This window comes from Mustelus asterias, chromosome 31 (genome assembly GCF_964213995.1).
Source record: "Mustelus asterias chromosome 31, sMusAst1.hap1.1, whole genome shotgun sequence".
Taxonomy (NCBI): domain Eukaryota; kingdom Metazoa; phylum Chordata; class Chondrichthyes; order Carcharhiniformes; family Triakidae; genus Mustelus; species Mustelus asterias.
The window spans coordinates 9,834,666-9,906,754 of record NC_135831.1 but is presented as its reverse complement, the minus strand read 5'-3'; positions in this window follow the sequence as shown (position 1 = coordinate 9,906,754).

Below are 72,089 nucleotides of genomic sequence, written 5' to 3'. Positions count from 1 at the left end.
ACCCCATAAATTCTTATCCAATTCATTAACATAAATAACAAATAACAGTGGATGCAACACAGATCCCTGAGCACACCGCTGGTCACAGGCGTCCAGTTTGAAAAACAACCCTCGACAACCACCGTCTGTCTCCCGTCGTCAAGGCAGTTGGCGGCCTGACCCTGGATCCCATGAGATTTAACCTAGTCCAAAAACCTACCATGCAGTAATTTGTCAAAGGCCTTGCTAAAGTCCATGTAGACAACGTCGACTGCACTACCCTCATCTACCTTCTTGGCTACTCCTTCAGAAACCTCAATCAAATTCGTGAGTCATGATTTTGCACTCACAAAGCCATGCTGACTATCCCTAATCAGTCATTCCCTCTCTAAATGCCTGTAGATCTTGTCTCACAATACCTTCTAACAACTGACCCACGACAGAAATTATGCTCACCGGTCACGAGTTCCCAGGATTTTCCCTGCAGCCGTTCTTAAACAAAGGCACAACATTTGCTATCCTCCAACCTTCACGCACCTGACCTGTGGTTGTCGATTCTTCAAATATCTCTGCTTTGGGAACTGCAATTTCCTTCCTAGCCTCCCACAACATCCTGGGCTACATTTAATCAGGTCCCAGGGATTTATTTACCTTGATGAGTTTTAAGACTTCCAGGACCTCCTTCTCTGTAATATGTGCACTCCTCAAGACATCATGATTTATTTCCCAAGTTCCTTAACATCCATGCCTTTCTCAACAGGAAATACGATGAGAAATATTCATTTAGGATCTCACCAATCTCCTGTGGATCCGCACATAGATGACCTTGTTGATCCTTAAGAGTCCCTATTCTCTCCCAAGTTATTTTTTTTGCTCTTTATGTCTTGTAGAAGCTCTTTGGATTGTCCTTTACCTTTGCTGTCGAAACAATCTCATGTCCCCTCTTTACCCTCCTGATTTATCTCTTAACTCTACTCCGAAAACCTCGATAATTTCAAGGAATCCACTTGATCCCAGCTGCCTATGCATGTCAAAGAGCAAGGAAAATTGCAACACAGGAACAGGCCCTTCGGCCCCCCAAGCCTGCACCGAACATGCTGCCCGTCTGAACTAAAAACCCCTATCCTTCCGAGGATCATTTCACTCTATTCCCATCCTATTGATGTATTTGTCAAGACTTAAAAGTTATTCTTGTATCTGCTTCCACTAGCTCCCTTGGCAGTGAGTTCCAGGCACCTACCACTCTGAGTAAAAAAGTGCCTCGCATTTGTCCTTTTAACCTTGACGGTACTTTAAACCTATTCTCCCTCGTAATTGACTCTTCCACCCAGGGAAAACGCTTCTGACTATCCAATCTGTCCATGTCCCTCATAACCTTGTAGACTTCTATCATGTCGCCCTTCAACCTCCGTTATTCCAGTGAGAACGAACCGAATTTCTCCAACCTCTCCTCGTAGCTAATGCCCTCCATACCAGCCCACATCCTGGTAAATCTTTTCAATACCCTCTTCAAAGCCTCCACATCCTTCTGGTAGTGTGGTGCCCAGAATTGAACACTATATTCCAAGTATGGCCTAACTAAGGTACTGTACAGCTGCAACATGGCTTGTCAATTTTTAAACTCAGTACCCTGACCGGTGAAGGCAACCATACTGTATGCTTTTTTGACTGTCTTCTCCACCTACGTTGCCACTTTCAGGACCTGTGTATCTGTACATCCAGATCCCTCTGCTCATCAATACTCTTAAGGGTTCTGCCATTTACTGTATATTTTCCATCTTTATTAGACCTTCCAAAATGCATTATCTCACATTTGTCTGGATTAAACTCCATCTGCCATCTCTCCGCCCAAGTCTCCAATCGATCTATATCCTGCCGAATCATCTGATGGTCCTCATCGCTATCCGCAAATCCACCAACGTTTGTGTCGTCCGCAAACTTACTGATCAAATCAGTTACATTTTCCTCCAAGTCATTTATATATATATATTACAAACAGCAAAGTTCCCAGCACTGATCCCTGTGGAACGCCACTTGTGAAAGTCCTACATTCAGAAACGCACCCTTCCACTGCTACCCTCTGTCTCCTACGACTGAGCCACTTCTTTGTCCATCTTGCCAGCTCACCTTTGATCCCAAGCAACTTCACCTTCTGTCATATGCCTCCTTCTTCATTTTGACCAGGGCCTCAATATTCCGAGTCATCCAGGATTACCTGCTTCTACCAGACTTACCCTTTACACTAAAAGCAATGTGCTTAATCTGAACTTTGATTAACACACATTTGGAAGCCTCCCATTTACCAGACGTCCCATTGTCTGCCACAGACTCCCCCAATCAACTTTTGAAAGTTCCATCAAAATTGGCCTCACGGCAGTTTAGAATTTTAACTTTTGGGCAAGACCTATCATTATCCATAGTTATCTTAAAACCAATGGAATTATTGTCACTGGTCCCAAAGTGATCCCACACTGACACTTTTGTCACCTGTCCTTCCTCATTTCCCAACAGGAGGTCATGTTTTGCCCCCTCTCCCGTCGAGCCATCCACATACTGAATGAGAAATTCCTCCTGAATACACTCGACAAATTTCTCTCCATCCAAGCCTCGAATATGGCAGGAGCCTATTGAGGATGTATTATGCGGAGAAGCATTGCTCGGTGTTCATGAATTGTTTGGGTATATCTCAAAACGCTGGAATGGCAGCGCTTGTAAATATTCTTGTACCGCGGTTGTATCCTGATCTGAAGAAAATGTTTGCAATGACTTGTGTTGGGTGGAAGGGAAGACAGGACCTATACTGTGGGTGTCCCAGTCAATGTTAGGAAAGTTAAATTCCCCCTGCTAATAACACCCTATTTTTCTTGGAACTATTGTTAGGTTATTGTTAGGTTAGGTTACAACACCTGTGAAAATCCAAGTTCCATAATTGTCAAAGCAATTCTGTCAAGTAATGGAAAATGATTATTAGCCAAACACGGTCTTCAGTCAGGCCTCCAGAAAGGCCAACGCTGACGTATACGGGATAAGCAAATGTATCTAAAAAGTTGTGCCATCAACACTGCATTCCAGGTCAGGTCAGCAGGATGAAAACAAAGAACAAGTTACCATGGCGATTACCAAATAGCAAGGAAAGGGGACATATTATGCGAACGAAGGATTGGTTTTCTGTTGGATAAGAAAGATCAAAAGAGCTATGCTGTAATTGGTGGATATGTATGTCAATGAAATATGTGAATAATCTCTTGTTCCTGATTTGCTGTAATTGACTAGAACTGCTGAGCTGTTTCTATGTCAGCTCAGAACCGCTCCTGTCATTCGGTGTTGGCACTTGGGAGTTCTCCTTGTGCACAAGTAATTAAATACCTTGCACTGGATGCATGGTATCCAGAATTGCTTGTGTTAAGATTCGACTGAGTGCCTTCAGATTGCTGTTACCGTAGAGAAAACCAACCGTTTTTGGAGGTTTCACCGAGATTGCAAACCGCTGGTGTGTCTACACGGGAAGGAAGCATGGTGCCTCCCTGACCAAGTTTTCGGAGACCGCGGCTGCCTGACTTTTGGCATTGAACCAACATGGCCAGGGGAATGCACATGTTGTCCTGTGTAGACATTACCAGAGTAAGTATGGGGTGAGGGTTCGAGCCCGTTTAGGGTACAGCTAAGGGCTGGGGGTTCGGCCCCCTGTATAGGTATTGTTTCAGGGTTTGAGTCCCTGGAGAGCCGGTCTAATTTGATTGACTACCTCATTCCAAATTGATTCTGATCTTTTTGCTGATCTTTTGCTGATCTTTTCGGCCACATGATGGCGCTGAACCGTGTCTCATGCTGGCCGGCAGGATAGAACAGATCCGAAATGGGTAAAGCGGGCACAGGGTAAGGAGAAGCCTTTTCCGCCTGATGGTACCTTTAATAGGGACCACATTGAGACTTTGGAATGCGTATTACGAGTAAAGGAAAAGAAAGGTAAGAGAGATGTGGGGTGGTCTGCATATTTCAAGTGGCGAAAGGAGATGCAGAAGCGGTTGGATGAGTCCAGGAAAAGGGGTTTAGAGAATATCACAAGGTCTGAGGAACTAAGGAATTGTTAGGGAGATGTTAAAGTCAAGATGTTGATTGTGCAGTGTTCTCATAAACAAAAAAAAATCACTTTCTGCAGAACAGGATGATAAGGAGGAAGATTGGTCGCCCCCCGCCCCCGCCCCCCCCCCCCCCCCCCCCGTATCCTCCTTCATCGACACACAGTCGAGTCCAGCTGAGGCCACACAACACACCCCCCCTTCCCCGCCTCCCCCCGCCCCTCCGCCAACCTCCATGTGCGTCGACCCTCCTGCTGATGTTCCTGACAGTTCTATCAGCGGGGAACCTTCCTCCGCAGCTAAGTGCCCCTCAGGATTCCCTGAAGAAAACGCCCCATCTCATCCCGAACCAGATCCCAGGCACCCCCCTTCCCCCACCCGCAGCTGTGTGCCCCTCAGGATTCGTAGCAGCTGCATCTCCAAGAACCCCCATCTCATCCCAAACCAAATCCCAGGCACCCTCCCCCCCTCCACACCGGTGTCACAATTGCCCCTCCGTGCCTTTCCGGGACCCCGGGGAACACCCTTAGTTCCCTTCGTTTTATTTTCTCCAGGCTGTATTTTAATAGTCCAGACTTTAAATGCACATTGGCACAGGATACATAGCACGGTTCAGGAGCCTAATAAGGATGTATTATGTAGAGACGTTTCGCTCGGTGTTCATTAATTGTTTGGGTATATGTCAAAACGCTGGAATGGCAGCGCTTGTAAATATTCTTGGACCAGGGTTGTATCCTGAACTGAGGAAAATGTTTGCAATGACTTGTGTTGGGTGGAAGGGAAGACAGGACCTACCCAAGCTTGTTAGAGCTCTCCAGCACTGTGAACCAGAGGCCAAAATAGAGAAGTAAAGTTACAGATAATGTATTATACGCAGGCCAGTTGGAGTAGAGCTCGTGGAGGACGTGGGCTGGGGATAAGGCAATCAGCTGACCGAGGCAGCGACACAAGGGCCTGTTTCACGTGCGACCTCCAGGGTCACTGGTCCCTGGACTGTATCCAGAGATCTTCAGCTGTGCCATCCCCGCCTCCCCCACCGCCTGCACCCCCAAAAACTCCATGCACTGGCATTTAATTTCGCCATAAATGTCAATATGTGACTGCTGCTTAAAATGTTGTCAACTTACTTGTATAATTTGCTATGCAATGTTATTCCCGTGATAGTATTTTTGGCTTTTTCCTTGTTTTGATTTTCTTGATCTTGTGAAGCTTCAGTTTTTGCTGTGCCGTTATCGGAACCCAGTATTGTTTTGGAATGTAATTTCCATTCGCTGGCTGCCAGCGAAGTCTGCCTTTATTTTTGCAACAGTAACTCTGTCGAGTTTATGAAAATTGTAATTTAATACAGCTGATAATTTACTTTGCTGATTACTTTAATTCTTGCATTCGATGTATGTAATTTCATCTGTTTCATGTGCAAACAAGCTATTATAACTGCTGTTACACAAAAGACCATGCATGAACGATTACAGTAAGATAAAGTCTGCAGTCATTTGGGGTATGCTCAGTAAATTGGCGATTCAGATCCCCATGGGAATCATAACTGTATCATAATCTTAAACATCAAACGTAAATACAAAAATAAATAAGCACAGTAAACCAGGTAGGTTGGGAGGAGGGGATCGAAACGAGGTGACTGGGAGTGAAGAAGTTAGCTCGCAAACAGAGAAGGGTTATGGACAGTGCAAGAGGAATGATGGACGGGGGATAGAGAAGGGGAGAGCCCAGACCAAAGGATTGAGATGTGTTTACTTTAATGCCAGGAGTATAGTGAATAAAGGGGATGAGCTCAGAGTTTGGATCGATGCCTGGAAGTGTGATGTGGTGGCCATTACGTAGACTTTGATGTCTCAGGGACAGGGCTGGATACCACAGGTGCCGTCATTCAGATGTTTCAGGAAGGACAGGGAGAGAGGCAAGAGAGGGGGTGGAGTGGCACTGCTGATCAGGATAGTGTCGCAGCTGTAGAGAAGGTGTATGCTGTTGAGGGATTGTCTACAGAGTCTCTGTGGGTGGAAGTTCGGAGTGCGAAGGGGTCGACCACTTTGCTGGGAGTTTTCTATAGGCCGCCCAATAGTAACAGGGAGGTGGAGGAGCGGATAGGGAAACAGATCCTGGAGAGATGCAGTAATAGCAGAGTTGTTGTGATGGGAGACTTCAATTTCCCAAATATATATTGGAATATCCCTGGGGTAAGGGGATTGGATGGAGTTCGTTAGGTGTGTTCAGGAGGGTTTCCTGACACAGCATGTGGACAAGCCTACAAGAGGAGAGGCTGTACTTGATCTGATACTGACCAATGAACCTGGACAGGTGTCAGATCTCTCAGTGGGAGAGCATCTTGGGGATAGCGATCATAACTCAATCTCCTTTATGTTTGCATTGGAAAAAGAGAGGATCAGGCAAGCTAGGAAAGCGTTTATATGGAGTAGGAGGAAATAAGAAGACATAAGGCAGCAAGTTAGAGGAGTAAATTGGAAGGAGCTTTTCTCGGGGAAATGTACTGAAGACAGGTGGCAGTTTTTCAAGGAATGTCTGCCTAGAGTTCAACAGGACAACGTTCCGAGCAGACAGGAAGGAGATGGTCGGTTAAAGGAACCGTGGTGCATGAAAGCTGTGCGGGTCCTAGTCGAGAAGAAAAGGAAAGCGTACAAACGATTCAGAAAGCTTGGCCAAGATCGGGACTTAGATGAGTATATGGCTTGCAGGAAGGGACAAAAAAAGGAAATTAGGAGAGCCAGAAGGGGTCATGAGAAGGCCTTGGAAGGAGGATTATGGAAAACCCTAAGGCGTTCTATAAATATGTGAAGAGTAAAAGGATGAGACGTGAAGGAATCGGGCCCATAAAAGGTGAAGGCGGGAAAATCTGTATGGAACCAGTAGAAATGGCAGAGGTGCTTAATGAGTATTTTGCCTCGGTTTCCACAGAGGAGAACGACCAGGGTGGATGTACTGTGGGCTTGCCGTGGACTGAAAAGATTGAGTATGTGGAATTTAACAAAGATGTTGTGCTGGAATCTTTGAATTGCATCAAGATAGATAAGTCACCGGGTCTGGATGGGATGTACCCCGGGCTACTGTGGGAGGAGAGGGAAGAGATTGCAGAGCCTCTGGCGATGATCATTGCGTCGTCAATGGAGACGGGGGAGGTGCCAGAGGATTGGAGGATTGCGGATGTGCTTCCTATTTTCAAGAAGGGGAATAGGGATAGCCCAGGAGATTACCGACCGATGAGGCTAACCTCAGTGGTTGGTAAGCTGATGGAGAAGATCCTGAGGGACAGGATTTATGAGCATTTAGAGTGGTTTAGTATACTCAAGAATACTCAGAATGGCTTTGTCAAAGGCAGATCCTGCCTTATGAGCCTGGTGGAAATCTTCGAAAATGTGACTAAACACATTGACGAAGGGAAAGCGGTAGATGAGGTTTACATGGATTTCAGCAAGGCGTTCGATAAGGTCCCCCATGCAAGGCGTCTCGAAAAAGTGAGAGGGCATGGGATCCAAGTGGTTGCTACCCTGTGGATCCAGAACTGGCTTGCCCAAAGGAGGCAGAGAGTGTGTATCGATGGGTCTTTTTCTAAATGGAGGTCGGTCACCAGTGGTGTGCCGCAGCGATCTGTTCTGTCACCCTTGCAGTTTTTCATTTTCAAAATGACCTGGATGAGGAAGTGGAGAGATGGGTTGGTAAGTTTGCCGACTACACAAAGGTTGGTGGGGTTGTGGATAGTTTGCAGGGACGTCAGAAGTTACAGAGGGACATAGATAGGATGCAAGACTGGGCGGAGAAGTGGCAGATGGACTTCAACCCGGATAAATGCGTAGTGGTCCATTTTGGCAGGTCAAATTAGATGAAGGAGTACAATATAAAGGGAAAGATTCTTTGTACTGTAGAGGATCAGAAGGACCTTGGGATCCGGGTCCATAGGACTCTAAAATCGGCCCCGCAGGTGGAGGAGGTGGTTAAGAAGGCGTGTGGTGTGCTGGCCTTTATAAATCGAGGGATTGAGTTTAGGAGTCCGGGGATAATGTTGCAGCTATATAAGACCCTCATCAGACCCCACTTGGAGTACTGTGCTCAGTTCTGGTCGCCTCATTGCAGGAAGGATGTGGAAATGATTGAAAAGGTGCAGAGGAGACTTACCAGGATGTTGCCTGGATTGAGTGGCATGCCTTATGAGGATAGGCTGAGGGAGCTCCGTCTTTTCTCCTTGGAGAGACATAGGATGAGAGGAGACCTAATAGGGGTATATAAGATGTTGAGAGGCATAGATCGGGAGGAAGCAGTCGGTGCGGGGATCCCCTATGGTCGTTCCCCTTAGCAACAAGTATTCCACTTTGGATACAGGTGAGGGGGGCGACCTACCAGTGGTAAGCCGCAGTGACCAGATCGCCAGCGCTGAAAAAGGGGCATAGGTGAGCTAGGAGGGGGCATGAGAAGTCCTTGGCTGGTCGTATCAAGGAAAACCCCAAGGCTTTTTACTCTTATGTGAAGAATAAAAGAATGACCTGGGTGAGGTTGGGGCCGGTCAAGGACAGCAGTGGGAATTTGTGCATGGAGTCAGAAGAGATAGGAGAGGTGATGAATGAATACTTTTCTTCGGTGTTCACCAAGGAGAGGGGCCATGTTTTTGAGGAAGAGAGGGTGTCACAGGCTGATAGGCTGGAGGAAGTAGATGTTTGGAGGGAAGATGTACCAGCAATTTTGAGAAAACTGAAAGTTGATAAGTCCCCTGGGCCTGATGAAATATATCCTAGGAGTCTTTGGGAGGCAAGGGATGAGATAGCAGAGCCTTTGGCATTGATCTTTGCGTCCTCACTGTCCACAGGGTTGGTGGCAGAGGACTGGAGAGTGGCGAATGTGGTTCCTCTGTTTACGAAAGGGAACAGAAATGACCCTGGTAATTATAGGCCGGTTAGTCTTACTTCGGTGGTCAGTAAGTTGATGGAAAAGGTCCTCAGGGATAGGATTTACGACCATTTAGAAAGATGCAGCTTAATCCGGGATAGTCAGCACGGATTTGTGAAGGGCAAGTCTTGCCTCACAAATTTGTTAGAATTTTTTGAGGAGGTAACGATGTAGATGAAGGTAGTGCAGTTGATGTCATTTTCATGGATTTTAGTAAGGCATTTGATAAAGTCCCCCATGGTCGGCTCATGAAGAAAGTAAGGATCTGTGGGATAGAGGGAAATTTGGCCGATTGGATAGGTAAATGGCTATCTAACAGAAGACAGAGGGTGGTGGTGGATGGAAAATTTTCGAACTGTAAACCGGTTACCAGCGGAGTGCCACAGGGATCAGTGCTTGTTCCTCTGCTCTTTGTAATTTTTATAAATGATTTGGAGGAGGGGGCTGAAGGGTGGATCAGTAAATTTGCTGATGACACCAAGATTGGTGGAGTAGTGGATGAGGTGGAGGGCTGTTGTAGGCTGCAAAGAGATATAACAAAGAACAATACAGCACAGGAAGAGGCCCTTCGGCCCTCCAATCCCGCGCCGCTCCCTGGTCCAAACTAGACCTTTGTTTTGTATCCCTCCATTCCCACTCCGTTCATATGGCTGTCTAGATAAGTCTTAAACGTTCCCAGTGTGTCCGCCTCCACCACCTTGCCTGGCAGCGCATTCCAGGCCCCCACCACCCTCTGTGTAAAATATGTCCCCCCCTTCACCTTGAACCTATGACCCCTCCTGAACGTCACCACCGACCTGGGGAAAAGCTTCCCACCGTTCACCCTATCTATGCCTTTCATAATTTTATACACCTCCATTAAGTCTCCACTCATCCTCCGTCTTTCCAGGGAGAACAACCCAAGTTTACCCAATCTCTCCTCATAACTAAGCCCCTCGATACCAGGTAACATCCTGGTAAACCTCCTCTGTACTCTCTCCAAAGCCTCCAAGTCCTTCTGGTAGTGTGGCGACCAGAACTGGACGCAGTATTCCAGATGCGGCCGAACCAACGTTCTATACATCTGCAACATCAGACCCCAACTTTTATACTCTATGCCCCGTCCTATAAAGGCAAGCATGCCATCTGCCTTCTTCACCACCTTCTCCACCTGTGACGTCACTTTCAAGGATCTGTGGACTTGCACACCCAGGTCCCTCTGCGTATCTACACCCTTTATGGTTCTGCCATTTATCATATAGCTCCTCCCTACATTATTTCTACCAAAATGCATCACTTCGCATTCATCAGGATTGAACGCCATCTGCCATTTTTTTCCCCAAATTTCCAGCCTATCTATATCCTTCTGTAGCTTCTGACAATGCTCCTCACTATCTGCAAGTCCTGCCAATTTTGTGTCGTCCGCAAACTTACTGATCACCCCAGTTACACCTTCTTCCAGATCATTTATATAAATCACAAACAGCAGAGGTCCAAATACAGAGCCCTGCGGAACACCTCTAGTCACAGGCCTCCAGCCGGAAAAAGACCCTTCCACTACCACCCTCTGTCTTCTGTGACCAAGCCAGTTCTCCACCCATCTAGCCACCTCCCCCTTTATCCTATGAGATCCAACCTTTTGCACCAACCTACCATGAGGGACTTTGTTAAATGCTTTACTAAAGTCCATATAGACGACATCCACGGCTCTTCCCTCTTCAACCATTCTAGTCACTTCTTCAAAAAACTCCATCAGGTTAGTGAGGCATGACCTCCCTCTCACAAAACCATGCTGACTATCGTTAATGAGTTTATTCCTTTCTGAATGTGCATACATCCTATCTAATATAGATAGGATGCAGAGCTGGGCTGAAAAATGGCAAATGGAGTTTAACCCTGACACATGCGAGGTGATTCATTTTGGTAGGACTAATTTAAATGTTGATTACAGGTTCAAAGGTAGGGTTCTGAAGAATGTGGAGGAACAGAGAGATCTTGGGGTTCATATCCATAGATCTCTGAAGGTTGCCACTCAAGTGGATAGAGCCGTGAAGAAGGCATATAGTGTGTTGGCGTTCATTAACAGGGGGTTTGAGTTTAAGAGCCGTGGGGTTATGCTGCAACTGTACAGGACCTTGGTGAGACCACATTTGGAATATTGTGTGCACTCCTGGTCACCTCACTGTAAGAAGAATGTGGAGACACTGGAAAGAGTGCAAAGGAGATTTACCAGGATGCTGCCTGGTTTGGAAGGTAGGTCTTATGAGGAACGGTTGAGGGAACTTGCGCTTTTCTCTGGAGCGCAGGAGGTTGAGAGGAGACTTGATAGAGTTTTATACGATGATGAGGGGGATAGATAGAGTGAACGTTCAAAGACTATTTCCTCGGGTGAATGGAGTGGTAACTAGGGGGCATAACTATAGGGTTCATGGTGGTAGATATAGGAAGGATGTCCGAGGTAGGTTTTCTACTCAGAGAGTGGTTGGGGTGTGGAATGGACTGCCTGCAGTGATAGTGGAGTCAGAAACGTTATGAACATTTAAGAAGCTATTGGATAGGCACATGGAGTACTTCGGGATGATAGGGAGGAAATAGCTTGATCTGGGTTTCAGACAAACCTCGGCAAAACAACGTGGGCCGAAGGGTCTGTTCTGTGCTGTACTGTTCTATGTTCTATGACTCTCGGAGGCTTTTTCCCGGGGTTGAAATGACTGCTACGAGAGGACACAGGTATAAGCTGCTGCGGGGGGGGGGGGGGGGGGGGGGGGGTGGGGGGGGGGGAAGGGTAGTTGAGTACAGGGGAAATGCGAGGGGGACGTTTTTCACACAGAGGGTGGTGGGCGAGTGGAATCGGCTGCTGTCAGTGGTTTTGGAGTCAAACTCAATTGGGTATTTTAAGAGACTCCTGGATGAGTACATGGGACTTAATAGGATGGAGGGTTATAGGTAAGCCGAAAAGGTAGGGATATGTTTGGCACAACTTGTGCGGCCGAAGGGCCTGTTTTGTGCTGTAATTTTTCTATGTTTCTAATAAAATAGTTTTAAAAGTATAAAATCAATTAAATGGATGAGAACAAAATTCAGAGAATGGAATAAATATCTGGTCGCATGACTACCTTTTGGGATTGCACGATTCACAGTTTTATCTTTTAAAAAACATTCAGATAGTTACACGGGTACGATGAGTATCGAGGGGCATCGGCCAAATGCGGGCAATTGGGATTTGTGTCGGGGTTTTTAAAAAAAGGGCGGCATGGACAAGTTGGGCCGAAGGGGCTGTTTCCAAGCTGTAAACCTCGATGAATCTATGACTCTATGACTCTATGACAGCCCCTCATGCATTGCTCAGGCCCCCACATCCAATGACAAACTCCACCACACCAAGGGTAAGTGTGAAAAATCTCTTCGTCCTGATTTGCTGTAATTGACTATAACTGCTGAGCTGTTTCTCTGTCACCTCAGAGCCGCTCCGGTCATCCCGCGTTGACCGTGGAGAAGTAATTAAAGACCTTGCATTGGATGCATGGTAGCCAGCGTTGTTTGTGTTCAGAGTTGACTGAGTGTGCCTTTGGATTGCTGCTGCCCAAGGGAACGCTAACAGTGGAGGGGTTCACAAATTTATGAGAGGCATAGGCAGGGTGGATGGCCAGAGGCTTTTTCCCCAGGGTGGAAGTGCCAATTACAAGGTGAGGGGTAGGGGGGAGTTTATGGGAGATGTGCGGGGGAAGTTTTTCATGCAGAGAGTGGTGGGTGCCTGGAACGCGCTGCCAGAGGAGGTGGTGGAAGCAGGCACATTAGGAACGTTAAAGAGGCATCTGGATGCGCTCAAGAGTAGGAAGGGAATTGAGGGATGCTGACAGAGTGAGGGCAGAAGGATTTTTTGTTTAGATTAGTTAGGGCATTATGATTGGCACAGGCTTGGAGGGCTGACGGGCCAGTTCCTATGCTGCACTTCGCTTTGTTCTTTGTTCTAATAAATGAACATTTTAAACATAAACTTTAATAGTAATCCAACATAGATAAATATGAGGTTGTATGTTTTGACAGGGAGAACAGGTCACTTTTCACAGGGAAGGTGGAAGTTCTGGTGGGTCAAAGGAACAAAGTGATTTCAGTGTACAAACTACAACAATCATTAAAAGTTGTACCGACGGCAAGATGATGCTGGAGTGAGGCGACTTCTTGCAAGCTATGCCCAGCATACCTTCTAATTCTTTTCAATGAAAGCAAATTACTGCGGGTGCTGGAAACTGAAACCAAAAGAAAATCTCAGCAGGTCTGGCAGCATCTGTAAAGAGAGAAAACAGCTGACGTTTCGAGTCCAGATGACCTTTTGTCAAAGCAAAAAGACAGAGAAAGTGGGAGATATTTATACTGTAGAGTGAGGGAATGAAATATTCTGGGGTAGCACAGTGGCACACTGTTAGCACTGCTACTTCACAGCGCTAGGGACCCTGGTTCAAATTTGGCCTCGGGTCACTGTCTGTGTGGAGTTTGCACATTCTCCCTGTGTCTGCGTGAGTTTCCTGCGGATGCTCTGGTTTCCTCCCATCGTCGAAAGATGTGTGGGTTAGGTTGATTGACCATGCTAAATTGACCTTCGTGTCGGGGGATTAGCAGGGTAAATATGAGCGGTTACGGGGATGGGGTCTGGGTGGGATTGTTCTCGGTGCAGCTTCAATGGGCCGAATCGCCTCCTTCTGCACTGCAGGGATTCGATGATACTATGATTCTATGAAATATGAGTCATAGCCACAAAAACAAGGGGAAAGCCTGCTCATGGCAGGCCATAGATGAAATAGAATGTGTGAATGGCCAAACGGCAGAGAAGCTGAAATCAGAGGGTAAACTGTGACAGACGAAGATGTGGGGGAGGGTGGAGAGGTAAAATTGAGAAAAAGGGGGAAAAGGGGAGCAAAAAGGGGAAAAAGTAAGAAAGGGGGATACAAGAGCAAGAGAAGGATACCTTCTACTCTATTGCATTTTACCTTTGACACAGGGTCATCTGGACTCGAAATGTCAGCTCTTTTCTCTCCTGACAGATGCAGTCATACCTGCTGAACTTTTCCAGCATTTTCTCGAACTCTTTTACTCTACTTCAGTGCTTTGACATCCCTGCTGCCATCAGTCTTTTGAATGGACTGACCTGATATTCAGCTGATCTTTCTCCACACCCCAGCTATGACTGCAACACTACATTTTGCACCCTCTCCTTTCCTTCTCTATGAACGGTATTATTTATCTGTATAGCACGCAAGAAACAATACTTTTCACTGTATCCCAATGCATGTGACAATAATAAATCAAATCAATAAAGGTTGGCAAGGAAATTTTAAAAATAAACCAAGCACTGGGATTTATGTCTAGATCGACAGAATTGAAAAGTAGGAAAGTTATGTTAAACCTGTATCAAACCTTGATTGGACCATGTTGACAAAGTACTGTGTACAAGCGCGGCACGGTGGCACAGTAGTTAGCACTGCTGCCTCAGAGTGCCAGGGACCCGTGTTCAATTCCGGCCTCAGGTGACAGTCTGTGCAAAGCAGCCAGCATAATCAAGGACGTCACGCACCCTAGAACTCTCTCTCCCACCTCCTTCCGTCGGGAACAAAAATATAAAGGTCTGAGGTCACGTAACAACCGACGAAAGAACAGTTTCTTCCCTGCTGCTGCCACCAGACTTTTGAATGGACCTATCTTACATTAAGTTGATCTTTCTCTACACCCTAACTATGACTGTAACACTACTTTCTGCACTCCCTCGTTTTCTACTCGATGAATGGCATCTTTTTTTCTGCATAGCAGACAAGAAACAATAATTTTCCCTGTGTGCTAATACATTTAACAATAATAAATCACTAAAAATTGTGGGGCACGTTAATAGGGGCGAAGAATTCCAGAATGACATCCTGCCTGTTATTTCTGAATAGTTGTGAAGGTTTTCTGATTTCATGTCCATCCAAGCCTCTATATCCTTCTGCAAAAAGCACTCAGCTCCCTCCATCGTGAAGCCACATTACTGTTATTGCCTCTGCATCATATTCCCGCATGGCCGTTTGTGTTTGTACCTCGCCACCTAAGCAAGGGTGGCACGGTGGCACAGTGGTTAGCACTGCTGCCTCACAGTGCCCGGGGCCTGGGTTCAATTCCTGACTTGGGTCACTGTCTGTGCAGCGTCTGCACGTTCTCCCCGTGTCTGTGTGAGTTTACTCCCAGTGCTCCGGTTTTCTCGCACATCAGAAGGAATGCTGGTTCGGCGCATTGTCCATGATAAATTCTCCCTCAGTGAAAGAGCAAGGTGCTGGAACAGGTGCTGGAGTGTGGCAACCCGCGGATTTTCACAATAACTTCATTGCGGTGTTCGTGCAGGACTTTTTGTGACACCAATGAAAAAACAGTCACGTACAACGAGAAAGAAAGTAGATAAAGTAAACGGGTGGAGGTGTTTGTTGGGCGAAATAATTAGTTCATAGAATCACCACAGTGTCGAAGGAGACCATTCGGCCAACTGAGTCTACACTGACCACAATCCCACTCAGGCCCTATCTTTGTAACCCCACATATTTACCTTGCTTGTTCCCCTGACACTCAGAGGCAATTTACCATGGCCAATCAACCTAAACTGCACATCTGTGGACACTAAGTGGAAACGTAGCATTGCCAATCAATCTAACCTACACATCTTTGGAAACTATGGGGCAATTTAGCATGGCCAAACCACCTAGTCTACACATCGTTGGACACTAAGAGGCAATGTAGCATGGCCAATCCACCTATCTGCAAATATTTGGAAACTAAGGGGCAATTTAGCATGGCCGATCCACCTAATCTACACATCCTTGGTCATTACAGGGAAATTTAGCATAGCCAATCCACCGAATCGACAGCTCCTTGGACACTAAGGGGCAATTTAGCATGGACAATCAACCTGGCCTGCACCTCTTTGGATTGTGTGAGGAAACCGGAACACCCGGAGGAAACCCAGGCAGACATGGAGAGAATGTGCAGCCTCCACACAGACAGTCACCCGAGGCCGGAATCGAACCTTGGGCTCTGGCATTGTAAGGCAGTAGTATTAACCACTGTGCCGCCCAGAGCACGAACCTATTGGGTTAAAGGCCTGGATCTGTGCTCTATGTTCGATGCGATATTTTTTTATCATCACACATGTTTCAATGCAGGTGAGATGACCAATCCATCTAAAGAGATGACCGGAATTTAAATGGGAAAGCAAACTTCGGAGCTAAATCAAAAGCAGGACGCCGTTTCAGAAATTCATTTGGAATAGAAATTAATTGATATGTTACAATCATGATAGAATTGTTTTTTTGAATCACTGAGCATGGCAATTTTCAACAAGAATAAGTAAATAACTGCGAGACAATCATCAGAGATCCAGGAGTCACAAGCAACCCTTCCCCTGAGCCTGGCCGCTCTGCCCATTATATGCTGATGCTGTTCTCGAAATTAGTATACAAAGAACTGCAGGTGATGTGGATTGGCCATGATAAATTGCCCCTTAGTGTCCAAGGATGTGCCACTTAGGTGGATTAGCCATGCTAAATTGCCCCTTAGTCGCCAAAGATGTGTGGGTGAGGTAGATTGGCCTTGATAAATTGACCCTGAAAGTCAGGGGGTTTATCAAGCTGAATAAGTGAATTATAGGAGTAAATACATGGAGTTTTGGGGATAGGGCCTGCTGTCGGGAGGAATTGTCTTCCGGGCAAGCTCGATGGGCCAAATGGCCTCCTCTTGCACTGTACGGACTGAATAATTATATTCTATGACCTCAGGTGGAGGGCCGAGATGGAACATCCAACCCCTCTTAGAAACATAGAAACATAGAAAACCTACAGCACAAAACAGGCCCTTCGGCCTCACAAGTCGTGCCGAATATATCCCTACCTTTCAGGCCTACCTATAACCATCCATCCTATTAAGTCCCATGTACTCATCCAGGACACTCTTAAAATACCCTATTGAGTTTGCCTCCACCACCACTGTCGGCAGCCTATTCCACTCGCCCACCACCCTCTGTGTGAAAAACGTTCCCCGAACATTTTCCCTGTACCTACACCCCAGCACCTTAAACCTGTGTCCTCTCGTGGCAGCCATTTCCAACCTGGAAAAAGCCTCTGAGAGTCCACTCGATCTATGCCTCTCAACATTTTATGGACCTCTACTCGGTCTCCTCTCATCCTTTGTCTCTCCGAGGAGAAAACACCGAGCTTCCTCAGCCTATCCTCATAAGGCATGCCACTCAATCCAGGCAACATCCTTGTAAATCTCCTCTGCACCCTTTCAATCTTTTCCACATCCTTCCTGTAATGAGGCGACCAGAACTGAGCACAGTACTCCAAGTGGAGTCTGACAAGAGTCTTATATAGCTGCATCATTATCCCCGGACTCCTAAACTCAATCCCTCGATTGATAAAGGCCAGCACACCATACGCCTTCTTAACCACCTCCTCCACCTGCGGGGCCGATTTTAGAGTCCTATGGACCCGGACCCCAAGTTCCTTCTGATCTTCTGACTGAAGATGGTGACAAGTTCTTTCATCCTTTGCCGTTTGCGTCAAAATGTGTCAATATGTTGATTTGATTTGATTTCATCTGATTTATTATTGTCACATTGGTATACAATGAAAAGTTTTGTTTCTTGCGCCCTATACAGACAAGGCATACCGGTCACAGAGAAGGAAAAGAGAGGGTGCAGAAGGTAGTGTTACAGACATAACTAGGGTGTGAAGAAAGATAAACTTAATGCAAGGTAGTTCCATTCAAATGTCTGTTGGCAGCAGGGAAGAAGCTGTTCTTGAGTCGGTTGGTGCGTGAACTCAGACTTTTGTATCTTTGTATCTTTTACAATCTGTACCTCTGTTCTGCCACTTGCACATTCTGATCACTTAAAGGACACTTTCAGCACCTCCTCTGCCCTCTGTACCCTCATTTACATTCTCTTTGTTCCGTTCCCCACCCCTCCCACCCACATATTATAAATCTCTGCTGATTCTCTTTGCTCTCAGCTCTGATGAAGGGTCACCCAGACTCGAAACGTTGGCTCTATTCTCCTTCCAAAGATGCTGTCAGACCTGCTGAGATATTCCATGCCTTTTCTGTTTCTGCTTCAGATTTTGATTTGATTTGATTTATTATTGTCACTTGTATTAGCATACAGTGAAAAGTATTATTTCTTGTGCGCAATACAGACAGAGCACAACATTCATGGAGAAGGAAACAGGAGAGTGCAGAATGTAATGTTACAGTCATAGCTCGGTGTAGATAGAGATCAACTTAATGCAAGTTGATCCAATCAAAAATCTGATGGCAGCAGGGGAGAAGCTGTTCCTGAGTCGGTTGGTAAGTGACCTCAGACGTTTGTATATTTTTCCCGATGAAAGAGAAAATGTCCGTGGTGCGTGGTGTCCTTTATTATGCTGGCTGCTTTGCCGAGGCAGAGGGAAGTGTAGCCAGGGTCAGTGGATGAGAGCCTGGTTTGCGTGATAGACTGGGCTACATTCACGCGCTTTTGTAGTTCCTTGCAGTCTTGGGCAGAGCAGGGGCCAGACCAAGCTTTGATACAAACAGAAATAATGCTTGCTATCGTGCACCTGTAAAAGTTGGTGAGAGTCGTAGCTGACATGCCAGATTTCCTGTCTTCTGAAAAATTAGAGGCGTTAGTGGGCGTTCTTCACTCCAGTGTCGGCATGGACGGACCAGATCAGATTGTAGGTGATCTGGACACCTACAAACTTGAAGTTCTGCATGTTTTTCTTTTATCCTATGATTCAATAACCTGTTGAAAGAAGAGGGCAGGTCTGATCGGTTGAAGTGATTGAAATGCGATATGATAAGAATGAGCCAGCCTTGCCAAAATGTTGTTCTACAAAATAATTGCAATTCTTTACACCGTCAGTGTTCAGTGCCTGAATCACTTGTTCTGGGAACTGGGGCTAAATTAATCAACAACATTATCTGTTCAGAGAGTACAAGCAATGTGGCAGATTGTGATAAAGTATTCTACTTTCCCACACCATCGCTGCCAACACCAGCCCAAAATCCCTCACCCCCTCCTCATTGAGCGGGAAGGTCAAGAATCTGATGTTGCCACATCCATATCTTGAGAAGACTCAGGAAACTAAGACGACTAAGGAAAGAAGACTAAATCAAATCAAATCTAGTCAAATGAAATAATAAATCAAATCAAATCGAATCAAAACGTGGTTGCAATCCTCTCGGTAAGAAAGGAGGATCGCATTTCCAGTTTTGTATGGGGCTTTGGTGAAACTAAGGCTCGAATATTGTGTTCAGTATTAGCCTGCATGCCTAAGGAAATAGGTCCTTCATTGGTGGAGATTAAGAAAGAAGACTTACTCAGAAGACGAAATAAATTCGGCATGTCTGCGAAGACTCTCACCAACTTTTACAGTTGCACCATAGAAAGCATTTTGTCTGGTTGTATCACAGCTTGGTATGATTCCTGCTCTGCCCAAGACCGCAAGAAACTACACCAGGTCATGGATATAGCCCAATCCATCATGCAAACCATTGACTCTGTCTACACGTCCTGCTGCCTTGGCAAAGCAACCAGCCTACTTAAGGGCCGCATGCACCCCGGACATTCTCTCTTCTACCTTCTCCGTCGGGATAGAAAACGATACAATAGTCTGGGTCACGTAGCAACCGACTCAAGAACACTTTCTCCCCTGTTGCCATCAGACATTTGCATGGACTTACCTTGCATTAAGTTTATCTTTCTCTGCACCCTACCGATGACTATAACACGATATTCTGCACTCTTTCATTTCCTTCTCTAAGAACGGTGTGCTTCGTCTGTATAGCGTGCAAGAAACAATACGTTTCACTGTCTCCATATGACAATAACAAAAGAAATCAAATCCAATCAAATCAGATACTTTGTGATACAATGGGACACCATTGGGCTCCTTTGTCCTGGACAGTGCCAAGACCTGTGAGTGTTGTTGGAGCTCCACTTATCCATCAGACTCCAAATGTGTGCCTTATAGATTGTAGACAGGCTTCAGGAAGTCAGGATTCCTCGCCTGGGGCAGCTGAAGGTGGTTGGTACACCACTCTGAGGAACTCCTGCAGTGACATCATGGAGCTGAGATGATTGACCTCCAACCAACACAACCATCTTCCTTTGTGCCAGGTATGACTCCAACCAATGGGGAGTTTCCCCCCCGCCCCCCTCCCCCCCACCCCCCCCCCCCCCCGAAACCCGTTGATTCCAGTTTGGCTAGGGCTCCTTGATGCCACACTCGGTTAAATGTGGTTTTGATGTCAAGGGAGTCACTCTCACTTCACCTCTGGAATTCAGCTCTTTCACCCATATTTGAACCAAGGCTGTAATGAGGTCAGGAGCAGAGTGGCCGTGGCAGAACGCATAATGAGCATCAGTGAGCAGGTCATTGCTGAGTGTCATATGAGAGTACCGTTAAGAAAGGTTTTTTTAAAAACTATGTCATTGGGGGTGGAGCTACGCTGTCGCAGTCAGGTGATAGTATTTTTTCCTTTCGCCTTTCAGTTTCATTTTGGGGCAGTTTTTGGAAGCAGTTGAGCAGAAACCTCGTTCTTTCTCTCCCTGCTTTCTTTTTCTCTTTGTTTAACTCTGCCTTGAAGATGCTTTATTTTGGGAAACAGACTGGACGACAACCTCGTTTGAGTTTCTTCACAAGGGATTTTCAGCATTCAGCCCAGGAGGCTGGACACCTGTAATAAGTAGGCACTAGCCTATGCTGTATTGTAGTGATTTGGAGGGTTTTGTGCATTGGATGTTGGCTTTGATGGGAACACACTGGAGATATTTCCTTAACAGTTATACATTATCGTGGTTGTTGTGTTTCTTGTTTGTAATTGTTAAAAGTTCTTACTAAGTGCCTTACTGCACCTGTGAACAATATTCTTAATGAAGCGTTGTTGTGAATAAAAGCTCCGTGTGTGTCAGTTGAATCACACCTGGAGTGAAACCTCTCATTCTCCTCCTAGCCAAATTCAACACAAAACCTTACAGGTCAGGCAAGCTTCATAAAACACCTTGACGTATCCAACCTGACTTGTAACATGAGTAAGTGCCACTGATTGCACTCTTCAGATAAACCCTGCTGTCACTTTACTAATGTTCAAGAGCAGATTGATGGGGAGGTAATTGGCTATGTTGGATTTGTCCTGTTTCGAGTGTGCAATGAGAAATTTCCTATTGATGGATCATCCACTCGACAGTTCTGGCTGAAGATTGCAGCAAATCAGTCTTATCTTTTTCACTCAAGTGCTGGGCTTCTCCATTAATGGGTCTGGGGATATTTGTGGATCCACCTCCTCCAGTGAGTTGTTTACTTGTCCACCACCATTCAGGACAGCAAGTGGCAGGATTGTAGAGCTTGTATCTGGTCCGTTGGCTGTGGGACCACTAAGCTCTCTCATTGACTTGCTGCTTCTGCTGTTTGGCATGCACGTAGTCCTGTATTGTCGCTTCACGAGGTTGACACCTCCAAAAATGTGCATTGGGCATGCTAAATTGACCGTTGGTGTCCGAAGATGTGTAGGTTAAGTGGATTGCCCATTCTAAGTTGTCCCTTAGCCTCCAAGGATGTCGAGGTAGGGGGATTGTGGGGTAAATACGTGGGGTTATGTGGATAGGGCCTGAGTCAGTTGCTCTGTCGGAGAGTCGGTGCTGACTGGTGACCTGCTTCTGAACTTAGGTATTCTATGATGCAATCATTCCATGATTCTATGAATACCATCTCTCCAATAGATCTGTGCTAGCTTTTTGGAAGGGTGGTCGAATTTGTTCCAAGGCCCCTCTCTCCATAAACGTGCAAGGTATTCCCTTCAGGACTGTACCCAATTCTTTTGAAAGTTTGGGTGTGGAATCTCCGTCCACCACATATTTAGACAGTGAATTTCAACTCACTGTTCTCCTTATCAATACTGGTTGTTTGCAATTGTACAGGGTGTTGTTGAGACCACATCTGGAGTTTTGTGTCCAGTTTTGGTCTCCTTATTTGAGGAAGGATGTGGTGCATTGGAGACAGTTCAGAGGAGGTTCACCAGATTGATTCCAGGGATGAAAGTGTTGACGTATGAGGAGAGATTAAGCAGTTTGGGTTTGTATTCACTGGAGTTTAGAAGGACGAGAGGGGATCTGATCGAGTTATATTTTGCTTTTATTCATTTGTGAGACATGGGCATCGCTGGCTGGCCATCAATTGAAGTTTATTTATTTTTATTAGTGTCACAAGTAGGCTTACATTAAAACTGCAATGAAGTTACCGTGAAAATTCCGCAGTCGCCACACTCCGGTGCCTGTTCGGTTACACTGAGGGAGAATTTAGCACGGCTAATGCACCTAACCAGCACGTCTTTCAGGCTGTGGGAGGAAACCAGAGCACCCGGAGGAAACCCACACGGATACGGGGAGAGCGTGCAGACTCCACACAGACAGTGACCCAAGACGGGAATCGAACCCCTAGTTGACCTTGGAGGGCAGTTAAGAGTTAACCACATTGCTGTAGCTCTGGAGTCAAATGTAGGACAGGCCAGGTAAGGACAAAATATCTCCTTCCCATAAATACGAAACCGAATTGATAAAGTAAATGTAAACCAAATGTGGGGCGATCTCGAACAAGAGGTCACAGGTATAGATTGAGAGGTGGTAGATTTAAAACTGAGCTGAGGAGGAACTGCTTCTCGCAGAGGGTGGTGAACTTGTGGAACTCGCCTCCCCAAAGCGGGGTGGAATCGTTGAATGGTTTCAAGAAGGAGATAGATATATTTCTGATTTTATTTTTAAAAAGGAATAAGGGGATATGGGGAACAGGTGGGAAGGTGGATTTGAGATCAGTGAGAGATCAGCCTGAACTGATGGATGGTGGAGCAAGCTCGGAGGGCTGAATTTGCCGACTTCTGCTTCTCATTCCTATATTTCTACTCTGACGAATGTTCTTAAATGTCTTTACAAACCCTTCTGCAAGTGGCATAGCTTCTCATCATGTAATTTTTCAGGAGGCTCTTGGTGCAGTGGTGTTGCTGCTGCCAATGGACCAGAAGCTCTGGGTTTGAGTCCAATAAGAGTTTTAACAACACCAAGTTAAAGTCCAACAGGTTCATTTGGTAGCAAATACCATGAGTTTTCGGGGCCCTGCTCCTTCGTCAGATGGAGTGGAAATCCGCTCTCAAACAGGGCACAGAGACACAAAATCAAGTTCCAGAATACTGATTAGAATGCGAATCTCTACAGCCAACCAGGTCTTAAAGATACAGACAATGTGAGTGGAGGGAGCATTAAGCACAGGTTTGATTTTGTGTCTCTGTGCCCTGTTTAGAGCAAATTTCCACTCCATCTGACGAAGGAGCAGCGCTCCAAAAGCTAACGGCATTTGCTACCAAATAAACCTGTTGGACTTTAACCTGTGTTGTTAAAACTCTTACTGTGTTTACCCCAGTCCAACGCCGGCATCTCCACATCATGACTTTGAGTCCAATGTCAGGACTTGGCCACGGAAGGAGCATTCAACGCAGTTCAAAAGCTCAAAGTCTGCTCAGGAATCCATCCCCCAAAGGCTAAAACATAGTAAGGGTGTTTTGTTTTATTCATTCATGGGACATGGGGCGTCACATGCTAGCCAGCATTTATTCTCCATCCCTAGTTGTCCTTGGAGAGCAGTTGACATGCTGGCCTCAGTTGCAGCAATCGCTACAAAATCCCTCCCGAACAGTATTGTGGGTCAGGCCACGGTGGGTGGACTGCAGAGGGTTCACAAAGGCGGCTCATCACCACTTTTTCAAGGGCAACTAGGGATCGGCAATAAATGCTGGCCAGCCAGTTTCACCCATGTCCCACGAATGAATAAGAAATAAAATCACTCCCATATCCAAGGTGGATTGGCAGATTAAACCCACTGCCTCCATCACTTCTAACTTCCTATCCATCAGCAAACCCCGTGCATTCCATCTGGACCAGCTAAACCTTTGTTACTGTGGCAAATAAAAGTGCTGAACTGAATGAAAGGGGTGAACTGGACCTGTTTGTTTAGCCACCATGATTAATCTCAATCCCCCTGGACATTCATCGAATCACCAGCGAGTTTCACTCTGATATTCATAAGAGACATTTCTCAAGTGTGGTGAAACATAGCGCCAACGCCGTGGCAAACGGGGTTTCAAGATCTGCATTCGGAACAGTACATTCGAATGCTCTAAGAATGGGGCTGTACTTGAGAACAATGGATTGGAACGTTGCAACATCTGAATGGAATCTAAGAACAATGGATCGGAACGTTACAACAACTGATCAGAGTCTAAGAACAATTGATTGGAATGTTACAACATTGATCAGGAGTTTTGCCTCCGATGTTAACTATCTTTCCGTGTTATATAAATGGCTACCATTGGGGCATCGAATCCTTTACACAATTCGGATTTTCCAGTACATCTACTATCCATTTCTTGCCATTGTTGGGGTCCCTGGTAAGTCTTCCTTTCTAGCTATTGACGACATAAATCATTACGAATTGCATTACCATACTTTTCCATTGTTCTTTTACCATTATTGCTCTTGGTGTCTCCAGCAAGTTTCTGGATGCTGAAATCTCTCAGTCAGTCGAACATTTTACCTGCTCTCTGTTACTGTAAATGCTTTGACCTGTTGTAGAAAGAACAAAGAAAATTACAGCAACAGAAAATGCTGGAAAACGTCAGCACGTCTGGCAGCTTCTGTGGAGAGAAAATTGAGCCAATGTTTCGAGTCTGGATGACCCTTCGTCAGAGCAGGCTTCGTTGGTGCTCTGACAAAGTGTCATCCAGAATCGAAACGTTACCTCTATTCTGTCTCCACAGATGCTGCCAGACCTGCTGAGATTATCCAGCATTTTCTGTTTTTGATTCAGATTCCAGTGTCTGCAGTATTTTGCTTTTATATTATTAAAGAAAAGTACAGCGCAAGAACAAGCCCTTCGGCCCTCCTTGCCTGTGCTGATCATGATGCCCGAACTAAACGAAAAAAATTCCTTCTGCCCTTACTCGGTCCATATCTCTCTATTCTCTTCCTATTCATTTAGCCATCCAGATGCCTTTTAAATGTTGCTAATGTGCCTGCTTCCACCACCTCCTCTGTCAGCGCATTCCAGGCACCCACCACTCTCTGCATGAAAAACTTCCCCCGCACATCTCCCTTAAACTTTCCCCCTCTCACTTTGAACCTGTGCCCCCTTGTAATTGACCCCTCCACTATTGGAAAAAGCCTCTGACTATCCACCCTGTCTATGACTCTCATAACATTGTAGATCTCTATCCTGTCTCCCCTCAGCCTCCATCTTTCCAGTGAAAACAATCCTAGTTTATTAAGCCTCTCCTCATAGCCAATGCCCTCGAGACCAGGTAACATCCTGGTGAACTGTCTTTGAACTTTCTCCAAAGCTGCACCGTGGGATTTGTATCTCATTGGTGTTTTGATGTCTATATGCTGATGAAAACCGATCTAATCATAAGACCATAAGATCTGGAAGTAGAATTGGGCCAATCAGCCCATCGAGTCTGCTCCGCCATTCAATCATGGCTGATTAGTTTTTCAACCCCATTCTTCCACATTTTCCCCATAACCTTTGATCTCCTTACCAATCAAAAAACGGTCGATTTCTGTCTTAAATACACTCAAAGGCCTCGATAGCCTTCTGTTGTAATGAATTCCACAAATTCGCCACTCTCTGGCTGAAGAAATTCCTCTTCATCTCTATTCTAAGGGGTCGTCCCTTTATTTTGAGGCTGTGCCCTCAGCCCCTAGTCTCTCCTACTAATGGAAACATCTTTCCCATGTCCACTCTCTGCAGGCCTTTCAGTTTTCTGTAAGTTTCAATGAAAGAGGGTAACTTGAGAAGGAGCCGGTCCACTGAAGGACAAAGGAGGGAAATTATGTGTAGAACCAAAGGAAGTGGGTGAGATCCTTAATGAGCAATCTGCATCGGTTTTCACAAAGTAGATTGATAGTGTTTCAGACGGGTGTGTAACCACGTTTAGATCAAGCCCATTACGAAGGATGTAGTGTTAGGTGCTTTGAAAAACATTAAGGCAGACAGATCCGCAGGGCCAGATGGCATCGATCCCTGATGTCTGAGGGAGACAAGAGATGAAATTCCAGGGCTTCGAACAGAAATCTTTTTTCTTCGTTGGCCAGAGGTGAGGTCTCAGAGGATTGACTGAAGAATAGCCAATGTTATCCCATTATTTAAGAACGGTAGCAATGATAACCTGGGTGATTATAGGCCCATAAATTTGACATCAGTGATAGTGAGGTTGTTGGAGAAGATTCTTAGGGATAGGATCTATACACGTTTGGAACGAAATGGTCTTATTCGAGACAGCATGTACGAGGGAGGTCATGTTTCACTCATTTAATTGAGTTTTTTGAGGAGGTGACAAAAATTATTGACGAGGGAAGGGTTTGTTTGACCAAAGTCCTTGTTTAGGATTCCCTTAATGTTAACGTACAGGTTCAGTCAGCAGTTAGGAAGGCAAATGAATGTTAGCATTCAGGTTGAGAGGGCTATAATACCACAGCAGGGATGTACTTCTGAGGCTGTATAAGGCTCTGATCAGACCCCATTTGGAGTATTGTGAGCAGTTTTGGACCCCGGATCTAAGAAAGGATGTGTTGGCCTTGGAAGGGGTCCAGAGGAAGTTGACAAGAATGATCCCTGGAATGAAGAGCTTGTCATATGAGGAACGGTTGAGGAATCTGGATCGATACTCGTTGGAGTTTAGAAGGATGAGGGGGGATTCTTATTGAAACTTACAGGCCTTAATAGAATGGACGTGGAGAGGATGTTTCCACCAGTCGGAAAAACTAGATCCAGAGGGCACAACCTCAGGTGAAAGGGACAATTGTTTAAAACAGAGATGAGGAGGAATTTCTTCAGCCAGAGTGGTGAATCGGTGGGACTATTTGCCGCAGAAGGCTGTGGACACCAGGTCTTTGAGTGTCTTTCAGACAGAGATAGATAGGTTTTTGATTAATAAGGGGATCAGAGGTTATGAGGAAAAGACAGGAGAATGGGGATGAGAAAAATATCAGCCATATTGAATGGCGGAGCAGACTCAATGGGCTGATTGGTCTAATTCTGCTCCTATGTCTTATGGTCTCAAAGGCTGTGGATGTTCTCGACATGAAATTTAGTAAAGCATTTGACAAGGATCCTCATGGCTGGCTGGTGCAAAATGGTAAATCTCACGGTATCGGGGTGAACTAGCTAGATGGATTCAAAACTGGCTTGGCCATAAAAAACAGAATGCATCGGTGGAGGGGCATTTTACTGAATGGAGGTCTTTAACTTTTGGTGTTCCACGTGGATCAGTGCTGGGACCTCTGCTGTATGTAATATGCATTAATGACTTTGAAGAAAACATAGCGATTAGCAATTTTGTGGATGATGCGGAGATTGGCAGAGTTGCGGATAGCGATGAAGTTTGTAAGAGAATACAGCCGGATACAGATAGGCTGGAAAATTGGGCGGAGAAATGGCAAATGGAATTTAATCCAGACAAATGTGAGGCAATTCATTTTGGCAGATCAAATTCAGGTGGGAACTATAAAATAAATGGGACAACTATCAGGAGCAGAGACACACAGAGAGATCTGGGAGTACAGGTCCACAGATCCTTAAACGTGGCAGCACAGGTGGAAAACGTGATGAAGAAGGTATATGGCATGCTTGCCTTCATCGGATGGGGCATCGAGAATAAAAGTTGGCAAATTATGTTACAGTTGTGTAAAACATTGGATCGGCCACATTTGGAATACTGTGTCCAATTCTGGTCACCACACTACCAGAAGGACATGGGGGCTTTGGAGTGAGTACAGAAAAGGTTTACCAGGATGTTGCCTGGTTTGGAGGTCTTAGCTACGAGGCGAGATTGAGTAAACTGGGATTGCTCTCCCTGCAAATATAAAGGCGGAGGGGTGACCTAATCGAAGTTCATAAAATTATGAGAGGTATAGATAGGGTGAACAATTGGAAGCGTTTTCCTTGGCAGACATAACAATTACAAGGGGGCACAAGTTCAAGATAAGAGGGGGAAATGTTCAGTGGAGATATGCGGGGGAGGTTTTTTACACAGAGGGTGGTGGGGGTCTGGAATGTACTGCCACGCGAGGTGGTTGAGGCTGTTATGTTAGCCACATTTAAGACTTATCTTGATTGACATATGAACAAACGGGAACAGAGGGACATAAGCAGTTGGTCCCGATAGGACAACATGATCTGCATGATTGGAGGGCCAAAGGGCCTGTTCCTGTGCTGTACTATTCTTTGTTCTTTAAAATCCTCCCCCCGCCGCCCCCATCCTTCCAAACTCCAGTGAGTACGGAGTCCTCAGGGATGACAATTATTGCACTCTGGTAGTGTTTGAGAAATCTGTATCATTGGCAAAATTGTTATTTTTAAAATTCATTTGGAGGATATGGGCATCGCTGGCTGGGGCAGCATTTATTGCCATCCTCTGGATTCCCTCCATTTAGAGATTATATAAGTTCTATGGGAAAAATATTTGAATCCATTTTGGTGGAAGTTAGAAACAGTAAGGAGAAAAAGTCACTGATTGACGTAGTCTATCGGCCACCAAATATATCATGGCCGGGGGCGGGGGTGGGGGGGGGGGGGGCGGGAGGGGGGGAGGCGAGAAATAAAGAAAGAAATAACTGGTGCATGTAAAAATGGTACTGCAATTATCATGGGGGATTTAAATCTACCTGTTGATTGGTCAAACCAGGTCGATCAAGGCAGTCTTGAGGAGGAGGTTCAAAGAATGTATCCATGATACCTTCCTTGAACAGTATGAAATGGAACCGACGAGGGAGCAAGCTGTTCTAGATCTGGTCCTGTGTCATGAGACGGGAATAACTAATGATCTCACAGTTGGGCACCCTATCGAAAGGAGCATTCAGAGTATGGTTGAATTTAAACTACAGATGGAGCATGAGAAGGTAAAATCCAATACCAGGTTCTTGTGTTTCAACAAAGGAGACTACAATGGGATGAGGGAGGAGTTGGCTAAGGTAGACTGGGAGCAAAAACTTTACGGTGGGACAACTGAGGAACCATGGAGGACTTTGGGAGTGATTTTTTTCCAGTGCTCAGCAAAAGTGCATACCAGTGATAAGGAAGGACTGTCGAACAAGAGATAATCAGCCAAGGATATCTAAGGAAATAAAGGAGGGTATAAAATTGAAAGAAAATGAATACAAAGTGGCAAAGATTGGTGGGAAACTAAAGGATTGGGAAATCTTTAAAGGTCAAATGCCTTGCAAAAAGCTATAAAGAAATGTGAAATGGATTATGAGAGTAAACGAGCTCAGAGTATAAAACAGACAGCAAATGTTTCTACAAATAAATAAAAGGAAAAAAGTCGTTCAGGTAAAGATTTAGAGGATGAGAAGGGGAATTTAATAATGGGAAATGAGGAAATGGCCAAGGAATTGAACATGCATTTTGTCCCGGTCTTCACAGAGGAAGACACAAATAACATGCCAAAAATCTTTGACAAAAAGGCTATGGTAGGTGAAAACCGAGAAACAATTATTGTCACTACAGAGGGAGTGTTGGGCAAGTTAATGAGGCTAAAGGTGGACAAGTCTCCTAGCCCTGATGGAATCCATCCCAGGGTACTAAAAGAGCTGGCAGGGAAAATAGCCAATGCACTCATGGTAATTTACCAAAATTTGCTGGACTCTGGGTGGTTCCTGCAGATTGGAAAACAGCAAATATGACACTACTGTTTAAAAAAGAAGGCAGACATAGAAACGGAGAAACATAGAAGATAAGAGAAGGAGGAGGCTATTTGGCCCTTCGAGCCTGCTCCGCCATTCATCACAATCATGACTGATCATCCAACTCAATAGACTAATTGTGCTTTCTCCCCATAACCTTTGATCGCATCCGCCTCAAGTGCTATGTCTCATCAACTCTTGAGTACATTCCATGTTTTGGCATCAACTCCTTCCTCTGGTGGTCAATTCCACGGGCTCACCACTCTATCGGTGAAGAAATTTCTCCTCACCACCGTACTAAATGGTCTACCCCGAATCCTCAGACTGTGAACCCTGGTTCTGGACTCCCCCACAATCGGGAACATCCTTCCTGAATCTACCCTGTCCAGTCCTGTTCGAATTTTATAGGTCTCTATGAGATTCTCCTCATTTTCTGAACTCCAGCGAAAATTGTCCCAAACTAGTCAATCTTTCCTCTTGCATCAGTCCTTCCTTTCCGGATTCAGCCTGGGAAACCTTCGCTGCACTCCCTCGAGAGCAAGAACATCCTTCCTCAGAAAAGGAGACTAAAACTGCATGCACTATTCTAGGTGTGGCCTCACCAAGGCCCTGTATAATTGCAAGAACACTTACCTGCTCCTCTACATGAAACCTCTTGCAATGAACGCTAACATACCATTTGCTTCTTTACTGCCTGCTGCACCTGCATGTTTACCTTCAGCGACTCGTGCACAAGGATATCCAGGTTCCGCTGCACACTGCCCTCTCCCGATTTGCAGCCATTGAAGCAATAATTTGCCTCCTTGTTTTTGCTTCCAAAGTGAATAACCTCACATTTATCCAAATTATTCTGCATTTGCCATTGATTTTCCCACTCATCCAACCTGTCCAGATCATTCTGAAGGATCTCTGCATCCTCATCACAGACAAAAGGCGGATGGTTATAGGCCGGTCAGCTTAACTTCTGTCGTGGGAAAATGCTTGAATCTATCATCAGGGAAGAAATAGTGAGACATCGAGATATAAATTGTCCCATTGGCAGAAGCAGCATGATTTCAGGAAGACAGGTCCTGTTTACCTAATTTGGTGGAATTCTTTGATAACATTGTGAGTGCAGTGGACAATGGGGAACCTGCGGATGTGATGTATCTGGATATGCAGAAGGCATTTGACGAGGTGCCACACCAAAGACAGCTACATAAGATAAAGGTGCACGCTGTTACGGGGGGGGGGGGGGGGGGGGGGGTAATGTATTAGCATGGATAAGAGGATTGGTTAACTAAGAATGCAAAGAGTGAGGATAAATGCGTGCTTTTCTGGTTGGCGATCAGTGACCAGTGGTGTGCCTCAGGGATCAGTGTTAGGACCGTAATTGTTTCCTATTTACACCGATGATTTGGAGTTGGGGACGAAGGGGAATGTGTCAAAGTTCGCAGATGACACAAAGATGAGTGGCAGAGCAAAGTGTGCAGAGGATGCTGAAAGTCTCCAAAGGGATATAGATAGTCAAAGTGAGTGGGAAAGGGTCTGGCAGATGGAGTACAATGATGGTAAATACGAGGTCATCCATTTTGGTAGGACGATCAGCAGAATGGACTATTATTTAAATGGTAAAAAAATGCAGCATGCTGATGTGCAGAGGGACCTGGGTGTCCTCGTGCGTGAATCTCAAAACTTGGTTTGCAGGTGCAGCTGGTAATTAAGAAGGCAAATGGAATTTTTTCCTTCATTGCTGGAGGGATCGAGTTTAATAATAGGGAGGTTATGCTCCAGCTGCATAAGGTGCTGGTGAGGCCACATCTGGAGTACTGTGCACAGTTTTGGTCTCCTTATTTGAGAGAGGATGCACTGGCACTGGAGGGGGTGCAGAGGATATCCACAAGGTAGACTCCGGAGTTGAGAGGGTTGGCTTATGAGGAGAGACTGAATAGACTGAAACTACACACATCGGAATCTGATAGAAACATATAAAATTATGAAGGGAATATATGATAGGCGCAGGCTGGTTGTTTCTACTGGTGGGTGAAGCACGCACCAGGGGGCATGGCCTCAAAATAAGGGGGAGCAGATTTCGGACTGAGTTGAGGAGGAACTTCTTCACCCAAAGGGTTGTAATTCTGTGGAATTCCCTGCCCAGTGAAACAGTTGAGGCTACCTCATTCAATGCTTTTATGGCAAAGATAGTTAGTTTTTTGTAATTAAGGGTTATGGGGAGAGGGCAGGTAACTGGAGCTGAGTCCAAAAAAGATTAGCCATGATCTTATTGAATGGCGGAGCAGGCTCGAGGGGTTCGATGGCTTATTTCTGCTCCAAGTTCATATTTTCTTATTTCAGAGGGCATTTAAGAGTCAACAACATTGCTGTGGCTCTGGAGTCACATGTAGGTCAGACCAATTAAAGACGGCAGATTTCCTTCCCTAAAGGACATGGGTGAACCAGTTGGGTTTCTCCCACTATCGACGATGGTTTCATGGTCATCAGTAGACTTTTAATTCCAGGTTTTCTGTTTCTATTGAATTCAAATTGCACCGTCTGCCGTGGTGGGATGTGAACCCAAGTTTCAAGATCACCCCCTGCTTTTCGGGATGACTCGTCCAGTGACAATACCACGGTGCCACTCCTTCCTCATTAATGGATGACATAAAATGGCTACATTATTTTAGAAATAATTTCTGAACACATCAGAACACAATAAATAAATAATGGGAATAATAGCTCCACTTCTATTGAGTAATGCGCTGCTTGATTGCATTTTCAGTAAGTTCAGTTACGTTTTCACAAGTAGGCTTACGTTAACACTGCAATGTAGTTACTCGGAAAATCCCCTAGGTGCCACACTCCGGTGTCCATTCGGGTACACTGAGGGACAATTTAGTATAGCCAATGCACCTAACCATCACATCTTTGGAAGGGGAAATTTAGCATGGCCAATCCACCTAACCTGCACAACTTTGGACACTAAGGGGCAACTTAGCATGGCCAATCCACGCAACCTCCGCATCTTTAGACTGTGGGAGTAAACCAGAGGACCCGGAGGAAATTCAGGCAGACACAGGGAGGATGTGTAAGCTCCACACAGACAGTGACCCAAGCCGGGGATCGAACTCGGGTCCCTAGCAATGTGAGGCAACAGTGCTAACCAAAGTGCCACCCCACAAACAATCGAATTGATCGTTGGTTGAGGAAGTGAGATGTCAGCAATGACTTCTGACCCTCATCTACAGATAACCATTTTCTTATTTCCTTCCTTGGATCGGAAGTCTCCTTGGAGAATTCCAGTTCCCCAAGGGTGCCCTCCTGTGTTCACAGCAGGCATTGCAACCCAAGATTGGACCCTTTCTCTTTCACACTGTCGGCTCACTGCTTCAGACTGCAGTTGAGTCCTGGATGTCTGGAGGGGGGCGGCGTGGCGGGGGCGGTGGGGGCGGGGGGTGGGGGGTGGGGGGAGGTAAACACATCTGCCTTTTCCTGTGTTGTCACATTCACGTTCTTAAAGCAGAGGTTAATTCAGGACCACTGTATCCAGTACAACCTGCTCATTTCATATAATCACTACAGTGCAGAAAGAGGCCATTCGCCCCATCGAACCTGCACCGAACACAATCCCACCCAGGCCCCACCCCCATAAAACCACATTTTACCTTGCTAATCTCCCTGACACTGAGGGGCAATTTAGCATGGCCAATCCACCCAACCTACACAAGTCTGGACTGTGGGAGGAAACCAGAGGAAATCCATGCAGACACTGGGGGAACGTGCAAACTCCACGCAGACAGTGACCCGAGGCGGAAGTGAACCAGGGTCCCCAGAGCTGTGAGGCAACAGTGTTACCACTGTGCCTTTGTGCTGCCAGGCACGCACATATTCCAAAGGAGAAACAGACAATAACTGACAATTCAAATCATTATTTAGATTCAGAGAAGGCCAACAGCGCAGAACGGAGGCCATGCAACCAATCAAGCCCACAACAACACCAGCCCGACACAGGGCGTATTCCCGTAAACCCACATATTTACCCTGTTAATCCCCCCATGACTAAGGGGCAATTTAGAATGGGCAATCCACCTAACCCCCACATCTTTGGAGTGTGTGACGAAACCGGAGCACCCGGAGGAAACCCACACTGACACGCTTAGCCATGATAAACTGCCCTTCCGTGTCCAAAGATATGTAGGTTCAGGGAATTGGCCATGCTAAATTGCCCCTGAGTGTCCAAAGATGTGTTGGTTAGGTAGATTGGCCATGCTAAATTGCCCCTGAGTGTCCAAAGATGTGTTGGTTAGGTAGATTGGCCATGCTAAATTGCCCCTGAGTGTCCAAAGATGTGTTGGTTAGGTAGATTGGCCATGCTAAGTTGTCCCCTAGTGCTCAAAAATGTACAGGTTAGGTGGATTGGTGGGAATATGCGGATAGATTTGGGGGGAGGAGGATGTGCGTGAGATGCTCTTGTGAGGGTCAGTGCAGACTCGATGGGCTGAATAGCCTCTTTCTGCACTATCGGCATTCTGTGATTCATTCCGGTTCGTGAACCCTGGCGAGTTCCCGTCCTAAACAATGATCACAAGGTGAAGATGGCACGGTGAAGGCGGCATGGCAGCAGGGGCGGCACGATAGCACATTGGTTAGCATAGGTGCTTCAGAGCTCCAGGGACCTGGGTTCGATTCCCGGCTCCGGTCACTGTCTGTGTGGAGTTTGCACATTCTCCTCGTGTCTGCGTGGGTTTCCTCCCGGTGATCCGGTCTCTTCCCACAGACCAAAGATGTGCGAGCTAGGTTGATTGGCCATTCTAAATTCCCCCTTAGTGTCCTGGGATGCGTAGGTTAGAGGGATTAGCGGATAAATATGTGGATAGGGCCTGGGTGTGATTGTGGTTGGTGCCGACTCGATGGGCCGAATGGTCTCTTTCTGCACGGAAGGATTCTCTGATTTCTATGAGAAGGAGAGGCGGGAACATGGTCCGGTTCCCCTAAACTAATCCACGGTGACTGAATCATGAGCAGGAGTGTGGACTGATTCTCCAACAGTAACTGAGGCTTCTCTGCATCATGAACAGAAGCAGGAGTGTGGGCAGATTCCTTGTACGCTATTCCGGAATCTGTGGGTTAGCGATAACCAGAGGGAACCTGGGCATGCCCCACGCTAAGGCAGGGCATCTAGATAATTATCAGAAGCTAGAACGTGGGCTGGCTCCCCGCTCAGACACGAGACCGGCGGGCAACAGTACGCAGTAGGGACAATGTCTCAGCCACTTAATCACTGGGCAATAATCAGGAGGCAGAAGCATTGCTGCCTGGGATGGAACATTTAAATTATGAAGAGAGGTTGGGTATCAGAGAATCCTATATTGCAGAAGGAGGCCATTCGGCCCATCGCATTTGCGCCAACCACAGGCCCGTCCAGGCCCTATCCCCATAACCCCATATATTTACCCCGCTAATCCGCCTGACACTAAGGGGCAATTTAGCATGGCCAATGCACCTAACCTACATATCTTTGGACACTAAGGGGCAATTTACCGTGGCCCAACCACCTAGTCGCACATCTCTGAGCTGTGGGCGGAATCTGGAGCACCCGGAGGAAACCCACACCGATACGGGGAGAACGTGCAAACTCCACACAGGGAGTCACCCGAGGTCGGATTATATTCACCTGGCTTTCTGGTGCTGAGAGGCAGCACGACTAGCCATTGTGCAAATGTGCCGCCCACATGTTTGGGTGGTTTTTGTTGGAGCAGAGAAGATTGAGGGACGACCTGATCGAAGTGTACCAGATTACAAGGAGCATGGATAGAGTAGATAAGGCGCAGCCTTTTCCCTTAGCTGAAGGATCAGTCATGAGGCGACATTGGTTTACGTTGAGGGGCCGGAGGTTTGGGGGAAGTGAGGAAGAACCTTTTTTGCCCAGAAGCTGGTGGCGGACTGGAATGCCTGTCCTTGGAGGGTGGTCGAGGCGGGTTGCCTCAGAGAGAAACAAGAGTCAGGAGGAGGCCATTCGGCCCTTCGAGCCTGCTCTGCCAATAATCTTGATCATGGCTGATCATCAAATTCAAAATCCTGATTCCCCCCTTCCCCCCATATCCCTTGATCCCTTTAGCCTCAAGAGCTATATCTAAATTCTTCTAGAAACCAGACAATGTTTTGGCCTCATCTCCTTCATGGGGGAGTGAATTCCACACATTCACCGCTCTATGGATGAAGAAATTTCTCCTCACCTCAGTTCTAAAAGGGTTACCCCATTGTCCGCAAACTATGACCACTAGTTCTGGGCTCCCCCACCATTGGGAATATTCTTTTTGAATCAACCCTGCCTAACCCTGTCAGAATTTTATAAGTTTTGATGAGATCCCCTCTCACTCTTCTGAACTCCAGTGAATATAATCCGAACCGACTTAGCCTCTCCTCATATGACAGACCTGCTATCCCAGCAATCAGTCTTTTAAACCAATCGGTAACATTCAGTTTGAATCTAAATTTTAAAAAAAGCACCTGTATGAGTATATGGCACATCAAAACACTCAACGTTATGGGCCAAGTGCTGGTAAATGGATTAGGTGGGAGTTCAGGTGTTTCTCGTGTGTGGATGCAGACTTGATGGGTCACAGGCCCTCTTCTGCACTGTATAATTCTATGATTTCCCCACAGTCACCTCGTATCAATGAGCAGGGACATGTATCTGGGTTAATCCACCACATTAACCAAGAGTCACCGCAACAGGAACAAGAAGTCAAAACAATTTGATACACATTATGCCAGTTATTGAGATCATTTTTATTCCGAGAATGACACAGAACAGAAGAAGCCCTTCGGTCCATCGAGTCAGCACCGACACGTGACAAAAACCTGACCTCCCACCTAATCCCATCAGTCAGCACTTGGCCCATTGCCTTGAATGATGTGCCAAGTGCTCATCCAGGTATATTTTAAAGGATGTGAGGCAACCTGCCTCTTCCACCCTCCCAGGTAGCGCATTCCAAACGTTCTACACACGTTGGGTAAAAATGTTTTTCCTCACGTCATCCCGGAACCGCCTGCCCCCTACCCTGAACCTATGTTGCCTCATGACTGACACTTGAACCAAGGGGAACAGCTGATCCTTATCCACTCTGTCCATGCCCCTCATAATCTCGTATACCTCGATTATATCGCCCCTCGGTCTCTCTGCTCCAACGAAAGCAACCTAAGTCTACCCAACCTCTCTTCATAACATCCCAGGCAGCATCCTGCTGCACCCACTTCCAGTGCAATCACATCCTTCCGATAATGTGGCGACCAGAACTGCACACAGTCCTCCAGCTGTGGCCTCACCCAATTCCTATAGAACTCCAACATGATTTCCCTGCTTTTGTAATCTTAGCCTCAATGGATAAAGGCAAGTGTCCCATATGCCTTTTTCACCACTCTCCGAACATACCCTTCCACCTTCAGAAATCTGTGGAAAAACACTCCACGGTCCCTTTGTTCCACAGAACTTCCGAGTATGCTGCCATTCATTGAATAGTCCCTTGTCTATTCACCACCCATAATAGAGAATAGAGCTTGTGATCTTTATTTTCAGCAACATTCCAATATTTTCCTTGGAATAGGAAAGGGACTGAGGGCTCAGGGGGGACTCTGATCTTTTACACATTGTTGTTCCTCTTTCACCCTCAATACCAGCCTCAATAGATTGTCAGAATTCAGCAGATAACTCTGGTGAGACTCAGCAATTTCAATTTCGATCAACTGGTTACAGTGGCAACATTTCTAAATCTCAATCTTTGGGCAGGGTTGTACTTTGGGCCTCGCTTGTCCTGAGTGAAATCCCACGCCAGGTCAATAGCCCTTCCCATTGTCTGGCCCACTCCAGTTCCCATTGTGGGCGGGATGGGGCGGTTGAACGACAGCATTTGAGTACAAGAGTTGGAAAGTCATGTTGCAGCGATGTAAAATCTTGATTCGGTTGCATTTAAGACTATAAGACCATAAGATACCGGAGCAAAATTAGGCCATTAAAGCATTCGAGTCTGTTCTGCCATTCATTCGTAGCTGATATGATTCTCATCCCCATTCTCCTGCCTACTCCCCATAACCCTTGATCCCCTTATTGATCAAGAACCTACCTATCTAAGTCTTAAAGACACTCAACGTCCTGGCCTTAACAGCCTTCTGTGGCAAAGAGTTCCAAAGATTCACCACCCTCTGGCTGAAGAAATTCCTCCTCATCTCAGTTTTATAGGAGCGTCCCTTCACTCTAAGGTTGTGCCCTCGAGTTCTAGCCCCTCCCACTGGTGGAAGCATCCTTTCCACGTCCATTCCACCTCGGCCTCTCAGTATTCTGTAAGTATCAATTGCTCACAATATTGCAAATGGGGTCTGACCAGCGCCTTATACAGTGTCAGCAGTACATCGATGCGCTTGTATTCTAGCCCTCTCGAAATGAATGTTAGCATTGCATTTGCTTTCCCAACTGCCAACTGAACCTACATGTTAACCTGAACCAGGACTCCCAAGTCCCTTTGTGCTTCAGATTTCTGAAGCCTTTCCCCATTTACCAAATAGTCTACGCCTCTGTTCTTCCTACCAAAGTACATAACCTCACACTTTACCACATTGTATTCCACCTGCCACTTCATTGCCCTCTCTCCAAGCTTGTCCAAGTCATTCTGCAGCCTCCCCACATCCTCAATACTGTCGGTACCTCTACATTTCTTCGCATGAACCAAACATTTAGCAACCATGCCCTGTGTTCCATCTCCCACATCATTGACGTACATCGTGAAAAGATGTGGTCCCAACACTGACCCCTGTGGAACACCACTAGTCACTGGTTGCCACCCTGAAAAGGACCCCTTATCCCCACTATCTGCCTTTTGTCTGTCAGCCAATCTTCTATCCATATCAGTACCTTGCCTCGAATACCATTTGGTCTGAGCTTGTTGAGTAGCCTCATGTAAGGTACTCCGTTAAAGTCTTTCTGGAAATCCAAATAAACCACGTCCACTGGTTCTCCTTTGTCTAAATGTTTCATTACCTCCTAAAGGATTCTGACAGATTTGTCAGACATGATCTCCCTTTGACGACGCCATGCTGACTCAGCCCCATTTTACCGTGCATTTCAGAGTACTCCGCAATCTCATCCTTAATAATGGACTCCAAGATCTTATCCATGACCGACGTCAGGCTAACTGGCGTATAATTTCCTATCTTCCACCTCCCTCCCTTCTTAAGCAGCAGTGTTGCATTAACCTTTTTCCAGTCCTCTGAGACCTTCCCTGCCTCCAGTGATTCCTGAAAGATCGTTAGCAATGCCTCCACAATCTCCTCAGCCATCTCCTTCAGAACCCTGTGGTGTCGTCCATGCAGTCCAAGTGATCTATCCACCTTCAGCTCTTTCAGCTTCCCAAGCACCTTCTCGTTCGTGATGGCCACGACACTTACCTCTGCCCCTGACTCTCATGAATTTCTGGCATGTTATGGTGTCTTCCACCGTGAAGACTGATACAAAATACCGATTCAGTTCCTCTGCCATTTCTTTGTCCTCCTTCTCCAGCCCCGTTTGCCAGAGGTTCAATGTACATTCTTGCTTCTCTCTTAACTTTTATATACCTACACAAAACTCTTGCAATCTTCTTTTATATCACTCCCCAGGTTACCCTCATATTTCACCTTCTCCACCTTTATTTTTGTTTGGTTGCCCTCTGCTTGCTATTAAATTCTTCCCAATACCCTGGCTTCCCACTATTCCTCATCTCACGGTATCCTCAGCTTTTATGCTATCCCTGACTTCCCTTGTCAGCCATGGTTGCCTCGTCCTCCCCTCAACATGTTTCCTCTTCCTTGGAATTAATTAATGTTGTGCCTTCTGAATTATCTCTAAAAACTCCTGCAACTGTTGTTCGAACATCTTTGCAGTATTGCGCGCAGTTCTGGTCGCCACACTACCAGAAGGACGTAGAAGCTTTGGAGAGAGTGCAAAGAGGGTTCTCCAGGATGTTGTCTGGTGCCGAGGGTGTTGGCTGTGAGATGAGATTGAATAAACTTGGATGGCTGAGGGGGCAACCTGATAGACGTCTACAGAGTGAGAAGAGGCACAGAGAGGGTGGATAGTCAGAGGCTTTTTCCCAGGGTGGAAGTGACAATTACAAAGGGGGGCACAGGTTCAAGATGAGAGGATGTATGTTTAAGGGAGATGTGTGGAGGGGCGCGGGGGGGGGGGGGGGGGGGGGGGGAGATTTTTCACCCAGAGAGTGGTGGGTGCCTGGAATATGCTGCCAGAGGAGGTGGTGCAAGCAGGCACATTAAAAACATTTAAGAGGCATCTGGATGGGTACATGAATCGGGAGGGAATTGAGGGATATGGACCGAGTTCGATTAGTTTAGTTTAGTTAGGGCATCACAATCGGCACGTGTTTGGAGGGCCACAGGCCTGTTCCTGTGCTGTGCTTTTCTGTATGCATTGGGAATAGTGTGCAGGTTCAAAGTTTTACAAGGAAGGCAAGTGGAATATTGACATTTATTGGAAAGGGTCTGGAGTATAAAAGTAGAGAAGTGTTGTGACAATTGTATAAGGTATTGGTGGACCCACACTTGGAGTATTGTGTTCAGTTTTAGTCATCTTCTTGGAGGAAGGATATGATGGCACTGTAGAGAGTTCAGGAAAGGTTCACCAGACTGATTCCAGGTTTGATTGGGCTGTCGTATGAGGAGTGGTTAAGTAGCTTGGGCTTGTACTCCCTGGATTAAAGAAGAATGATGGGGGATTTCACTAAATAATATAAAATACTTGATTGATAAAATAAATAGAACCGTAGAACCTTACAGCACAGAAGCAGGCCTTCTGGCCCTTCTTGGCTGTGCCAAAACATTTTTCTGCCTAGTCCCACTGGCGTGCACCTGGATCATGTCCCTCCACACCGCTCTCATCCATGTGCCTGTCCAGGTTTTACTTAAATGTTAAAACACCACATTCACCACTTCTTCTGGCAGCTCATTCCACACTCCCACCACTCTCTGTGTGAAGAAGCCCATCCTAATATTCCCTTTAAACTTTTCCTCCTTCACCCTCAACCCATGTCCTCTACTTTTTTTCTCCCCTCGCCTCATTGGGAAACGCCTGCTTGCATTCACTCTATCTATACGCATCATAATTTTATACACCTTTATTTCAAATCTCCGCTCATTCTTCTACGCTCCAGGGAATAAAGTCCTAACCTATTCAATCTTTCTCTCTAACTCAGTTTCTCAAGTCCCAGCAACATCCTTGTAAACCTTCTCTGCACTCTTTCAACCTTATTAATGTCGTTCCTGTAATTCGGTGACCAAAACTGCACACAATACTCTAAATTTTGGCCTCACCAATGTCTTATACAACCTCACCATAACATTCCAACTCCAATACTCAATACTTTGATTTATAAAGGCCAATATAACAAAAGCACTCTTTACGGCCCTATCTCCCTGTGACGCCACTTTTAGGGAATGATGAATCTGTATTCCCAGATCCCTCTGTTCTACTGCACTCTTCAGTGTCCTACCATTTACCTTGTATGTTCGACCTTGGTTTGTCCTGCCAAAGTGCAAATGTTAACCAAATGTTCCCTCTTCTAGAACAGTCTGGGAAAATGGTCATAGTTCTGGAGAAAGAGGGGAAATGAAGGAGTTTGAGGGGTGACCTGATAGAAGTTCACAAAATTATGAGCGCATGGACATAGTGGATGGTCAGATGCTCTTTCCTCGGGTGGGAAGTCAAGTACTAGGGCACACGTGTTGGAAAAAGTTTAGAGGAGATGTGCGAGGCACGTTTCTTACACAGAAGCTGGTGAATAGTTTGAACGCGCTGCCCAGGGAGGTGGTGGGAGCAGGCATGATAGCGGCATTTCAGGGAAACATGGAAGAATACAATAACAGGATGGGGACAACAGGATACGGACTCCATAAGTGCATATGGTTTTATCATAGGCAGGCATCATGATCGGCGCAGGCTGTGAAGGCTGAAGAGCCTGTTCCTGTGCTGTACTGTTCTCTGTTTTTTGGTTCAAGACAGAGATAAGGAGCAGCTATTTCTCACGGGGGTTGTGAATCTATGGAACTCATTGCCCCAGAATGCAGTGGATGCAGAATCAATAAATGGATTCAAGAAAGAGATAGATAAATATTTGATCGAAAGTGGGATCAAAGGGAAAGGCAGGGATTTGGAGTTAGGTTGAGATGGAGATCAGCCATAATAATGTACAATGGCGGAGTGGGCTCGAAGGGCTGAATTACCTACCCCTGCTCTTAATTCCAATGTCCCTATGATCCTATGTTCTTTGTAAGAAGTCTCACAGCACCAGGTTAAAGTCCAACAGGTTTAAAGTAAAAGAACGTTTGTTTATTAGTCACCAGAAATGCTTACATTAACACTGCAATTAAGTTACTATGAAATTCCCCTAGTCGCCACACTTTGGCGCCTGCTCGGGTCAGTGCAACTCACGAACATGTTTTGCAGACTGGGGGAGGAAACCGGAGCACCCAGATGAAACCCACACAGACACGGGGAGAACGTGCAAACTCAACACAGACAGTGACACAATCCGGAAAACGAACCCGGTTCCCTGGCGCTGTGAGGCAGCAGTGCTAACCACTGTGCCACCATGCTGCCCCGATTTGGAATCACGAGCTTCATCACCTGATGAAGGAGCAGCGCTCCAAAAGCTGTTGATTCCAAGTAAACCTGTTGGACTTTAACCTGGTGTTGTGAGACTTCTTACTGTGCTTACCCCAGTCCAACGCCAGCATCTCCATCTCATGCCTAAATTCTTTGTTCAAACACTCAGTCAAACTTGTAGCATTTTTGAAATGTCAGACGTCTCACTTCCCTCTTTCTTGCCTCTTCCCAACAGTTAACTTAGTGACAATCCTGATCCTGTCTCGGGGAAATTATGGTCTCTCGAAATGCATCACCCGCTACTTGGTGGCTATGGCAGTGGCAGATTTTCTGGTCATCATCCTTGATGTGATACTGAGGCAAATTCCAATTACCTATCAGGAAAACTTTGGCTTCATGTTCTCCATCCCAGTCTGTAATATCCACGCTGTCCTGCTCCACGCAGCCACGGACTGTTCGGTGTGGTTCACTATAACTTTCACTTTTGACCGTTTTGTTGCCATTTGTTGCCATGACCTGAAAACGAAATATTGCACTGAGAGAATGGCAGCTGTGGTTCTGGGAACAGTGACTGCGCTGAGCTGCTTAAAGAACCTTTTCTGGTTTTTTATGTTGGAAAAGGACTACTGGCTGCATAACTTCCCTTGGTTTTGTTACACCAGGATCGCCGTCATGGAATCACCAGTCTGGGCAACCATCGAGTTCCTTCATCTTATTCTTACACCAGCCATCCCGTTTATCCTGATCCTGCTGCTGAATGCCTTAACCATCAGGCACATTTTAGTGAGCAGCAGGGCCCGCAGGAGACTCCGGGCTCACAGCAGTGGGGAGAGTCCCAGAGACCCGGAGATGGACAGCCGAAGGAAATCCATCATTCTATTATTTGTTATCTCAGGGAATTTCATCATGTTATGGTCACTATTTATGGTGTATGCGATCTGGTGGCGGATGCGGTATTTGGGGTACGATTTGGTGTTCCTCCCTGGTTATGTGCAGGAATTGGGATTCCTGCTTCAGCTCCTGAGTTGCTGCACAAACACGTGCATTTATGCCGTGACACAGAGTAAGTTCAGGGAGCAGTTGAAGAAAGTCGTAATGTATCCCTTTACTCTCATTGTAAAATTCATTAAATGATCGAAGCGTTGAAGACTTTCATGTTGAAGAAGTGTACCTGACATCATACTCTGTCCAAGTGATATCCACAAATGTTCTCACACTCATTGACTCATCATAATCTGCTGTGCGAAACAACTTGTGAACTCTAAGACACACACGCACTGACCTCAGATATGTTAAGACCCAGAACAAACAACAAGTCAGTTACAACACAAGGGTGTGTCAGAGTAGGAAGCCCATCATGTCATTAGCGAGGGTAGGGATTATCAATGGGAAATGCCATCAGGCTTAAATAGCATTTTGGGACTCCCTTTCGATTCTCAGCCAGTCCACCTTTCCCAAAATGGATAGCAGATTCAAAATGTGTCTGGGCAGAGGGGTCTGGGTGTCTTTGTTCATGAATAGCAGAAAGTTGGGATCTAGCTGCTGTATGTAATGGGAAAAGGCAAATTAAAGGTTTTAAAGTTTATTCATTATTTATTAGTGACACAAGTGGGCTTGTGTTAACACTGCAATGAAGATACTGTGAAAATCCCTTCGCCGCCACACTCCAGTGCCTATTTAGATGCACTGAGGGAGAATTTAGCATGGCCAATTCATCTGACCAGCATGTATTTCGGGCTGTGGGAATAAACCGGAGCACCCAGAGGAAATCCGTGCAGACACGGGAGAGAATGTGCAGACTCCACACAGACAGTGATCCAAGACGGGAATTGAACCTGGGTCCCTGGCGCTGTCAGGCAGCAGTGGTAACCACTGTGCAACCATGCAAATAGAATGGAGTATAATAGTAGAGAAGTGTTGTTGCAAGTGTATAAGCTGTTGGTGAGACCACATCTGCAGTATTGTGTCCAGTTTTGGTCTGCTGATTTGAGGAAGGATGTGGTGGCATTGGGGGCAGTTTTGAGGAGATTTGCCAGACGATTTCCGGGGATGGAAAGGTTCACATATGAGGAGAGATTAAACAGTTTGGGCTTGTACTCACTGGAATTTAGAAGGATGAGAGGGGATCTGATCGAGGTAAATACAATTTTAAAAGGGGTTGATAAAGTAAATGTAGACCAAATGTTTCCCTTTGTCGGGCAATCTCGAACAAGAGGTCACAGGTTTAGGTTGAGAGGCGGTAGATTTAAAACTGAGATGAGGAGCAACTACTTCTCGCAGACGGTGGTGAATTTGTGGAGCTCGCAGCCCCATAGCACGGTGGAGTCTGAATCGTTGAATGGTTTCAAGAAAGAGATAAATATATTTCTAATAAAAAAGGGATAAGGGGTTATGGGGAACTGGTGGGGACATGGATTTGAGACAAGGGAGAGATCAGCCATGATCTGATTGAATGGCGGAGCAGCTCGAAGGGCTGCATTTGCCGACTTCTGCTCCGAATTCCTATGTTCTTATGTTTATCCCTGCCACAAACAGAATTGGAAAACCACACCTCCCCCCAGTTTAAAAGTTTCTAGACACAAACGATATCAACCTGTGTGGGGAGAGTGCATGAATATGCTGTTGAGAATCGAAGGATCTATTTAGCACAGCCAATCCACATATACTGCACATGTTTGGACACGAATGGGCAATTTAGCTTGGTCAATCCACCGAACCTGTACATCTTTGGAGACTGAGGGACAATTTTGCACGGCCAATCCTCTTAACCTACACATCTTTGGATTGTGGGAAGAGACCGGAGCACCCGAAGGAAGCCCACGCAGGCACATGTAGAGCATCAGCCATGATCATGGAAAATAGTGGAGCAGGCTCAATAAGTTTCTATTTTCTATGTCTCCTTCCTGAAATAATGGAATACATTTGCCAGTTCCAATCCAGTGGGATTGTCGGAAATTTAGAATGAATTAGAAGTTGTGCGTCCACCTGATGCGGAGCTAACTCTTTTGGAACCTTCAGATGCAGCCCATCAGCTCCTGGGGATTTGAGTGGTGCTTTATAGACACATTTTTAGTTGAAGCTTGTCATCTTGCACTCATCAGGGCATTTGCAAGAACACCAGTGTCAGGGGAAACAGGTTCACTTGTGAAAACGATGGTTGGCATTTTTTTCCCTCAAAACAGGCTGTCAAAAAGTCTTACACAAAATGCCGACCCTGGTTACTACGCAATGACTTCTTACAACCGGTTCCATCAATTTTAAATATTTTACGGAACCCATTCTCTCCCCATCTCCCAGGAAACTTTTGAAGTCTAGTGTTCATCTAATTCCTCCGGGGCAGCACGGTGGCACAGTGGTTGGCACCGCTAAATCACAGTGCCAGTGGCATGGGTTCAATTCCTTCCCTGCGTGACCGTCTGTGCGGAGTCTGCACATTCACCCTGAGACTGCCTCCCCCTGGGTGTTTAGTTTCCTCCCATAGTCCAAAGATATACAGGTTAGGTGGATTAGCCATGTTAGATTGTACCCTCGTGTCCAGAAATTTATCGGTTAGGAGGATTGGCCATGCTAAGTTGCCACTTAGTGCCCAAAGATGTGCAGGTTAGTGGGAGTGACCATGCTAAGTTGCCCCTTATTGTTCAAGTATGTGCACGTTAGGTGGATTGACCAGGCTAAATTTCCCTTACTGTCCAAAGATGTGTGGGTAGGTGGATTAACCGTGCTAAGTTGTCCCTTAGTGTCCAAAGATGTGCAGGTTAGTTGGATTAGTGGAACAAATATATGAGTTTAGGGGATAAGACCAAGTTGGGATGCTCTATCCAGGTGTCGACTCAATGGGCCTCCTTCTCCACTGTAGTGACTCTCGACGGCTCACATGGATACGTCGGCAAGTTTTAGAGAAATGCAAAATAGTGCTCTGGTCCAATTCCACTGCAACCTGTTCAATTGGGAAATCTACTGTTCAGAAACACCAGGTATCTTGAAATGTTTTGAGGAGATACAACCAACTCAAGGCGTCATTTAAGTCCCATCCTTTTGCAGTGGAAATGGGGAAGTTCATGATTACGTCAAGATATATTCAAAGTATCACAGAATCACTAAGGTGCAGGAGGTGACCATTCGGTCCATCGAGCCTGTAATCCAACTCAGGACCTATCCCCATTACCCCACGTATTTACCCTGCTAATCCCCCTGACACTAATGGACAGTTTAACACGGCCAATCTAACCCGCACAATTCTGGACATGAAGGGACAATGTAGCATGGCCAACCCACCTAACCCACATATTTTAGGACATCAGGGGATCAGTTAGCATGGTCAATGCACCTACCCTGCATATCTTGAGACACCAAGGGACGCGTTAGCATGGCCAATCCATCTAACCTGCACATCTTTAGATTATGAGAGGAAATCTGGGACATTTCATCACTGCAAGCAAATAGAGTCACAGATGTTTAGAGCATGGAAATAGGCCCTTCAGCCCCACTTGTCCATGCCGTCCCTTTTTTAAAATAACCATTAAGCTGGTCCCAATTTCCCGCATTTGGCCTAAATCCTTCTATACACATCTTACCCATGTAACTGTCTAAATGCTTTCTGAAAGATAATATTGTACCCGCCTCTATTACCGTCTCTGGCAGCTTGATCCAGACACTCATTACCCTCTGTGTGAAAAAACTGCCCCTCTGGAAGCTTTCGGAACTCTTCCCTTTCACCATAAACTCATGCCCTCTGGTGTTCGACTCCATTACTTTTGGGAAAATATGCTGACTATCTCGCTGATCGATGCCTCTCATTAGGGCATAGGGTGGCACTGTGGCACAGTGGTTAGCGCCAGGAGCCTGGGTTCAATTCCTGGCTTGGGTCACTGTCTGTGTGGAGTTTGCATGTTCTCCCCGTGTGTAAGTAGGTTTCCTCCGGGTGCTCCGGTTTTTTCCCACAGTCTGAAAGACGTGCTGGTTGAGTGCATTGACCCAAGCAGGTGCTGGAGTGTGGTGACTAGAGGAATTTCACAGAAGCTTCTTTGCAGTGTTAATGTAAACCTCACTTGTGACGAATAACTAAACTTTACTTTATTATTTTATGGACCTCTATAAGTTCACCCCGACGTCTTCGACGCTCCAGGGAAAAAAGTCCCGGCCTCTCCTCAGAACTCAAACCATCAAGTCCCGGTAGCATCCTGGTAAATCTTTTCTAATTCAATACTCTCCTTTCTATAATAGGGTGACCAGAACTTGACACAATGTGGCCTCACAAATATATTGTGCAACTTCAACAAGACGTCCCAACGCCTATTTACACCTTCAGTGTTGCCTGGTCCACATTAATGTCATCCAGACTCTAACGGTTCAGACCAAGTCATTTCTGGATTTTGGAATTTCCTGGATTATAGATGACATTAAAGTCATCTATAATCCAGGAAATTCCAAAATCCAGAAATGACTTGGTCTGAACCGTTAGAGTCTGGAGAGTTTACAGTGTATCAAAATGATTAACATTAAGCAGAAATCCCAATTATCAAAATGAACTCAGTGACCTGTCACCTGTGATTGTGGCCGAGTGGTATTATTGCCTGGCTATTAATCCAGAAAGCGAATGTTCTGAGGACCTGGGTTTGAATCCCGCCACAGCAGATGGTGGAATTCAAAAGGCAAAATTTTGGAAATAAGATTCTAACTGATGACCACAAAATCATTTTGTCGATTGTTGGAAAAAGCCATCTGGTTCGGTAATGTCCTTTCGGGAAGGAAATCTGTCTCCTTACTCGGTCTGGCCTACATGTGGTTCCAGAATCACAGCAATGTGGTTGACTCTCCACTGCCCTCTGAAATAGCCGAGTGAGACAATCAGTTGACCACGTTCTGATCACTTAATGGACAGTTTTAGTACATCTTTCAGTCTTCTTTATCCTTATTTACATTCCCTTTGTTCTATTACAGCCTCCTCCCGCCCTGCTAGTACAATTTTTTTTCTGATTTTCTTTGCTCTTCGCTCTGACGAAGGGTCACCCAGACTCCAAACGTTGGCTCTATTTTCTCTCTGCACAGATGCTGTTAGACCTGCTGAGATTTTCCAGCATTTTCTGTTTTTGTCTCAGATTCCAGCCTCTGTAGTATTTTGCCTTTAGCTTCTTGAAAAAGACCATCTTCTCAAGGGCAACTAGGAATGGACAATAATGGCTGGCCGAGCCAGCAATGGCCATGTCCCACGAATGGATATAAGAAGAAACATGGCTGGTCATGGAACCAGTTTTGTAATGTACATTTGAATGGCCTATTACAAGATTATCCAACATTTATGTAATGACACATTGTCTTTGGCATATATGGTGAATTGACATCTCTGTGCCTTAACCTCAGGATATCCCTTAATGGTGGACCTCTCCAAGTCTTTTGTTGGAAGTGCAGATGCCAACAATTCTAAATGATCACTGATCTTCCTACAGATTCATTGAATTTGACCTGCACTGAGCAACAGAAGGACCGAGGAGTACAAGTGCATAGTTCGTTGAAAGCGCCATCACAGGTGGAGAGGGCTGTGAAGAAGGCGTCGAGCACACTGGGCTTCATCAGTTGGGGCATTGAGTACAAGAGTTGAGACATTATGTTCCAGCATAAGTCGTTGGCGAGGCCGTACTTGGAGTATTGTGTACCGTTTTGGTCACCCTGTTATTGGAAATATATTGATAACCTGGAAAGAATGCAAAGATCATCTCCGAGGATGTTGCCGGGACGAGTGTGCCTTTGTTATAGGGAGTGGTCAGTCAGGCTAGGACTGTACTCCTTGGAATGCAAGGCAATGAGAGTTGACCTTATTGAGGTGTATAAAATCGAGACGGGCATAGATAGGATGAACACACATATGCCTCAATTCTACCACCTCGCTTGCAACGGAATCGGAACAGGTGAGGGATGGACAACAGAAATGTCCATTGACGTTGGGCGGGGATTTCATGTAAAATCGTGCCCATAGTGCTTTTCCCAGGGAAGGGGAATTGAAAATTAGCAGGCATAGGTTTAAGTTGAGGGGGGAAGATTTCAAAGGGAACCGAAGGGCAACTTCTTCACGCAGAGTGTGGTTTGGAAATGGATTGAGCTGCCAGAGAAAGTGACTGAGGCAGCTTCAATAGCAACATTTAAAAAGCATTTGGATCAGTACATGGATGGGAAAGGATCAGAGGGTTATGGGCCAAACACGGAGGCATTGGGGCTGGTTGGGAGGGCACCCTCGTCAGCGTTGACTGATTGGGCCGAAGGGCCTGTTTCCGTGTTGTACGACTCTTGGGCTGAATTTTTACTGTCCTGCTCGCTACGGGAATCGGAGCAGGCAAGGTGTGGAAAGGTTTGTTGACATCGGGTAGGATTCAAAGGTTTCGGAACGAGCGAGACCGGAAAATCACACTGTATCATCGAATCATAGAATCCCTACAGTGCAAAAGGAGGCCATTCGGCCCATCAAGTCTATACCGAACACATCCCATACAGGCCTCATTCCCGTAACCCCATACATTTACCCTGCTAATCCCCCTGATACTAGGGTCAATTTAGCATGGCCAATCCACCTAACTTGCACATCTTTGGACTGTGGAAGGAAACTGGAGCACCCGGAGGAAACCCACGCAGTCACGGGGAGAACGTGCAGACTCGAACAGACAGTGACCTAAGCCGGGAATTGAATCCAGGTCCGTCGTGCTGTGAGGCAGCAGTGCCGCCCACTGTATCACTGTAAAAGATTGCAGCTCTTATCATTCTTAACTATGTTCGACGCTCAGTTAAAACATCCAGAGCTCACTTTATTTGCACTTAGCCCCTGTACAAGGAGACAATTGGACTGCTTACAAACAGCCAGAGGTGAAGGGAGCAATGTCAACCATTCCCGATTTTTCCAACTAACTAGCTGCAACAGAATGTTGAGGTATTTTGGAAGATTCTGTCAGGTTTGGTTTTATTGGTATCCATTTCCAGTTCCGTCAGCAAATCCTCAGATAATGAATCCAGATTTTCAGATTCAGGTTCACTTGGCCGAGTTAGATTCATGAGAATCAGATGCTGAGCAACACCCGAACAGGTGCCGTAGTGTGGCGACAGGGGGATTTTCACAGTAACTTCATGTAAGCCTATTTGTGACACGAAAAATAAATAATAAATAGACCCACCCTGTTATAGAATCCTTACAGTGCAGAAGGAAGCCATTCGGCCCATTGCGTCTGCACCGACCACAACCCCACGAGTCCTTATCCCTCTTGCCCCACATATTTACCCTAACTAGTCCCCCGACACCAAAGGCAATTTGGCATGACCAATCAATGTAACCCGCACATCTTTGGACTGTGGCAAGAAACCGGAGAATGCGGAGGAAACCCACGCAGACATGGAGAGAATGTGCAACCTCCACACAGACAGTCACCCAAGTCTGGGTCCCTGGCGCTGTGAGGCAGCAGTGCTAATCACTGTGCCACCGTGACACTTTCCAATAAGAGGGGAGACAGCACCATCTGTCTTCGACATTGAGCCCTCCAGCGATCTGACGTTTTACCCGTTGCATGCATGATTAGTGAAGCAGGAAGTTAACCTTAAAGTTAAAGTTTAAGTTTATTCATTAGTGGCACAAGGAGGCTCATGTTAACACTGCAATGAAGTTGCTGTGAAAATCCCCGAGTCGCCATACTCCGGCGCCTGTTCGGATTGAGGGATAATTTAACATGGCAAATCAGAAAAGGACACAAAAGAACTAAAAACACGTCCGAACCGACTCAAAGAGCAGCTTCTTCATAGAATCTCTGCAGTGCAATCGGAGGACATTCATAGAATCATAGAATTCCTACAGTGTAGAAGGAGGCCATTTAGCCTATTGAATCTGCACAGACAACAATCCCATCCAGGCTCGATCCTTTTAGCCCCACGTACTCCCCCTGATGTTAAGGAGCTATGCTATCCAGACCTGCACTCTGTAACCCCAAGTATTTAGCCTATTATCTCCCTAACCTGCGCACCTTGGGACACTCAGGGGCTATTTAACATGACCTATCCACCGAAACTTCACATCTTTGGACACTAAGAGGCAAGTTAGCATGTCCAATCCACCTATCCTGCACAGCTTTGGACACTAAGGGGCAAATTAGCATGGCCAATCCACGTATCCTGCACATCTTTGGACACTAAGGGGAAATTTAGCATGTCCAATCCACCTAACCCGCACATCTTTGGACATTAAGGGGCACTTTAGCATGTCCAATCCACCTAACCTGCATATCGTTGGACTGTGGGAGGAAACCGGAGCACTCGGAGGAAACCCACATAGACACAGGGGAGAACGTACAAACTCCACACAGACAGTGATCCAAGCTGGGAATCGAAATCAAGTTCCTGGTCCTGTGAAGGAGCCGTGAAGTGGACGAAGTGGCATGAAAATCTGCCATTCTGGCCAGCGGGAAAGATCCCGCTTAACACACCAGCTCCTGTACCTCGTGTAATGGGGGGAGAATACCACTCACTGGGTTTTAAAGGATTGTCTTAATCCAATTTGGGTAAGTACAGGTGTTAATTGTTTAATAACCAGATGCGTTTTAGTTAAAGTAACTTTGAGAGAAAGAACATTGTTATTTCATTGTATTTTGGACACTTTGGCAAAGGAAACTTTAGAAAGATAAATCTCTGTTTTTCTGCAGGGGAGGTGGGGAGAGGCACCTTGGAGGAGTCATGACCTTGGACCAGGAAGCAGCAACTTACAGAAACATTGCAATTACTTCAAAACGTTTGAGGAATTGATTGTAAAAATGTTTTGAGAGTGACTTTGCAGAGTTTGCAAAGTGAATGATTGGAGTTTTCTTGAATATTAAGAAGAGTGACTTGGCAACACTATAGGCCTGGCTGAACGAGGTGGCACAGTTTTAGCACTGCTGCCTCACAGCGCGAGAGAGCTGGGTTTAATCCGTGGTTTGGGTTCTGAGAGGCCAGGTCAGAGCAGTGGCCATACAAAGCTGTGGTATATCTGGAAAGGATGTGTTCTATGCTGTGCTTGCAAAAAGTGTGCGAGTCGTAGCAGACATGCTGAATTTCCTTAGCCTCCTGAGAAAATAGAGGCACTGGCCGGTTTTCTCAACTATAACATCAGCGTGGAGGGACCAGAACAGGTTGCTGGTGATCAGAACACCTACAAACCTGAACCTCTCGGCCATTTCCACTTCATACCCACTGATGTAGACAGGGGCATGTCCTCCACTATGCTTCCTGAAGTCGATGGCTATCTCCTTCATTTTGCTGACTCTGAGGGAGAGATTATTGTCGTGTCGCCAGATCATCAGATTCTCTACCTCTTTCCGTCTGATCATTGTTTGAGATCTGACCCACTATGATGGTGTCATCGGCAAGCCTGAAAATCGGTTGGAGGGGAATTTGGCCACACAATCATAAGTGTTTAAGGAGTAGAGCGGGAGAACACAGCCTTGTGGGGCACCGGTATTGAGGATGATCGTGGAGGAAGTGTTGTTGCCTATCCTTATTGATTGTGGCCTGTGAGTTAGGAAGTTCAGGATCCATTCGCAGAGGGAGGAGCCGAGGCACATGCCACGGAGTTTGGAATTGAATTTTGTAGGAAGAATGGTTTGAAGGCTGAGCTGTCGTCAATGAATCGGAGTCTGACATTGTTTTCCATGTTATCTTGGTGCTCCAGTGTTGAGTGCAAGGCCAGGAAGAATGGCATCTGCTGTGGTCTCTTGTGGCAGTAGGCAAACTGTAGTGGATCCAGGCAATCTGGGAGACCAGAATTGATTCGTGCCTTGACTAACCTTTCGAAGCACTTCATAATGATGGATGTCAGAGCCACAGGACGATAGTCATTAAGGCACACTGCCTGGCTTTACGTAGGTACCGGGATGATGGTTGTCTTCTTGAAGCAGATAGGGAAACCCAGCTTGTTGTAATGAAAGGTTGAAGATGTCTGCAAATATGTCCGCCAGCTGATCTGCGCAACATCTGTGTGCTCGTCCGGGCGCCACATCCAGTCCAGTCACTTTCCATGAGTTGATCGTTGAGAAAGCTGCTCTGACATCTGCAATGGTGACCCCAAATACAGGTTCATCTGGGACTTCCAGGGTGGAGGGCATATTCTCACTGACCTCTTGCTCAAAACGGGGGTAGAATGCATTGAGCTCATCAGGGAGGGGTGCGTTGCAGCTGCCGATTTTACGTGCCTTCATCTTGTAGCCTGTTATGTGTTGCAGACCTTGCCATAGTCGGCGGGGGTCGGTGTGGCTAGCCTGGAACTCCAGCTTGGTACAGTATGGTCTTATGACACCTTTGATGGATCTCTGTAGATCATACTTGGCTTTCTTGTCTAGGTTAGTTATGAAATCACGATCAGTCCAGTCAACCTGCTTGCTTTTTAAAAAGTTTACTTATTAGTGTCACAAGTCGGCTTTCATTAACACTGAAATGAAGTTACTGTGAAAATCCTCCAGTCGCCACACTCCAGCGCCTGTTCGGGTATACTGCGGGAAAATTTAGCATGGCCTGTGCACCTAACCAGCGCATATTTCAGACTGTGGGAGGAAACTGGAGCACCCGGAGGGCATCCATGCAGACACAGGGACAACATGCAGACTACATGGACAGTGACCTAAACCAGGGAATTAAACCCGGGTGCCTGGTGCTGTGAGGCAGAAGTGCTAACCACTGTGACAGGACAGAGAGGTATCGTGCATGCAGTTAAATAGCTGCCACAATAGGGGGAGTGGGGGAGAGGGAATTAAATCGGTTTTATTTATTCTGAATGGAGCATTCCTGTAAAACATTTTCTACTCAATGCAGCTGTTCTAAGTTGGCAAAACACATCTTGAATTAAATGTGAACTCAAATGAGTTGCACCATTCACCACGGTCGCCAATTTCCTGGAACAGTATCTATCTTTGAGCTTCTGACAGCAAATGGCCACAAATGGATCATAAGTGAAAGCGGCGGTGTACCAGACAGAACAAGGGCAGCATGGTGGTGCAGTGGTTGACATTGCTGCCTCACAGCTCCAGGGACCCGTATTTGATTCCCGGACTTGGTTCACTGTCTGTGGAGTATGCATGGATTTCCTCCGGTTGCTCCAGTTTCCTCCCACAGTCCAAAGATATGCGGGTTAGTTGGATTGGCCGCGCTAAATTCCCCTGAGCTGTGTAAGTTAGAGGGATTAGTGGGGTAAATATGTGAGGTTACTGGAATAGGGCCTAGGTGGGATTGTTGTCGCTGCATATTGGAATGGGCTGAATGGCCTCCTTCTGCACTGTAGGGATACTGTGATTCTATGAAAAGTCCTTGATGGCTGAAGTAAGACAGTGAGGAGATTGTAAAGTAGAACCTTCAGCAGAAATTGAAACCTCTTGTCGTAAACAAGTGGAATTTGCTTCTGTATCAAATTAGTGATCAGGACCAGCAGATCTGCAATGGCCATGGCGAACAGCTAACGCTTCACAAATTTGGAGATTCCGCATTTTCCCCGAGAAAGGTCGAGAATTGTCACAAATTTAAATGTTGGGAAGGGGGAAATGGAGGAAATTAGGATGAAAGCTGAAAGATTCAGGGTGGGATTTCATGGCCTTGCTCGTTCCGAAACCGTAAAATCCCGCCCAAAGGCAACAGACCTTCCCATTGTCCCCTACTCGCCTGCTCCGATTCCCGTGGCGGGTGGGAATGAAAAATTCCAGCCTCAGTATGCCGGATAATTAGGTGTGATTTTCTGAATACCTAATACATCTCATGACAAAATCTATTCTAACAGAACTAGACTCCCAATCTTTGCATGTCCTGGTTTGTCCATGCAGGCTCTATAGTTAAGAAAGCACACCAATGCCTCGACTTTCTCCGAAGACGAAGGAAATTTTGTCTGCCCGCTACGACTCTGACCAGCTTTTACAGACGCACCATGGAAAGCATCCTTTCTGGTTGTGTCACAGCTTGGTAAGGCTCCTGCTTTGCCCAAGACGCAAGAAACTACAAAGGATCATGAACGCAAATCAGTCTCCTATCCATTGACTCTGTCTACACTCGGACAGGCAGCATAATCAAGGACCCCAAGCACCCCGGACATTCACTCTTTCACCTTCTTCCGTCGGGAAAAAGATACAAAAGTCTGAGATCACGAACCAACAACTCAAGAACAGCTTCTTCCCTGCTGCCAATGTACTTTTGAATGGACCTACCTTATATGAGTTGATTTTTCTCTGCACCCTAGCTGCGACTGTCACACTATATTCTGCAATCTCTCCTTTCGTTCTCCCCTATGTACTCTATGAACGGTAGGCTTTGTCAGCACAGCGCGCAAGAAACAATACTTTTCACTGCATACCAATTCATGTTAAAATAATAAATCAAATCCAATCCTTTTCCCGGATATGCTGCATGAACGGTATGTTTTGCCCCGATGGCACGCAAGAAAAAAAGATTTTTCACTGCATCCCAATACATGTGACAAGAATAAATCAAATCAAAGCAAACCAAATCAAATAAAGGAGTCAATGGAAAACAAGGAACTATTGGCCAGAAAGCCGAATGCGTTGGATTCCAATATTTGAAGAAGAAGGACATTTGGGACGTCTATTGCAATCAAACATCGATTCATAGAGTCATGCAGATTTACATCATGGAAACAGGCCCATCGGCTCAACTTGGCCATGCCGCCCATTTTTAAACCCCAGAGCTAGTCCCAATTGCCCGCATTTGGCCCATATCCTTCGATACCCATCTTACCCACATAACTGTATATGTGCTTTTTAAAAGACAAAATTGTACCCGCCTCTACTACTGCCTCTGGCAGCTTGTTCCAGACACTCGCCAACCTCTGTGTGGAAAAATTGACCCTCTGGACACTTTTTATCTCTCCCCTCTCAGCTTAAACCTATGCTCTCTAATTTTAGACTCCCCTACTTTTGGGAAAATATATTGACTATCCAGCTGAACAGGTGTGACCTGTTTAAAAAAGACGGGTGGCACTTGAATCCCAGGGGGACCAATATCCTGGCGGGAAGGTTGGCTAAGGCTACTGGAGAGACTTTAAACTAGAAAGGTTGGGGGGAGGGAATCGAAATGAGGGGACTGAGAGCGAGGAGGTTAGCTCGCAAATAGATAAGGAATGTAAACAGGGTAAGAGGGAGGTTAGACGAGTGATGGAGAAGAGAAGTGCTCAGGCTGAAGGTCTGAGATGTGTCTATTTTAATGCCAGGAGTGTAGTGAATAAAGTGGATGAGCTTAGAGCGTGGATTGCTGCTTCGAATTGTGATGTGGTGGCCATTACGGAGACTTGGATGTCTCAGGGACAGGACTGGGTGCTTCAGGTGCCGGGTTTTAGATGTTTCAGGAAGGACAGGGAGGGAGGCAAGAGAGGGGGGGGGGAGTGGCACTGTTGATCAGGGATAGTGTCACGGCTGTAGAGAAGGTGGACGCCGTGGAGGGATTGACTACGGAGTCTCTGTGGGTGGAGGTTAGGAACAGGAAGGGGTCGGTAACGTTGCTGGGTGTTTTCTATAGGCCGCCCAATAGTAACAGAGATGTTGAGGAGCAGATGGGGAAACAGATCCTGGAGAGATGTAGGAATAACAGAGTTGCCATGATGGGAGATTTTAATTTCCCAAACATAGATTGGAATATCCCTAGGGCTAGGGGTTTGGATGGAGAGGAGTTTGTTAGGTGTGTCCAGGAGAGTTTCCTGACACAGTATGTGGATAAGCCTACTAGAGGAGAGGCTGTACTTGATCTGGTGCTGGCTAATGAACCTGGACAGGTGGAGGATCTCTCGGTGGGTGAGCATCTTGGGGATAGCGATCATAATTCTATCTCCTTCACGATAGCATTGGAAAGAGATAGGATCAGGCAGGCTAGGAACGTGTTTCTCTGGAGTAAAGGGAAATACAGTGTCATCAGGGAGGAAATTAGACGGGTAAATTGGAAGGAGGCATTCTTGGGGAAAAGTACCGAAGGAAAGTGGAGGATTTTCAAGGAATGTTTGTCTGGAGCTCTGCATGACAACGTTCCGATGAGACAGGGGGGGTGTTGGTAGGGTACGGGAACCGTGGTGCACGAAGGTTGTGATGAACCTGGTGAATAAGAAAAGAGAGGCGTACAGAAGGTTCAGAGAGCTAGGAGGTGTTAAGGATTTAGAGGAGTATACGGGATGTAGGAAGGAGCTTAAGAAGGAAATTAGGAGAGCGAGAAGGGGTCATGAGAAGGCCTTGGCGGGTAAGATTAAGGAGAATCCCAAGGCTTTCTACAAATATGTCAAGAGTAAAAGGATGAGATGTGAAGGCATAGGACCCTTAAAAGGTGAAGGGAGAAAAGTTTGTGCGGAACCGTTAGAAATGGCGGAGCTGCTCAATGAATACTTTACCTCGGTATTCACGGTGGAAAGGGATCTGGGTGGTTGTACTGCTGGTTTGCGGTGGACAGAAAGGATCGAGCATGTGGACATAAAGAAAGAGGATGTGTTGGAACTATTGAATGGCATCAAGGTTGGTAAGTCGCCGGGACCGGATGGGATGTACCCCAGGTTACTGTGGGAGGCGAGGGAGGAGATTGCGGAGCCTTTGGCGATGATCTTTGCATCGTCGATGGAGACGGGAGAGGTTCCGGAGGATTGGAGGATTGCAGATGTGGTCCCTATATTCAAGAAAGGGAACAGGGACAGCCCGGGAAATTACCGACCGGTGAGTCTAACCTCAGTGGTTGGTAAGTTGATGGAGAGGATCCTGAGAGACAGGATTTATGATCATCTAGAGAAGTTTAGTATGATCAAAAGTAGTCAGCACGGCTTTGTCAAGGGCAGGTCGTGCCTTACGAGCCTGGTTGAGTTCTTTGAAAATGTGACCAAACACATTGACGAAGGAAGAGCGGTGGATGTGGTCTATATGGACTTCAGCAAGGCGTTCGATAAGGTCCCCCATGCAAGACTTCTTGAGAAAGTGAGAGGGCATGGGATCCAAGGGGCTGTTGCCTTGTGGATCCAGAACTGGCTTGCCTGCAGAAGGCAGAGAGTGGCTGTGGAGGGGTCTTTCTCTGCATGGAGGTCAGTGACCAGTGAAGTGCCCCAGGGATCTGTTCTGGGACCCTTGCTGTTTGTCATTTTCATAAATGACCTGGATGAGGAAGTGGAGGGATGGGTTGGTAAGTTTGCTGACGACACCAAGGTAGGTGGTGTTGTGGATAGTTTGGAGGGATGTCAGAAGTTGCAGCGAGACATAGATAGAATGCAAGACTGGGCGGAGAAGTGGCAGATGGACCTCAACCCGGATAAGTGTGTGGTGATCCATTTTGGCAGATCCAATGGGATGAAGCAGCAGTATAATATGAAGGGTACCATTCTTAGCAGTGTAGAGGATCAGAAGGACCTTGGGGTCCGGGTCCATAGGACTCTTAAATCGGCCTCGCAGGTGGAGGATGCGGTCAAGAAGGCGTACGGCGTACTGGCCTTCATTAATCGAGGGATTGAGTTTAGGAGTCGGGAGATAATGCTGCAGCTTTATAGGACCCTGGTTAGACCCCACTTGGAGTACTGCGCGCAGTTCTGGTCACCTCATTACAGGAAAGATGTTGAAGCCATTGAAAGGGTGCAGAGGAGATTTACAAGGATGTTGCCTGGATTGGGGGGCATGCCTTATGAGGATAGGTTGAGGGAGCTTGGTCTCTTCTCCCTGGAGAGACGAAGGATGAGAGGTGACCTGATAGAGGTTTACAAGATGTTGAGAGGTCTGGATAGGGTAGACTCTCAGAGGCTATTTCCAAGGGCTGAAATGGTTGCTACGAGAGGACACAGGTTTAAGGTGCTGGGGGGTAGGTACAGAGGAGATGTCAGGGGTAAGTTTTTCACTCAGAGGGTGGTGGGTGAGTGGAATCGGCTGACGTCGGTGGTGGTGGAGGCAAACTCGTTGGGGTCTTTTAAGAGACTTCTGGATGAGTACATGGGATTTAATGGGATTGAGGGCTATAGATAGGCCTAGAGGTGGGGATGTGATCGGCGCAACTTGTGGGCCGAAGGGCCTGTTTGTGCTGTGGCTTTCTATGTTCTATGTTCTATGCCCCTTATTATTTTATAGACCTCTATGAGATGACCCCTCAGCCTCCTACGCTCCAGAGAAATAAGTCCCAGTCTATCCAGCCTCTCCTGATAACTGAAGCCATCAAGTTCTGGGAGCATCCCAGTAAATCTTTTCTGCACTCTTTCCAGTTTATTAATATCCTTTCTATAAACATGGCCAATGCGGTTTTATGGAAGGGATTTCTTCAAATCAAATCATATGCAGTCATTTATTAATACAATTCAAATATTTTGAAATATAAAGATACACTTAATATTTATGCACTTAACGGCTGAGCTCTGGGCTTTAAAAAAATCTGACAGATGGAAACAGTGAAAAACAGATTGAATGACTCAACCAAGCCTCTCTTCAGTTTTGGAAAAGGGCAACATTGGATGAGGAGATTGATCGATAAACTCTGAGCACAAGCAGCTGCTAGAAAGAGAGATGGGGATCCAAGGGCACAGCCTCAGAGTCAAGGGACGAACCTTTAGAACTGAGATTAGGAAGAATTTCTTCAGCCAGAGGGTGGTGAATCTGTGGAATTCATTGCCACAGAAGGCTGTGAAGGCCGGGTCATTGAGTGTATTTAAGACAGAGATGGATCGGTTCTTGATTGGTAAGGGGATCAAAGGTTACGGGGAAAAGGCGGGACAATGGGATTGATAAACGTATCAGCCATGATTGAACGGCGGAGCAGACTTCATGGGCAGAATTTCCTCATTCTGCTCCTGTATTTTATGGTCTACAGCGCTGTTTATCTTGAAGGACATTATTCCCCGTTCAATCTGTTCACCAATGCCTCCACGATATGCTCACCTCTTACAGACAGAGGCAGGAAGTTGAAATTGAAATGACAGCCTCTTAACGCCAAAGACTTGGGGTCAATTCTTGGCTCGGTTCATTGTCTGTGTGGAGTCTGCACATTCTCGCCTTATCTGCGTGAGTTTCCTTTGGATTCTCCGGTTTCCTCCCACAGTCTGAAAGACGTGCTGGTTAGGTGCATTGCCCATGCTAAATTCTCCCTCAGTATACCCGAACAGGCAGCAGAGTGTGACGACTCGGGGATTGTCACAGAAACTGCATTGCAGTGCTAATGTAAGCCTACAATTGACACTTTATAAATGTTAAACTTCCTCTGAGTGTGAATTGCTGCATATCGCAGGGAATCTTCATCTAGCTTTAAGTGTGAATACACGTGAGTAAGTTCATAATCGGAAACAAGAATCTTCATTGAGTTTAAGTCCTCGATCCGAGAGATTGGGTGTTTATCCAGCTGCGAGAAACAGTTTACCGTCTGTTTTAATGTTCCCAGTGCAAGGAATTTTTATTCATTCTTCGGAAATGGGTGTCACTGGATGGCCAGCATTTATTGCCCATCCCTAGTTGCCATTGTTCAGAGGGCAATTAAGTGTCAACCACATTGCGGCGGCCCTGGAGTCACATTTAGGGCTGACCACATAAGGATGACTGATTTCCTTCCCTGGGACATCAGTGAACCAGATTGGCAGGGGGGTGGGAACCAAGAAAAGGTGAATGTGCTTAAGGGGAACAAGAGTGTAGGGCCAGTAAGACTCAGGGAAACAGAACGCAGGGTGAGGATGCTAATCAAAGGGGGTCTGGTGAACTGAAGTCCATTTGTTTCCATGCGAGAAGTAGAACAGGGAAGGCAGATGAACTCAGAGCTTGGATTAGTACTTGAAACGATGATGTTGTTGCCATTACAGAGACTTGGTTAAGGGAAGGACAGGATTCGCATCTTAACATTCCAGAATACAGTTGTCTCAGGCAGGATAGAGGGGGAGGTACACTACTGGTTCAGGGTATTGTCATTGCTGGACTGCAGAAAGACACCTTAGAGGGTTCATGCAGTGAGGCATATGGGAGAGCTCAGGAACAGGAAGGGTGTAGTCGCAATGTTGGGGGTTTACTGCAAGCCACACAACTGCCAGTGGGAGATAGAGGAACAGATATGTAGGCAGATTTTGGCAAGGAGTAAATGTAACAGTGTTATTGTAATGGGAGATTTTTACTTCCCCTATCTTGACTGGGACTCAATGAGTGCTAGGGGCGTGGATGGGGCAGAGTTTGTAAGGAGCACCCAGGAGCGCTTCTTGAAACAGTATGTAGATAGTCAAACTCTGGAAGGGCCATACTGGACCTCGTATTGAGGAATGAGCCCGGCCAGGCGGACGATGTTTCAGTCACGGAGCAGTTCGGGAACAGAGACCACAATTCAATAAGCTTTAAAGTACTGATGGATAAAGATAACTGCAGTCCTCAAGTTAAGGTGCTAAAGGGGGAAGGTTAGTTACAACAATATTAGGCAAGAATGTAGTTTGGGGACAGATGTTTGAGGGTAAATCAACATCTGGCCTGTGGGAGGCTTTCAAGTGTAAGTTGACAGGGATTCAGGACTCACACATTCCTGTAAGAATGAAGGGTAAGTATGGCAAGTTTTGAACCTTGGGTAACGAGAGATATTGTGAGCCTGGTCAAAGAGAAAAAAGAAGCATTTGTCAAGGCTAGGAGGCTGGGAGCACAAGAAGCAAGTGTGGAATACAAGCAAAGTAGAAAGAAACTTAAGCAAGGAGTAAGGAGGGCGAAAAGGGGTCACGAAAAAGCATTGACCAGCAGGATGAAGGAAAATCCCAAGGCTTTTTATACATACGTAAAGAGAAAGAGGGTAGACAAAGAGAGGGTTGGCCCACTCAAGGACAAGGGACGGAATCTATGCGTGGAGCCAGAACAAATGGGCAAGATATTAAATGAGTACTTTGTGTCAGTATTCAGCAAAGAGAAGGAATTAGTGTGTGTAAAGTCTTGAAAAGGGTGTGTAGATAGATTGAGTCGTGTTGAGATCTAAAAGGAGGAGGTATTGGGGTTCTTGAGAAACATTAGGGTATACAAGTCCCCAGGGCCTGATGGGATATATCCCAGAATACTGAGAGAGGCAAGGGAGGAAATTTCTGTGGCCTTGAGAGTAATCTTTGTATCCTCACTGGCAACAGGGGAGGTCACAGTAAGAAGTCTCACAACACCAGGTTAAAGTCCAACAGGTTTATTTGGTAGCAAAAGCCACTAGCTTTCGGAACGCTCGCTGCCCCTTCGTCAGATGAGTGGCAGATGTGTTCACAGACAGGGTATATAAAGACACCAGCTCAATTTACAAATTGATGTTTGGAATGTGAGTCTTTACAGGTAATCAAGCCTTAAAGGTACAGACAATGTGAATGGAGAGAGTGTTAAGCACAGTTTAAAGAGATGTCTTTTGTCTCCAGACAAGAAAGTTAGTGAGATTTTGCAAGACCAGGCAATTCGTGGGGCTTACAGATAGTGCGGCATGAACCCAAGATCCCGGTTGAGGCCGTCCTCACGTGTGCGGAACTTGGCTATCAGTCTCTGCTCAGCGACTCTGCACTGTCGTGTGTCGTGAAGGCTGCCTTGGAGAACGCTTACCCAAGATCAGAGGCCGAATGGCCGTGACTGCTGAAGTGTTGCCCAACAGGAAGAGAACACACTTGCCTGGTGATTATCGAGTGGTGTTCATTCATCCGTTGTCGTAGCGACTGCATGGTCTCCCCAATGTACCATGCCTCGGGGTATCCTTTCCTGTTTTTATCTGTCTCTGCTCAGTGACTCTGCTGTGGACAATGTTTCGCCCAGTCCAACGCCGGCATCTCCACATCCTGACACAGGGGAGGTCCCAGAGGATTGGAGAATAGCCAATGTTGTTCCTTTGTTTAAGAAGGGTAGCAAGAATAATCCAGATAATTACACGCCAGTGAGCCTTACATCAGTGGTAGAGAAATTATTGGAGAGGATTCTTCGAAACAGAATTTATTCCTACTTGGAAATAAGTGGACGTATTAGTGAGAGGCAACATGGTTTTCTGAAGAGGAGGTCGTGTCTCACTAACCTGATCAAGTTTATTGAAAAAGTGATGAAGATGAATGATGAGGGTTGGGCAGTGGATGTTTTCTACATGGATTTCAGTGAGGCCTTTGACAAAGTCCCTTGGCAGACTGGTGCAGAAAGTGAAGTCGCATGGGATCAGAGATGGGCTGGAAAGGTGGATAAAAAAACTGGCTCAATCAATGAAGACAGAGGGAGGCAGTGGAAGGGTGCGTTTCTGAATGGAGGGCTGTGATAAGTGGCGTTCCTCAGGGATCAGTGCGGGGACTTTCGCTGTTTGTAATATATATAAATCATTTGGAGGAAAATGTAACTGGTTTGATTGGCAAGTTTGCTGATGACACAAAGGTTGGTGGATTTGCGGAAAGCGATGAGGATCATCATAGGATAGAGCAGGATGTAGATCGGTTGGAGACTTGGGCGGAGAGATGGCAGATGGAGTTCAATCCGGTCAAATGTGAAGTAATGCATTTTGGAAGGTCTAATACAGATAGGAAATATGCAGTAAATGGCAGAACCCTTCAGAGTATTGATAGGCAGAGGGATCAGGGTGCACAGGTACACAGGTTACTGAAAGTGGCAATGCAGGTGGAGAAGGTAGTCAAGAAGGCTGCTTGCTTTCATCAGCCGGAGTTTAACAATTGGCAAGTCATGTTGCAGCTTTATAGAACATTAGTTGGGCCGCACTTAGAATATAGTATTCAATTCTGGTCGCCACACTACCAGAAGGGTACGGAGGCTTTGGAGAGGGTACAGAAAAGATTCTGATCCATTGTTTGAAGATTCTAATCCATTGCTCCCAGATTCTGATCTCTCCTCTCCCTCCCTCTCTCTCAACAGCCGCTGATCTCTGTTGGTGTCGTAGTTGTCGCCCCCACTGACGCAATGGGAGAAAACATTGAACGGAATCCCTTATTATTCGCAGAGGGAATCCCTCCAGGCACACTAATCGGATCCATGGAGACTCACATCAATTAAAGGCACTAAACAAACAGTTTCACATAACCCCGTTCAATGGAACACTTTATATATCCAAAGTAGAACATTTACAGCCTCGATGGGGTGTTGAGGGTCAGGGAGGTATGAAAAGTTGGAAATAATGGAGGGTCAGATACAGCAGTGCAAAAGGAGGCCATGCGAAAAATCGATTCTGCACCGACTCACCCACAGAGCATCTTTCCTGCATTGGAATGATGCGGGTACATGTTTTCTTCTGAGATCAATGTTAATATTTTAATGCGGAGACCTGAACACGCCTCTCAATGCACAAATATTGTTGGTTACTTAAAACCTTAACACAAATCTGTTTGTTTTACATCAGGATATGCCTCAAAGTAAGGATAACATACTTCATTTAACTTTTTGCCGTTCATCTCCTCCAATAAATTCGTGAGGCGATTGATTAAGCGCTAAAGTAATTCACCAAGTTTTTTTTCAGGCTTTCGAGTGAGAACAAAGAAGAAAGAAAATTACAGCACAGGAACAGGCCCGTTGGCCCTCCAAGCCTGCGCCGACCATGCTGCACAACTTAACTAAAACCGCCTACCCTTCTGGGGGCCATATCCTTCTATTCCCATCCTATTCATGTATTTGTCAAAAGGCCTCTTAAAAGTCACACTTGCATCTGCTTCCATTACCTCCCCCGACAACGAGTTCCTGGCATCCACCACCCTCTGTGTAAAATATCTGCCTCGTACACCGCCTTTCAACCGTGCCCCTCGCACCTGAAACCTGTGCCCCCTAGTAATTGACTCTTCCAACATGGGATAGAGCTTCTGGCTATCCACTCTGCCCATGCCTCTCATAATCTTGTAGACTTCTATCAGGTCACCGCTCAACCTCCGTCTTTACAGTGAGAATAAGCCAAGTTTCTCCAATCTCTCGTCATAGCTGATGCCCTCCACAGGCAACATCCTGGTAAATCTTTACTGTACTCTCTCCAAAGACTCCATATCCTTCTGGTAGTGTGGCGACCAGAATTGAACACAATATTTTCAGTGCAGCCAAACAAAGGTTCTATAAAGCTGCAACACGACTTGCCAATTTTTAAACTAAATGCCCCGGCTGATGAAGGCAAGCTTGCCAAATGCCTTCTTGACTATCTTCTCCACCTGCGTTGCCACTTTCAGTGATCTGTGTACCTGTACACCCAGATCCCTTTACCTCTCAATAATCTGAACGGTTCTGCCATTTACTGTATATTTCCAATCTGCATTAGACCTTCCAAAATGCATTACCTCACATTTGTCCAGATTAAACAACATTTGCCACATTTCCACCCAAGTCACCAACCGATTTATATCCTGCTGTATCCTCTGATGGTCCTCATCGCTATCTTCAAATCCACTCAACTTTGTGTCGTCCACAAACTTACAACCTTTGTGTTGTCCTGAAAATTATAAACAGCAAAGGTGCCAGCATTGATCCCTGAGGAATGCCACTTGTCATAGCCCTCCATTCAGAAACGCACCCTTCCACTGTTACCTTATGTTTCCTTTGACCGAGCCAGTTTTGTATCCACCTTGCTAGCTCACCTCTGATTCCATGCAACTTCACCTTCTCCACCAGTCTGCCATGAGGGACCTTGTCAAAGGCCTTACTGAAGTCCATATAGACAACATCAACTGCCCTACCCTCGTTAATCATCTTCGTCACTTCCTTGAAGAACTCGATCAAATTAGTGAGACACGACCTCCGCTTCACAAAACTATGTTGACTCTCACTACTACGTCCACTTATTTCCAAGTGGCAGTAAATCCTGTCTCGAAGAATCCTCTCTGATAATTTCACTACCACTGATGTGAGGCTCACCGGCCTGGAATTACCTGGATTATTCTTGCCACTTAAAGCATAGAGTGCAATAACACTAGAAACTTCATTCGGGTGGTGCAGTGACTAGCAGTGCTACCTCGCAGTGCCAAGCACCCGAGTTCGACTCCCGGCTTTGTTCACTGTGTGGAGTTTGCACAATCTTGCCCGTGTCAGCATGGGTTTCCTCCGGGTGCTCCGGTTTCCTCCCACAGTCCAAACGATGTGCTGGTTCGGTGCATTGGCCATGTTACATTCTCCATCAGTGTTACCCGAACAGGCACCAGAGTGTGGCAACACGTGGATTTTCACACTAACTTCATTTCAGTGTTGATGTTAGCCGACTTGTGACATTACTAAATAAACTTAACGTCTCCATCCAAACCAACGCGATATTGCAATATCCTCAGCACAAGTTAGGGAGGCAATGGCCTAGTGGTATTATCGCTGGACTATTTATCCAGAAACTCACCTAATGTTCGGTGGACCCAGGTTCCAGCAGATGGTGGAAGTTGAACTCAAGAAACAAAATCTGGAACTAAGAATCTACTGATGACCATGAAACCCATTGTCGATTGTTGGAAAAACCCATCTGGTTCCTTTACGTAAGGAAATCTGTCGTCCTTACCTGGTCTGGCCTACATGGGACTCCAGAGTCACAGCAATATGGTTGACTCTCAACTGCCCTCTGAAATGTCCCAACAAGTCACTCAGTTCAATGGCAACGCGGGATGAGCAATAAAGCTGGCCTAGCCAGAGACGCCCATGGCCCATGACTGAATAAAAAAACTGATCTCTAACTGTTCCACCAATGCTATCTTGATGAACGGTCCTGCCACGACAATGAAAACCAAGAGTGGAAACACAAGTGCCAATATTTCATACGAAAATGTCACTCAGCACAGCTCTCTCCTGAATCGCCAAGCTGAAACTGAACCTTGCTGTTAAATCCCATTCCTGTTTCAATGATTCATGTCGGGATGACACATTACAGAAATCTGAATTACACGTGGGAAGGTCAACATGCTGTCAAGACAACACGGCTAGATCATGGTCTTTCTATCCATAGAATCCCTACAGTGCAGAAGGAGGCCGTCCGGCCCTTCAAGTCCGCACAGACCACAAACACACCCAGCCCCTATGCTGGTAATCCCTATTTACCCTTGCGAGTGCCGCCTGGCACTGAGGGAGAATATAGCATGGCCAATCTACTTAACCCACACATCTTTGCACTGTGGGAGGAAACTGGAGCACCCGGAGGAAACCCACGCAGACACGGGGAGAACGTGCAGAATCCACACAGACAGTGAACCCAGCAGGGAAGCAAACTCGGGTTTCTGGCGCTGTGAGGCAGCAGTCCTAACCACTGTTCCGCGTTGTCTCCATCTCTGCATCTGTGTGGGTTTCCTCTGGGTGCTCCGGTTTCCTCCACAGTCCAAAAGATGTGCTGGTTTGGGTGCAGTGGCCATGCTAAATTCTCTCTGAATGTCTTCGAACTGCGTGGTGACTCGGGGATGTTCACAGTGATTTCAATGCAGTGTTAATGTTAGCCTACTTGTGACACTCATAAATATACTTAAACTTAAAGTTAAGCTCACGTCAATTTTGTGAAGCCCTTTCAGTCCCAGCAAGTCACTTGCAGTTGTCTTATTTGCCAAACGGTTGCTACTTATACGTTTGGGAAGTTAACATTCAAAAGAAAACAAGAATAAATTTACCTTCTTGTTGCGAGAGTCCGAGATTTAGTGTTGATCTATAAAGTAAGTAACAAGAAAGGTAATTTGACAAGAAAACCAAACGAATGGGAAATCAAATATTTTTCCCCTAATTCACGCAGATTCATAATTCACAAAAACGTGGTTATATGATGCAGTCGTGTAACAATATGAATTTCAAATTGTATCTCTGCAAACCATCTGAACATGGATTGTTCATCCACACAAACCACGATTCCAACCATGGAAACTTTTTAAATTCATATTAGTCATTCTCTCTTTCTATATTTGTCAACCCAAGAATAATAGCATCAGATAGTCTGAGACTAGGTGTCACAGTGTTTAGCGCTGCTGCTTCGTAGCACCAGGGACCAGGGTTCGATTCCTGGCTTGGGTCACTGACTGTGAGGAGTCTCCCCGTTCTCCCCCATGTCATAGACGTTTACACCATGGAAACAGGCCCATTGGCAGACCTGGATCCCTTTTGGAAGCAACTGAGATAGTCCCAATTGCACGCATTTGGCCCATATCGCTCTATACCCATCTTACTCATGTCAAGTTCGAAATGCTTTTTAAAAGACAAAATTGTACCACCTCTACGACTAACTCTGGCAGCTCGTTTCAGACACTTACCACCCTCCGAGTGAAAAGAATGCCCCTCTGGACCCTTTTGTATTTCTCCCCTCTCACGTTCAACCTATGCCCTCTAGTTTTAGACTCCCCCACATTTGGGAAAAATGTTTACGATCTACCTTTTCGATGCCTCTCATTATTTTACAGTCCTCGATAAGAGCAGCCTTAAACCTCCTACGTTCCAGGGGAAAAAATCCCAGTCGATCCAGCCTCTCCTTATAACTCAAACCGTCAAGCCTCGGAGCATCCTCATAATATTTTCTGCACTCTTTCTCCTTTAATTATATCCATTCAATAACAGAGTGACCAGAACTGTATGCAGTATTCCAAGTGTGGCCTTACGAATGTCTTGTACAACTTCAACAAGTCACCCCAGATCCTGCATTCAATGCCCTGGTCAATGAAACGAAGCATGCGGAATGGCTTTTTCACCACTCTGTCCACTTGAGACTCCACTTTCAAGGAGCTATGAACCTGTACTCCTACATCCCTTTTTTCTAAAACACTCCCCAACGCCCTACCATTAACTGAGTAAGTCCTGCCCTGGTTGGATCTACCAAAATGCATCACCCCACATTTATCTAAATTAAACTCCATTTGCCAATCATTGGCCCACTCGCCCAATTGATCAAGATCCCTATGCTATCCCAGATTACCTTCTTTACTGTCCACGATGCCACCAATCGTGGTTCCATCTGCAAACTTACTAAACATACCCCATAAATTCTTATCCAATTCATTAATATAAAGAACAAATAACAGTGCATGCAGCACGGATCCCTGAGCACACCGCTGGTCACAGGCGTCCAGTTTGAAAAACAACCCTCGACAACCACCCTCTGTCTCCTGTCGGCAAGCCAGTTGCCTGCCTCACCCTGGATCCCATGAGATTAAACCTAGTTCAAAAACCTACCATGCAGTGCTTTGTCAAAGGCCTTGCTAAAGTTCACGTAGACAACGTCGACTGCATGGCCTTCATCTACCTTCTTGGCTACCCCTTCAGAAATCTCAATCAAATTCGTGATACATGATTTTCCACTCACAAAGCCATTCTGACTGTCCCTAATCAGTCGTTCCCTCTCTAAATGCTTGTAGATCTTGTCTCAGAATACCTGCTGACAACTTTCCTACAACAGACATTAGGCTCACCAGTCTCTCGTTCCCAGGCTTTTCCCTGCAGCCATTCTTAAACAAAGACACAACATTTGCTATCCTCCAATCTTCCAGCTCCTCACCTGTGGCTGTCGATGACTCAAATATCCCTGCTCAGGGAACTGCAAATTCCTTCCTAGCCTCCCACAACATCCTGGGCTTCATTTAATCAGGTCCCAGGGATTTATATCCATTGATGAGCTTTAAGACATCCAGCACCTCCATCTCTGTAATATGTACACTCCTCAGGACATCACGATTTATTTCCCCAAGTTCCTTAACATACATGCCTTTCTCAACAGTAAATACCGATGAGAAATATTAATTTAGGATCTCACCAATCTCTTGTGGATCCGCACATAGATGATCTTGTTGATCCTTAAGAGTCCCTATTCCCTCCCCAGTTACGTTTTTTGCTCTTTACGTATTGTAAAGGCTCTTTGGACTCTCCTTTGCCTTATCTGTCAAAGCAATCTCATGTCCCCTCTTTACCGTCCTGATTTATCTCTTAATTCTACACCGACAGCCTCGATATTCTTCAGGGATCCTCTTGATCCCAGCTGCCTATGCATGTCAAAGAACAAAGAACATTGTTGCACAGGAACAGGCCCTTCGGCCCTCCAAGCCTGCACCGACCATGCTGCCCATCTGAACTAAAAACCTCTACCCTTCCGGGGACCATTTCACTCCATTCCCATCCGATTCATGTACTTGTCAAGACTTAAAAGTCACTCTTGTATCTGCTTCCACTTGCTCCCGTGGCAGTGAGTTACAGGCACCCACCACTCTCTGTGCAAAAAAGGGCCTCGTACATTTCCTTTAAACCTTACGTGTACCTTAAACCTATTCTCCCTGGTAATTGACCCTTCCACCCAGATAAAAAGCTTCTGACTAACCAATCTGCCCATGCCCCGCATAATCTTGTAGACTTCTTTCATGTCGCCCTTCAACCTCCGTCATTCCAGTGAGAACAAACCGAATTTCTCCAACCTCTCCTCGCACCTAATGCCCTCCATACCAGGCCACATCCTGGTAAATCCTTTCTATACCATCTTCAAAGCATCCACATCCTTCTGGTCGTATGGGCGAACTAAGTTTCTATAAAGCTGCAACATGACTTGCCAATCTTTAAACTCAATGCCCCGGCTGGTGAAGGCAAGCATGCCGTATGCCTTTTGACTACCTTTTACACCTGCGTTGCCACTTTCAGTGATCTGTGTACCTGTACACCCAGACCCTCTGCTGATCAATTCTCTTAAGGGTCCTGCCATTTACTGTACATTTTCCATCTCTATTAGGCCTTCCAAAATGCATTCCCTCACATTTTTCCGGATTAAACTCCATCTGTCATCTCTCTGCCCAAGTCTCCAATCGATCTATATCCTGCTGAATCCTCTGATGGTCTGCATCGCGATCTGCAATTCCACCAACGTTTGTGTCGATGGAAACTTACTAATCAAATCAGTTCCATTTCCTCCAAATCATTTATATATATTTCAAACAGCAAAGGTCCCAGCACTGATCACTGTGGAGCGCCACTTGTCACAGTCCTCCATTCAGAAACGCACCCTTCCATTGCTACCCTCTGTCTCCTACGACTGAGCCACTTCTGTTTCCATCTTGCCAGGTCACCTCTGATCCCATGCGACTTCACCTTCTGTCATATGCCTCCTTCTTCTTTTTGCCTAGGGCCTCAATATCCCGAGTCATCCAGGATTACCTGCTTCGACCAGACTAACCCTTTACTCTAAAAGGAATGTGCTCACTCTGAACTCTGATTAACACAGATTTGAAAGCCTCCCATTTACCAGACGTCCCTTTGTCAGACAACAGAGTCCCCGAATCAACTTTTGAAAGTTCCATCAAAATTAGCCTGACCGCAATTTCGAATTTTAACTTTTGGGCAAGACCTATCATTCTCCATCTTAAAACTAAAAGGTGTAAAAGGTTAAAGCTCATGGGATAAAAGGTGAGCTAGCTAGATGGGTGGAGAACTGGCTTAGTCATAGAAGACAGAGGGTAGCAGTGGAGGGGTCTTTTTCCGGTTGGAGGTCTGTGACTAGTGGAGTTCCGCAGGGCTCTGTACTGGGACCTCTGATGTATGTGAAAAAGAACCACAAAGAACAAAGAACAGTACAGCACAGGAAACAGGCCCTTCAGCCCTCCAAGCCTGTGCCGCTCCTTGGTCCAACTCGACCAATCGTTTGTAGCCCTCCATTCCTAGGCTGCTGAAGTGACTAGCCAGGTAAGTCTTAAACGATGTCAGCGTGTCTGTCTCCACCACCCTACTTGGCAGCGCATTGAAGGTGCCCACCACCCTCTGTATAAAAAACATCCCTCTGATCTCTGAGTTACACTTCGCCCCTCTCACCGTGAGCCCGTGACCCTTCGTGATCATCACTTCTGACCTGGGGAAAAGCTTCCCACCGTTCACCCTATCTATCCCCTTCATAATCGTGTCCACCTCTA